The sequence below is a fragment of the Pinus tabuliformis genome, chromosome 7, assembly GCF_031772625.1.
Source record: "Pinus tabuliformis cultivar Carrire ecotype Pingquan chromosome 7, CPIR1, whole genome shotgun sequence".
NCBI classification, from domain to species: Eukaryota; Viridiplantae; Streptophyta; class Pinopsida; order Pinales; family Pinaceae; genus Pinus; species Pinus tabuliformis.
The window spans coordinates 799,886,307-799,958,395 of record NC_142293.1 but is presented as its reverse complement, the minus strand read 5'-3'; the positions used below and the strand labels follow the sequence as shown (position 1 = coordinate 799,958,395).

Sequence of the window (72,089 nt, the reverse complement as noted above, 5' to 3'; positions counted from 1 at the left end):
ATAAAGGAAAATCGCATCAAATGAGGACCAAAAGGCGGACTTATTGGAAAGGGGAGAAACCCCGATCGGCCGATCCGATGTATCGGATCGGAGGCAGACATGTATGCGATATCAGGACCCTGGACTTGGCGATTGCGATCATGTGATATGTCGATTGTCGATGATCGGATCAGCGAATCGGCATCAATGATATATAGAGCCCTTGGTCCGTATGCGATGCGATATGTGATAAGTGATCGCGACGTGCAATCTCAGCCGTCAAATTGGGAAAGGAATGGATGGCCAGGATTAAATTAGAGATCGACGATCCTTGACAGCAAGCTTATACGAATTGCAATTGCGATAAGCGATAAAGGTCGGACCTGATGGGATTTAAAACCCTGATTTCATAAAATTTGAAATCTGGGAATCTGGAATTTCTATGTATTAGCGCATTTCCGCTATAAAACTGAAATACAAAGGAAAATGCCCGAAAGCAATAAAGCTGGACCCGAAGGGGAATTTAGGCGCGATTTATATTATTTGATTTCCATAAAGGCGAGATTTTGGGCGGACCTTAGGTGGAAAGCGGTATTGGGCTGGCTCCGCCTAATCCCACACACTGGTCGACACGTCGTTGGCGGAAGAGGGAGGAAAACCGCCTTTTCGGGTGGGTAACCGTCGTACTCTTAAGCCACCCGAAATCGGATATCGATCATTGGGTTGGAGGTCCCGCAGATTGACGGTGGAGAGTGCGATAGCGGCCAAAGGCGGACCCAATACGATTATATGGCGAATGCGATATAATTTGAAGTCCAATAGAAGCATTTTTTCGGGTTTTTCACGTATTTCCCATGTATTTAGGATTTTACCCAAACGCTTATGTGATGCGATATCACGCCTAATGGAGGACCCAATAGGGATTTTAGGAGTGATTGAATGGGATTTCAAGTTCAAAAGTCACGCCCGATAGTGTATTTTCCGGAAAATACCTGTGTAATGAGATTTTCTCAATTTTTGGGTTTTTGCATATGAGAAGGCCCCGAAACCTCTGTAATCGCTCCTGATCATCATGCCAGGCTGCAAGCAGGCATTTTTACAGGAAATCATGCATTTTGAAGCCACAGAGTGTTGGGTTGTGTTATATTCTTTCCATGACTAGCCCATGTAGTTAACCGGGGGTTAGAAGGGGGAAGTCACAGGGGGTTTGAGGGGTACCCGTAACCCCACTTTATGGGGTCCGAGGCAGCGCCCTGGAAAATTTTGGTCTTGGACCCTATGTTAGGTTGGGTGGACCCACCTATGGTTTTGTGCATGATTTTTGCACATGTTTTTTGGACGCGATGGTTTTCGATCCATGGTTTTGGATGCAATGGTTTTCAGTCCATGGTATTGGATGCTTCAGCATGTATAAATATGTATTGTAACATTGAAAGGAATATAATGAAAAATCAAACTGGAACTCCTGGTTTTTGGATCCAGGGGAAAATATCTGTGTATATATGTTTTTTTGGGATCCAGGGGAAAATCTCTGTGTATATGTGTTTTATGTGTTATGCTCTCGCATTGTTTATTTTATGTGTTTTAGAATTTGTATGCAGGTAATTTATGTACGAAGTTAAAACCTACATTTGGTATCAGAGCTGTTTTGGCTTCAAGGGGACGCCTTTGTTGCTAAGGGGTTTCGCTCAGGCCTGTGGTAGACCTTGTTCAGTGGGAGATTTGCGAGATCGATTCTGGTGGTGAAAGAAGATGGCAAGCAGTGGAAAGATAGAGATCGAGAAATTTAATGGTTGGAGTTTTGAGTTGTGGAAACTCAAGATGGAGGATCTGTTGGTGGATAAAGATCAGTGGATCGCGGTAGATTCGGGTACTAAACCAACGGGAGTGTCCAATGAAGAATGGAAGAAGTTGGATCGGAAGGCAAAGAGCACAATATGATTGTGTGTCTCAGATTCAGTATTGCTAAATGTATCAGGGGAAGCTACGGCGAAGGCTTTGTGGGACAAGTTAGGGAATTTGTACCAATCTAAGTCTCTGGTGAATAAATTGTTCCTGCGGAAAAAGCTATATAAGCTAAGGATGAAATATGGAGACTCGATGACAGAGCATCTGAATGCATTTAATACTGTGGTAAGTCAATTAGCATGTTGATATTAAAATTTCAGATGAAGATAAGTGCATCAGTTTGTTGTGTTCTCTACCAGATTTGTGGGATAGTCTAGTTATTGCAATAGGTAGCAATGCAACTGCCTTGCAGTTTGATGAAATAGTCTCAACCTTGCTAACGGAGGAGATGAAACGGAAAAATATGGAGAGCCAGAATGGTGATGCCTTGTCTGTACGAGGATGGTCCCAGAACAGAAACAAAAATAAGTCATCGAGTGTGAGATTTAAATCTACAGGGAGATCTAAATCTCTAGGAAAACCTGTAAAGGTGGTGTGTTGGAAATGTGGAAAGGAAGACCACTTCAAAAGAGACTGTAAATTTAAAGCTCCTGACAAAGGAAAGGGATCTAATGAGGCTCCTTCTGCAGAGGGAAAAACCACCTCAGATGAAGGTGAGGATGTGTACTTGGCTTCTTCAAGTACCCATGTAGATCATGAGGCATGGTTGATTGACTTAGGTGCATCCTTTCACTTCACTCCCCATAGAGAGTGGTTCTACGAGTATGAGAACTATGATGGTGGTGATATCTTCTTGGGGGATGACAGGAAGGCTAGAATCATTGGTCGCGGAAAAGTAAAGTTGAAGTTGCAAAGTGGAAGGGTTAGAACGCTTCTAGGTGTTCTACATATTCCTGCATTAGCTAGAAATCTGATTTTTGTAAGCAAGTTGGATGATGCAGGTGTAAAAACAGTGTTCGAGAAGGATACCTACAAAATGGTTTAGGGAGCACTGGTATTGATGCGGGGAGTTTGGATTTGAACTCTTTACAAGCTGCAAGGTAACACTGTTATTGATGGGTGCAATAGTTCTGTGGTTCCTGAAAGTGGAGCAGAAAATCTAGTGGTCTCTGGAGAGAACACCATGATGTGGCATCAAAGGCTTGGACATATTGGAGAGAAGGGCCTTCGAATACTTCATGGTAAAGGTATGGTAGAAGGTATGAGTAATAGCTCTCTGGATTTTGATTTCTGTGAAAATTGTGTATATAGGAAGCAAAATTGGGTGAGTTTCTCCTCTGGCGGTAAGAAGGCAAAACAGATATTAGAGCTTGTGCACAGTGATGTGTTTGGACCTGTGAAGGTTCCATCACTAGATAAGTCTGTGTACTATGTATCATTTATAGATGACTTCTCAAGGAATACATGGATATATTTCCGTAAGAAGAAATCTGAAGTCTTTGACCAGTTTAAAGAATTTAAGGCTCTGGTGGAAAACTAGGCAGAGAAGAAGATAAAGGTGCTGAGGACATATAATGGTGGAGAGTTTTGCAGCAAGGAATTTGAAGAATTCTATAAGAAATGTGGTATATCACGGCAGAAGACTACTCCATATACACCTCAGCAAAATGGAGTTGAAGAAAGAATGAACAAGACGTTGATGGAAAAGGCAAGAAGCATGCTCAGTGGTGTCGGGTTAGGATAGAAATTCTTGGCAGAGGCAGTGGATACTGCGTGTTCCCTAGTCAACAGGTCACCTTCATCAGCGTTAGAGGATAAGACTCCATAAGAGGTATGGACTGGTAAGAAACCCTCTCTTTCACATCTAAGGGTATTTGGATGTGATGCATATGTACATGTTCCAAAGGAGAAAAGAACCAAGTTGGATAGTAAATCTGAAAAGTGCATCTTTATTGGGTATAAGGATGGTTTAAAGGGTTATAAGCTTTGGAATCCATTAACAAGAAAGGTTGTGTATAACCGAGATGTGGTGTTCAGAGAGGTGAAAGATGTTATTAAACATGAAGTCCAACCAAAAGAACCTGAGAAGATAGAGTTTGAGCTAAAGGAGGAAGAATCATACTCTAAAGCAGAGGAGGAATCAGAAGATGAAGAGCCACAAACTCCAGCTGTGAGAAGATCAGTTCAAGAAGGAAGGCGGCCTAAAAGGTATAGTCCATCTGCTTTCTGTTCAAATTTTGCTTTCTCTGTTACTGATGATGATCCCAGAACTGTGAAGGAAGTAGTGGATTCAAAGGATGGAAAACTTTGGAAAGAGGCCATGGTTGATGAAATGGCATCTTTGCACAAAAATGAGGCTTGGGATCTGGTGGAGTTGCCAGCTGGAAGGAAACCCATTAGCAGCAAATGGGTGTTCAAAAAGAAGACAAATGCAGAAGGAAAAGTGGAGAAATACAAAGCTCGGTTGATAGCAAAAGGTTATTCTCAAGTGCCGGGAATTGATTTTGGTGGTATTTTTTCTCATGTTGCCAAGGTAACTTCTATTAGATTACTTTTATCTATTGCTGTTGCTTTTGATTTTGAGGTAGCACAGATGGATGTGAAGACAGCATTTCTTCATGGGGATCTGGAAGATGAAATCTACATGAAGCAACCTGAAGACTTTGCGGTGAAGGGTAAAAAAGAACTGGTATGCAAGTTAAAGAAGTCTCTGTATGGGTTAAAACAGTCACCAAGGATGTGGTATCAAAAATTTGATACATTTATACGGAGACTTGGCTTCACCAGAAACAAAGTAGATCACTGTGTGTATTTTAAATTTATTGGTGACTGTATTATTTATTTGGTTTTGTATGTGGATGATATGTTGCTGGTTGGAAATGACAAAGAAATTATCCAAGATTTGAAGACCCAATTATCTTTCAAATTCGACATGAAAGATCTTGGTGCTGCAAACTATATTTTGGGCATGGAAATTAAAAGAGATCGAGCAAAGAGGAAGCTATGGTTAAACCAGAGGAAGTATGTCGAGACAATACTGCAGAAGTTTAATATGCAGGATAGTAAACCGGTGAAGGTTCTTATTCCTGTAGGTGTGAGGTTATCTGCTGAACAGTGTCCCAAGACACAAGAAGAGGAAGAGGACATGTCCCGTGTTCCATATGCGAGTGCAGTCGGTAGCCTGATGTATGCAATGGTCTGTACTAGACCAGACATTGCACATGCAGTGGGAGTATTGAGCAGGTTTATGTCAAAGCCAGGGAAGGAGCACTAGACAGTAGTGAAGCGGATTTTCAAGTATTTGCGTGGCACTAATGATTATGGTTTGTGCTACCAAGGAAGACCAGGATTGGACATAGTGTTGGATATTCATGGCTTTGTTGATGCACTCTCGGCTGGAGATCTGGATCAGAGAAAATCTACAAGTGGATATGTGTTTAGCCTATTTGGAGGTGCAGTCAATTGGATGAGTAAGAAACAATTTGTAGTTTCACTATCAACTACAGAGGCAGAATACATGGCAACCACTCATGCAAGCAAGGAAGCAATTTGGTTGCAGAGATTGTGCTCAAGTATGGGGTTAGTACAAAAAGCTATAAGGATAGACTGTGACAGCCAAAGTGCAATTTTCTTGGCAAAGAACCCTGCATACCATTCAAAGACAAAGCACATTGATGTTCAGTATCACTTTGTGAGGGATATGATAGAAGACAAAAAGGTGTTGCTGGTAAAGGTGGACACTTTGAAGAATACTGCAGATACATTGACAAAATCTGTGAGCTATGAGAAGTTCTCTTGGTGTAGAGAGACAATGGGAATTTCAGGGCTGGAAAAATGACTAAGCTCTCTTGTGGCCCCCTGTGGAAAGAAAACAACAAGTGGGAGAATGTTGATTTGTGTTATATTCTTTCCATGACTAGCCCATGTAGCTAACCGGGGGTTAGAGGGGGGGAGGTCACAGGGGGTTTGAGGGGTACCCGTAACCCCACTTTATGTTAGGTTGGGCAAACCCACCTATGGTTTTGTACATGATTTTCGCACATGTTTTTTGGACGCAATGGTTTTCGGTCCATAGTATTGGATGCTTCAGCATGTATAAATATGTATTGTAACATTGAAAGGAATATAATGAAAAATCAAGCTGGTAGTTCTGGTTTTGGGATCTAGGGGAAAATCTATGTGTATATGTGTTTTATGTGTTATGCTCTCGCATTGTTTATTTTATGTGTTTTAAAATTCATATGTAGGGATGATTGAATGGGATTTCAAGTCCAAAAATCACGCTCGATAGTGTATTTTCCGGAAAATACTTGTGTAATGATATTTTCTCAGTTTTTGGGTTTTTGCCTATGAGAAGGCCCCGAAACCTCTGTAACCACTCTCGATCATCATGCCACGCTGCAAGCAGGCGTTTTTACAGGAAATGATTCATTTTGAAGCCATGGAGCCGTAGAGCCAGATGGCCAGTCTAACTGACAGGAAGCAAAGAAGTCGCAGAGCCGCAGAGGGATAATGATACGCAGAGAAATAGCTGGGGTAGCTGAAAAGCCGGAAAAATTCCTCAAAGGAGACACAAAGCTCAATTGAGAGAAAGGCAAAAGCAAGAGAGCAGATAGAGTGAAAAGCTAATACGCAGAGCAGTTGAGGGAGTTTGTGGGGTCACTTGGAGGTCAAGTGAAAAGCCAAAGAGCTGAAGGTTGCAGATAGCCAAAGAAACCAGAGCCGAAGAGTCAGAGCCAAAGAAGCCAGAGCCGAAGAGCCAGAGCCAGAGCCAGAGAAACTAGAGCCGAAGAGCTAGAGCCAAAGAAGCCAGAGTCGAAGAGCCAGAACCAGAGCCAGAGCCAAGAGCCAAAGCCACGAACAAGAGCCAGAGCCAGAGCCAGAGCCAAGAGCCAGAGCGAAAGCCTAGGGCCATAAAGCCGAGAGCTTCAGAGCCAGGGGATAAGATGGTGTTCTAAACCCATTGTGTTGTTTGTAAACCAGTGGAGTTGAGCATGGAGCTTGTAAAAGAACTTAGACCATAATCCCAGAGAGCCTAGTTGAGTTGACTAAAGCTCAAGGAGATGTAGCCCAAGTGTTTTGGGTAAACTCCATATTAAAATTGTTGTCTTATGTGTGTTTGTTATTTGTTGCATTATTTCACTATTATATGTTTTATATCAGTTTAAGCAAATCAATTTACAGCGCATAAACAGTTTAAAACAACCATAAGCATACACCTTATTTTGAAGCACATATTTAATTCCACATTGGTTAACCATATAGACTTGGAAATATTTAAACTTTGGAAGTGGGAGAGGTTCTTGTAACTTAGACAAAAAGCCTAAGTGCCTCATTTTCAGATCATCAATTCCTTGATCTGCTTCACTTTTATGTCATCATACCATCATCCATTAATTCCACAAGTTTGGAATTCTTGATGAAACACTTGCTCCCATCTTTATCGGTGAACCTTTCAATGAAGATTCGATCAGAGAATCTTGAAGATCTAAAGTATCCCCAGCAGCAGATGTTTCCTATTGATAGATGTATGATGAACCTTGTACTAGATTACCTTGCCACTTACGTTTCCAATGAGATTCCTAAGAGATATATCCTTGACTTCCATATATTCTAACTATATTTCATGATTCTCTATGATGATGTCATGAGCTCTTGCTTTCAATGCTTCTATGATTCCTTGATGCATCCCATTATTTTACCTAGTGAAACATGATAGCCATATCTTACAAGAGAAGACTTAGGAACTTGAAAAGAACTTATGTGAGGAAGACTATCGCAGTAATAGAGATATCTTTCTTCCTCTTACTTGGACTTCTTCTTTCCAGCGTCCTCTACTTCTTTGGTGATATGGTCTTCTTCTCTTCCTCTTTTGTTATTATCCTTCTTGGTCTTAGGACAATCTCTTTTGTAGTGTCCATATTCTTGACACCCATAGCATTGGAACTTAGCCATGTCCCTTTTTCTTTTTCCGAGAATCAGACTTCCCAAATTTTCGTTTTCTTCTTATCACTGTAGCATAAGCTTGATTTTGCTCACTGACTCCCACATCAGATTTGGCCTTTAGTATAGATTCTTCAATTTTGCACAGTAACCATAGATCCTGGAATGGAGTAGTTTCTTTCTTCCCATAAATACCTGAAGTAAAGTTACCCCACTCCTTCAGTAGTGCATTCAATACAATTGTAGTCATTTTTCTAGCAGACATGACCTCTCCTAGATCTTGTAGTTGATCCTGGATTTCAGATATCCTCATAAAGTATGAAGTTATTCCATCTTCCCTTGACATCTTCGACTTGTAGAGTTATAACCTTAATGAGCCAACTTCTGGAACAATGCCTATGGAATACAACTCTACCAGTTTGTCATAGATTTATTTTGAAGTTTCGAGTTTGGATACATATGGGATGAGGGGATCCTTGATGGATTCTATGAGAATCCTTTGAGCCCTAACTTCCCCTTTCATATACTTTTCAAGAGCTTGAGCATCTTCCTTTCCTGGTTTAGTGATAGATCCTTTAACATGTTCCATAAACTCATTTTCAATGAGATTCAGATATGTCATTTTCTTCAATGCAAGATAGTTTGAAGCCCAACCATTTTGTTGCTTTCCTTGCAAAAAGACATTTTGACAGATTCAGATGTGGAAATAAATATACTTACTTGATAAGATGCTCCTTCTCCTTGTTGCTTCCTTGATGTTGATGGTGATATAGAGAATAGAAAACTTATCCTTGATGAAGGCAGTGTTCTTCAAGAGTGATCCTTGATCCCACAAAGAATGAGATCTCCTTGGATCCTTTGATGAAGATCAATGATGACTTCTTGGTGATGTCTTCAGTGGTAAGGACCTTGATTCGTAGATCTCTTCAACTTGGCCTTCTTTTCTTGATGATGATCCCAAGACTTCTTTGTAGACTCCTTCAATCTAGGGTTATAATGCTTCCATTGTAGATCTTGTCTTAAAGATGATCTTTGCTTCGATGTCTTCCTCGAGATTTGATCCTTAAGTGTCCCTTGATAAGATGCCTTTCCTTGACTTGGTCACCTTAGATTTGATACCATGTTGAGAAATCTAGGGCATTGAGATTAGGTGATTTCTCTTAGTTAGATAATTGCTTGTGAATGTATTTTACTTCTTGATTAGGATCTTCTTTTACTTATTATAATGTTATTCCTCATCAAACAACTAGGAAGCATAAATTATAAAGAGACGAGACACATAATATAGATTATCATCCATGGGCAAAACCTCTCACTCTTGAGAGGAAAACCCGAACAAATTCTTCTTCTTATAGAGAGTCCAATTGACGAATATCAAGACCAAGACCCTTGACCTATTTGCCACTCCAAGACCAAGACACAAGTTCCCTTGATGAGATCCTTAGACAACGACAGTCAGCCTTCTACTCCTTCCCTTTTCTAGGCTCCTCTTCTGCTTCAAACCTTCGATCTCCTTGAAATAGGTTTGCAATCCTAATTTAGAAACCCTAACTCATGCACAAGACCTTATCTTATGCCTTAACTTTATTTGCTTTGGATAGGGTCTTCTTCTAGCTTGTCTCAACCTCCCTTCTTGACTTGACCTTCTTCCAACTCAACTACCCAAGAGGACTGCTACTCTTCTCGACTTCTTCTGTTGCAACTAAACTCTTGTTGCCTCACACGTGTAGAGGATATAAACCCAAAAATAGACCAAAAAAAGAGCTCGTAGTATACTCTTCCCTCCTTCGCTTGATAATAAGCTTCCTCACTGTAATTCGCACCTCTTACTTCAGACTTGATGATGACCTAAAATTTGTGCCTAAAATGATGCGGAGAAACCCTATTTATAGTTGCTTCCTCATCAAAATAAGTCGACTTGTTGAAGGGAGAGTCGATGTGTCATTTGGAGGAGATCATTTATTCTAGTTTTCGCTGACTTGAAGGAGAGGTCTTGTGCTCATCTTTGAGAGCTTTTGTACTTATTAAATGACTCATACAAAATGCAACATGCCCAATAAGGGTCCTTCTTACATGACATAGACTCAATGACTAGATGACAAATCCTAAAGGCTCACAATGGGAGCCATTACTAAAAATAAAATTCCTTGCTCATGAAACCCGTAAGACAAGCATTACAATAATAATTTTGTTTTTTTTGTTTTCATCAATTACATAAAATCACAACTTCACGTCATTATGAAGACCAGACCTAGTTACATTTTTCAACAAAAGAGTTGTACCTCTTTTAATATAATTATGGTTTATTATTAATTTGTTCCACCATTGTTTGGAATTTTTGTTTGTAGTGCATCTACGGTTGAATCTCCTTCGTGAATGTATGTGTCATTGTTTATGTATGTTTCATATATTATCTCCATCTGTGTATATCTATGATTTTTCTGCATTCGGCCAAGTCTCAATATTGTACTAGGATATAAATTCCTTGTATGACTTGCACAATTTCTTTAGGTTTAGTTGAAAAATAAGCTACATGCTTCTTCGGATTAACTTCAATTTCGATGCTCTCTTTTAACTGTTTAGATATCTTTTGTTGGTACTAGAATTCGAGACTTGTTCCATAATGTTATGCTCCCTTTATGTTCATATGAAATTGAACAAGCTTCAGCCTTTATCTCTCTGAACTTGAGTCTAAGCTTAGTTATCAATGTATGAATGTAAATCTTGTTTGGGCTATATATATATATATATATATATATATATATATATATATCATCTCATTTGGATTCTTCTACATTCATTAACTTCATCTATCTTACGTGATCATTTTATTTAATCGCAAGGGCAATACCCTTGCTTCTATTATAACTCTCCCATGTAAATTCTCGTCCAACCGAGATCGGCTTGGACATATTGTTGAATTTAGTGAGTGTTGTGTGTAAGCCCTAGCCATTTCCATATCATATGGACTTCTAGAAACGACTTGTTTCATCTAGTTAATGTATACATTCTTTATATTATAATTCCTTCTAGTTACTGTCTAAAATGTGAAGTTTAATAGATTTAAACTTATCGTTCTTATCTAATTCCAAGGAATCATCCAGTGATGTATAAAGCTATTTCTATTTTAATTGTCCTCTGGCAAGTTGTGAAACAAATCGCCCAAAACATTTATGTCAACTACTTTAACCAACGAATAAAAGACCCTTGTGCATAATCTTGTGTAATTACATGATTAATATAAAGTTGCATTACATGTTTATCTCCACAACTAATTACAGACAAAAACATCCTAGATTTATACATAAAAGAAACATAAAAAATCTTGTAGATTATCCTTTTGTTAAAACTATGCATGTGCTCTATAAATCAAACAATATCACAACGAGGCTCAACTATTCCTTTTGTAACTTTGACACTGATAGAAACCTCCTCTTTTTATATTGCTAACTTTAAATCCTTTTTCCAATAACTTTTCCTAAAAGTGAATGCTTCTCCTACATGCATATAGGTTTCATGTTGAGGAATAGTGCTACAAAAGTACACACAACTATGCATGCAAATTTGGTCTCACCAACACATAAATTTGAATAAAATAGAATTTAAATGTGTTTGCACCATAATAACCTTCTCTTATTCGTATACCTACGTATGTTGTATTAAATTCACAATCTTCTACCTAAACATAAGATGACCAGTTATGCAAGTTTATTTGTACAAAACTCTAGTACTCGCACATTTCTTACTTGCATGCCTAAAGAATTTTGTATTTAAACAATGATTATATTATCTAATTTACTTGCATGCATAAAGAAATTTACATACATTTACCATTAGCAAATCAGGGAATATTTATACTAGGAGTGTAGAATTGAAACATATGCATAAAACATGCATTTCTTTTGCTATTTCTGCAATTTACATATCATTTACCATTTGACATCGATACTAAAACATAAATAGCAATCTAACTATAATCATTGTTTGGAAAACAATCAGGAACCGAACACATTCCACCCAACCCTGAACTGCCTTTGTCAGTTCCCCAAAGCTAAGATCTTCTTGCCACAAGAATGAACAACCTCTTTGATTCATAAGTGGTTTCCTTTTTAATTTTCTTCCTAGCAGAGTTTTAGTAGCATCCTGCTTTAAGGTCTGCAACTTCTTCTTCTTCTTCTTCTTCTTCTTCTTCTCGCCGAAATGGATTCTTTTCCTTTTTCTTTAAGGTTTGTGTTTTTCTCCAACGACGTTTTATTCCACCCTACTTAATATCTTTCTCCAACTAAGTGATTTAACATGATCTTTCTCTCCCATCATATTAAATCAATCTCTCTAATTATCTTCTCTTAAGGATTTTTAGGGGATTTCGGGGAAGGTCCATCACATGGACTTGACCACCAACAATGTTTCCCAAACTGGCAAGAAATCTTCCAAGTCTAGTGTTCTTTCCTGAGTTTTCGCAAATAATTTATTTATTATATCAACAATAATTAAAATAATTACATCACAAAAGCAAAAACATGGCTTCCATAGCCATTCAATCCGATAATAGGTCCATGTCTACAAATAGTCAATATTAAAAAACAGAAATGTAGGGTTGTCACATCCTTGAACTTGTCGCCATTGGGATGTACTTGATATTATGGGCCTCGGTTGATGCCCCTACCTAGTCAAACACACTAACGCTATGTTGCCCACTTTCACTAAGTACCATCCTTGAAGTGAGGAACTGTCAAAGGGTTTCATATGGATCTATATTTCAAGGTAAAATCTATATGTGCATAAGGATCTTTATTCTAAGAATAAAAGTGTGTTTATAAATTTTCCATGGAAAACCTCATGAACCCCCCCCCCTTCTTTGGAATATATGGATGGGTAATGTTTCAACTACAAACCACAAATGTTCGCAACCGCAAAGGACCCCACCGGATTTTAACCTATGGCATACGACCTTCCCAACAACAACTTGCCTTCAGAAAATGATTCAACAAATTGCATCCCTTCCAAGTTACCAATGGTTAATGATATTGACTTGCCTTCAGAAAATGATTCAACAAATTGCATCCCTTCCAAGTTACCAATGGTTAATGATATTGAAGGTTGAGTCACCCTTCATCTAGATATTACAAGGGGGGATACCACAAAATTTTCCATGCATATATATATAGACAATTCTATCTCATATTATATACATCATATTATATACATATAGATAGAAGAAATATCATTACAAATCCATTTTGCTTGTCCTCCCCTTACCTTTCATTTTGAACTCATTTTGGGCCCAAAAGAAATAACATGCATTTGAATAGTATAACTAAACAAGACTACAAAGCTTATGCCATATGTCACCAAAACGCTCAAAGGTTAGCAAGAAATTAAGATGCATGAGAATAAGAAAATACTATTCAAAATAGATGAGTACTTCACTAAGTATATCATGTATGATTTGGAAAGCGCCTTTGAAGTAAAAAATATACTTGCTTAATCATTTATGCATAATGGAGTCGAACAAAGAAGCTATGACATTTTGTCCTATTTCCATATATTTGTGTTCTATGACCATTTGCTTTGGTTCTACTAAAAGGCTAACACCTTGGGATTAGGTCAAAAGTCGTTTGCACACTTACCTACCACATCGCTTTCTTGGAAACTAGATATGTTGGCTGACAAAAGATATTAAGTAGTAGTTGTTAAGGCGGCCTAGCATGTGTTCAAAAATGAAATCAATTTCCATCTCTAGAAAGCTAGAAATTAGGTTTTCTTTAAACAAAAAGGCCTTGACATTCTATTCACTTAGTGTAATAAATTATTTATAACAATGAATTTGTCATTTTTGATTCCATGTTTAAGTGGCAAAGTGCTGGTTAGATATTCAACCCTTGTAGCAATGGCCAAAGTACCTAATTTGCTTCCCAAACTAGATAAGTATTTCTGTACTTATCATCACATGGCTAACCTTGCCATCTTGGTGACACACAAAGATGGCAGGCAACACATACCCCAACACCAAGATTGGCACCAAATTATTAAAGAAAAAGCACCTACATAGCTAGTTGTTAGTTGTGTGACCAACATAAAGAGGTATAATATGTACATTAGCCAACATTAACCATCTCCAAGGTGTGTCATGTCTAACAAAGGCAAGAGCTCATTAGCTGTAGAGGATCCACTATGTCCATCTAAAAAGCCCAAGCTACACGCTGATAATATAAAGTAAAATGTATTATTAGATATATTTTATTCATGTTATTGTTTCACCTTCCCAATTTATTATAATGCCATTTATAATATGGTTTTATAGTACACTTGACTCAAGGTCATTAAACTTTATGCTTTGTTAACAAATGAGTTCAGATTTCTTTTCCTGAATTTCTATTTAATTTCGTTTTATAATATTTAAATTCTTGTGAAAAATATTTTCTACATGTAATTTTAAATATAACATATTTAAAATAATAGTAAATTTCTTTAAATATGGCATGCGTCGAATGCATTTAATCCAGACAAGAATGGATGAACAATTTACAAGCCTCAAACCCTATGTAGAATTTACCAAGGCTTCAAACCCATAAGAGCGTGTACAGGCCACAAAAGACCAGATTACCCATTCCGTTTATAGAGATTGAAAACCTGAAAGATATGCTCTTTATTCCTCCCCTTTACGATTAAACCGGGACAAAAATGCTCGAACCCATGCATCAATATTCAACACGACTAATTTATTTCATAAAAGGTGGTGCGTTCAACAGTCATTCAGACTTTGATTACCCTGGTCTAACCACCATATACCTTACCTAACAGAGTTCTATTCAGTGTATTTTTCCATATGTATACATAAAATATTGGAATTGCTTTGGATAGACAAAATCTGCTACGTAAAATATATCGTTTATACAGCAACTGACGTTTGGAACTATCAATTCTTAAAATCAAAAGTAAATTACAAAAATACCCATTCAAATGAATTTATGCACCTTTATAAAAAAACAGTGCGGCTGGAAAGAAATAACAAGAAACGGTCAATTTAGGAATTTCTATTGATAGGCAGCCAAATATTATTTTATCTTTACTGTGTAATTAAGGCCATTGCCCTTGATCTTATCATCCTCCGATGCCCAAACGACTTTCAAAAGCTGTGGGGGCTTGAAAGAAAATATTAAAGTATCACTAGGGTTCATTAGTTTGTGGCTTATTTGTTATATAACATATAAAGCTACGCATACTCGGTTTTCAAAAAATGAACAAATCGGGGAAATGGTGATGGAAGCAAAATGATATTTCGTTTCTACTCCTTGCATTGTTGGGTCCACATCGACCTTAAAAGTGTACCTACCGAAAAAACGTTAGGCCAGACAGGCAATGTGTAGGAATGAGCCAACACCCATATGTGTAAGGCCTATTGGGATTCTATTGTTCACTTATTCTCCCAAGGAGCACCAATCCAGTAACTGAAAATAAAGGGAAATGAAGGGTAATTTGGAGCATCATTTAAGGTCATAATCAATAAGTGCAAATTTTTCACCATGGTTAATGCAGACCTCCCAAGACCTGGTGAGGAATGTGGGTGCGTAAAGGAATTGCATTCAGTCCCTAATCCTCACCAGTTCAAAATTGCAAAAAGATAGAAATTACAATGAACATGTACCAAAACAAACCTGAAATGCAATGGATTCTCAATAATTATAAAAGACTAAAAAAAGGGAAATGAAGGATAATTTGGAGCATCCTTTAAGGTCATAATCAATAAGTGCAAATTTTTCACCATGGTTAATGCAGACCTCCCAAGACCTGGTGAGGAATGTGGGTGCGTAAAGGAATTGCATTCAGTCCCTAATCCTCACCAGTTCAAAATTGCAAAAAGATAGAAATTACAATGAAAATGTACCAAAACAAACCTGAAATGCAATGGATTCTCAATAATTATAAAAGACTATAAAGCCTTTACTACAGTCTACAAGAAGGAATAGAACACATCGGAGAATCTTAAACACAGCAAATTGCCATACACCTGCAGGTTTTGATTAGCATGCTCCGATGAAAATAAAACATATATATCGAGGTACAATGTGTGAAATAAGAACACTCAAAACTGTCAAAAGTTTAGATCCTAGGGTCAAGAAAAGATACCCAGCAATCAGCCAAATATCAGGGCAAAGCTATTGAACCAAATTTTAATGAATGATCCTTGCATTTCTAAAGCCAACAAGGCATTTCTTGATTAAGATAAAATATCCATCCATAAAACTGGTTGAGTTTATAAAACAAGGTTATCGGTGGTCTGACTCTCCACACCAAGCTTATAGACAACCATCTTTATGCTTCACCTTGAGATCCTACGCTACCTCCGTCACAGTAGGCCAGCAAATAATCCATATAAGTTACAGACCGAGTGAATATTCTTAGCAACCTGAAAGATGTCCGATCCATGGCCTAGTCATATTATCCCAAAACAAGTAACAGTATGCTTTATATTCCATCCACTGGCATCCACAGTAAGTTTCCAAAACTACTGTCGAACTGTGATCCAGATAGTTTCCAGCTAATACTAAGTTACTTCTAGGGGACAAAATGACAAAGATCACAAAAAACTAGTAGCAATTAATTTGATACAATATGGCTGAATGCCAATTAGCAGTCAAATGGAAGAATCTGTACCATAGTATAAGACCTGATCCAACGTCCCAAAGGATCTTCCGCTTGCAAAGTCTGGAACAGAAACCAACCAGAGAAAAAATGATGTTTATTTCCACATTTCTCTCACTCCCCTCTCTTATCAAACCACAACTTAAGTGCACCGCTGTCAATCAGAAATGCCATTGTTTCTTGATAAGGAGAGACAGATACAAATAGTCCATCTTAAATAAGCCATTTAAAGGTTAAGGAATGGGCATTGCTTCCTCGCATGCTCTGGAATCAATTTCATAAGAAGATCCGGTGTAGCACCCTTTAACTCTGCATTTTAAACCAACGACAGCTATTATTTAAAGCACAGTGGACAAACTCAAAACAATCAAACAACATGTGCAGAAGAAAATGAGATAACCATCATCCCATATATATATATATATATATCATTTTTCATTTACAAACAACAAGAGATATAGGATATGAGGTTTACCCTGAGGTTTGAAGTTGAACAACGGGGGCAAGGGACGTCCATTTGGCAGGCGGGTATTAGGATCCCGAAGTTCATCAAAGAAAGGATGTATACAAGCCTCCAACTGCAGTAAATTGTTTCAGCAGTCATAAAATTAAAATTATATTCCTCAGATTGAACATTTTTAAAGTTTGTTACATAGCTCCCAACAAAATTACTTACAGCAGTGCACCGAAGGTTTGGTGAATACTGAAGGAGCCTAGAGACAAGATCTACAGCCTCAGGTGGCATACGCTTGTGGAAGATCTGTTGGAACAAGGCATTCTAATTAATACACTCAATGACTTGACAAGTACCCAAAGACGTATTGGTTGCATATGCTGACCTTGTGCCAAGGGTGAGCCTTTATTTGTGGAAATTTAAATTCAGTATAGTTAGGATTCATGCATTTAATTTCCTCACGTGTTGGAGTACCAAGGACCTGGAACAAACAAAACAAGGGTTACCAGAGGAAAACTCCTATAAGTAAAATTTGGCAAAACATAAAAGGGTGGTGTGCAAGAAATAAAATTACACCTAAAATTAAAGCATCATACCTTGATAATCTCCACAAGCTGATCAACTCCACTCTCACCTGGGAAGAGAGGCTGTACAAGATTCAAAAGATATAAATGTCTACAGTGACTGATATAAGAATAGCAATCACACTGTAAACTTCTCTACAGAATACTACTGAAATGAATAAATCAATCAATTCGTCAATGAGTAAAAATTACTTCATTACCTGACCAAGAAGCAACTCAGCGAGCACACACCCCATGGACCATATATCAATGGCAGTCGTATACTCTGTTGCTCCAAAAATAAGTTCTGGAGCACGATAATAGCGAGAACATATGTATGATATATTTGGCTCACCCTTAACCTGTTATAATGAGCATAATGTTATTGAGACTAGGAGTGGAATACAAAATTGCCGAAGGAAAAGCATCTAACCTTAAACAAGTAGTAGACCACCATAATGTTCCTTTCAAATCACAGTGCATTGATCTCTAAAGATGCAGATAAGATAATATTCTAAATAAGGCTGGAAAATTCAAGAACTCTCACTGCAACTCCAATAAACTATCAAAACTCTCACCAGCACTTTCGCACTCCCAAAGTCACAGAGCTTAAGCTGATGAGTGTGAGGATTGACCTGTTGAAGGTTTACTTCAATTAATGGAGGAAACAATAAAAGGAACCCTACATCATGATAAATAATGAAAACAAGCAATAGGATACTTAAGTGACAGACCAAAAGATTCTGTGGTTTTATGTCCCTGTGACATACTCCAATACCACCATGAATATAGGCCAAGGCCCTACAGATCTGAAGCCAAAAAATTCAAATTAAGATATTTCAAAGTATAGAAGAAAATGGCCAAATCATTCTGACAACAAAGGGCAGGAAGTGAGGATCTCCAAACCTGATAAGTATATAATTTTACATAAAGAAGAGGCATCCGTTGATTCATCCTACTGTAGTGCTTTGCTACACGATAAACTGTCTCTGGTACATACTCCAACACGAGATTGAGATAGAGCTCATCCTTATCAGTGGTTGAAAAGAAACAATGCTTTAGAGAGACAATATTTGGATGATCCAAAAGGCGCATTGTTTGCAATTCACGGTTCTTATATCGTTTGTCCTGCAGAACCTTTTTAATTGCTACAGTCTCCCCTGTCTCTAAGCATTTAGCCTGGGTAAGGGAGAACAAGTATAAGAAATTTACAATATGCTTATTAAATCATGTAAAATGCACTATCTGTGACTTCTCATTCCTAGCATGAAAAAAATAAGACACTGCCACAAGCTAATTTGCTAGAGTTGGGCAAAAGCCTTACCTGAAAGACAATTCCAAAAGATCCAGTTCCTACCACACGTTCTGCCATGTAACTTATGGTCTGGAATTATGAATATGAAAATAACAACCCATATGTTATTGTAATGTGGTTATCCATATAATCCAGAGGAAAATGCTGCAAATTACAACACACTTACTTGCTTAGGTTGACCATTCCTGCCACCAATGGTGGTGACTATGATATGGCCCGTCTCTGTACCATTTCCATCCACTACAGTAGCTTCCATCTCCTGCAAAGATGTCTTACTTTTCAATACAAGGGGAATTGCTGAATGTGAAACATTAGTCAATATGATATTTAGCTCTAAGTCAGTTTATGGTTAAATACAGTGACATGTTTTATGTGTTCTCCATGGCCCTCATATCTAAGCCTAGTCAACAAAATCAACAATAAACAACCTTCGAAGTACTGGTTTCCACCTTATCATCTTTAATCTTCATCTCATTCATCTCTTCGGGAAGTTTGTCGACTCCAATAGCGTTACCACGGCCTGTATTTGCTGCAGCTGCAGATGCAACACTTACAGAGGCCATATGCTGTACAGAAGCCTCTTCTGCAAGTTCAGCGTTCTATGCTTACTTGATAGCTTTCCTTCAACTATTGTGTTCCTCTTATTGCTGCTTCACTTACTATGACGGTTTACACTGGCCAATACAAATACACCCTTTAATCAGTAAAAGAAGAGATAATCCATATTAAAATAGAACCACTTCCTACCGTTCAGTAAATAAAGACAATTGGAAGAATTCTCTTCAGGTTTGTTTGAAGCTTCCCACATTCTGTGAATGCATTTTTCTAACAGTAAATCAAACTGGAGTTGACTGAACTGTGACTTCTTGCTGTTTTCAAGGTGCATAACAAGACAGAGAGCTGATTTCCAGTGGCTGATTTTACTAAATAGCGTTTGCATTTTAACTCGATCTAAATTTATGTTTGTTCCTGCAATTTTCTTATGACAATACTTCAGGAACTGACCTAGACATAAATTGCTTGATCTAAAGGTGAACATTTGGAAAATCAAACTTACAAGTTATCCCACTTTACGTACCACTGGAAAGTAACACTCCAAAATAAATTTCTCATTTACTAGAAGAAATCGTCAGAACAAAGGAACCCTTGAAAGACCAACTCAGTGCTACATTTTTATGCACATAACCAGATTCAGAAAGCAGAACAATGAAGATACCAGATCAATTAAATGTCCATGTTGCTGAAGACTCACTGCCCTAACTTCAGAACTATCCCATTGGCTACTTCGAAGGTCCAATGTGTTGCCTTGACATTTTCAGTAAAGCTGCTGGTGCCATTATAAGTGATGAAAAGACAGCCACTCTCATCATAGGGCAAGAAGAATTTCTTGCTTTGATTAATATGAAATGAAAGCTCATTCAGCTAGGGCAAATTGTCCACTTTTTAGGAATCCAATTTGGAATTGATGTGCCTGAAAAGACTCTTATAGGACTGGATTTTGCACAAAATCCCAAGTGTGCCTAAATGTTGGGCAAAAGAAGAGTTCCTCTTGCAGGTTGAGACACCATCACAAGATAGAATCCCTGTTCCAAGTCATATATCTTACAAGTCTCATCTCTTTCCTCCCAGTACAGGTTCTGTGGTGTTTTCCTTGGAAGAAATTAGGGTGGGGGGAGGCCCACAGACTCTTTCATGCAACCTCTACATTCATCCTTGGAAAGATTGGAGAATTTGGCACGACAGATGCATGTGCTCAAGGGACCAAGTAAACAGTGAAATGCGTAATTAAGGCTATCAGAGTAATGCAGCTTGTTATATACTTCTTTGGCACCACATACAAAATGCAACACCTGTAAATGGCATATCTGCCCCTTTGGTCTCTACAACATCATCACTGCAGCTGAAGCTTTAAGACCCTCTTTGGTTTGTGTACTTTCAAGAGGATTCATTAAGCATGGCACGTAAAAATATAAAATAATTGCATTGGGGTTGTGGATTATCACCAAAGATAAGATTTCCTTGAACAATCTAGATTCTATTTGTACTTTCCCAATGGAAGGAAAGCAATTTAGGATAATTTCTTCCTTTGCAGGAAAACAGTTGGCAGAGAAGGGCTTTTCATGCATGGGAGATTTGTGTGACAAGAACGCAGGTAAGTGGCTATCTCAGAGAACTCTTAATCAGTATCAAAGAGATGATGATGTTGTTGACCGACCTACTTTTTCTGCCAATCATTAGATCATTCCAGATTGAGTGTTTATTAGTTTAAGCTACATTTGGATCCTAACAGATGTATTTGGCAGAATTATAACCATATGATGAGAAGCCACTATCAACTACGGAACCAAGGAGTTTTATACCAAGATTCAACCAACTTGTTCAATGGCAGATTAATGACAGCTTGAGTGGGCCTAACGGTTAAGAGCATGTGGTTCCTCCAAAAAGGTCACAGGTTCAAAACCAGAGGGGGGTAGAGTATGTATCCCTTTGTAGACTTAGCAGTCAAATCGCTGCTCGGAGGTGGGTCCCTTGTCCAACAAACCAGGGGGTCTCATACAACAACTTGGTGTCTGGCTTGGCCGTGACCTTAGAATTAGATAATAATATTTAATAAGAACTGGAATAACAAAACAGCGTGGATAAGGAGGTGTTAAGCAATATGAAAGTGCCACTCTTGTTTTAAGACTACAGTTTTTTGGTGGTTGGTCTTTCAAACAGCTTAGTGGTAATTTGGGAGATTTGTGGGACAAGAAAACAGGTAAGTGGCTATCTTGGAGAACTCTTAATCACTATCAAAGATATCAGGTTGTTGACTGACCTACTTTTACTGACAATTTTTTAATGATTCCAGATGACTGTTTAAGCTACACCTGGAAGCTCATGGATATATTTGGAAGGATTATAAACATTTTAATATATTATGAGAAGCCACTTAAGGACACTGCTGAACTGATCCTTATGTCAAGATTCAACCAAATTGTTCGAAGGCATATTATTTAGTAAGAATTGGAATGTTCAAGATAACAAAACAATGTGTACCAGGTGTTGTCAAGGAATCTGTAAGTGCCACTCTTCTTTTAAGACTCGAATACTTTGCTGGTTGGTCCTTCATAACAGCGTAGTGGCAAAGGATAGATTCCATTATACTGGCCCTACAAATAGATGTGTGGTTTTCTTTAACAGGAAAATTTTGAGAATGTAATATCAAATATGAAATCACAAGGTTGCTCAAACATTTTTGGCATAGATTGCAGCTGAGTACAGTATTCTCTTTGTTTCTCCTCTTCATTGAAAAGGGCTTGTGATTGGGGACAAATGTATGATCCAACAGGCAGGCAGAGTATGTAGGATGTGAGCAGACACGCGTAACTCTTTCTTATGGAAACAAAACTGTTGCACAACTTTTCGTGAGGTGAATACTCCATCTGATTCCGCTATCAGGATTTAGCCAAACAGGAAATATACATACTCTTCGAGTTGCAGTCAAAGAGGAAATGCTAGCTCTCCTTGCTCATCTAGGAAGGGGGATTATTATTTGGCCACCCCTTGTTTCCTGGATATGCAACTACCTTCCTGTATATGTATTTTAAGTTTTATGATGAGATATATGGTGCTTTTCAAAAAAACAAAATAAGACATTGAATGCACAATGGTATGCAGCATAAAACTATCAGATTTCAGAAACCTGGCAATCACTGCATTTCACTTTATACCAGTATTAATCTCAACCATGCATGAATGCATCACAATAGGAGCACAAAAAGATTGACAACCTTTGAAAATGTGCTTTCTGGATATTCCAGCCAATCGGACCAGGAAATGGGATTTGAAATGGAACCCTGCTGATTCTACTGCACAATATAAGTACTGCATAGGCCTTGGTTCCTATTATAAGAAAAATACAGTATGTTGTTTTCAGAGAAAAATCTCAATTTCAGTACCCAAGGTCAGTCAGTCAACTCTCAACAGAAAGTTGTCTTCAAAACTACTTGCATCAATTTGTTAATTTATGAAGATTTTCGGAAAAAAATCACATTTCCAATATTTGGTCGACGCGTTTTGAACCAGCCAGTGTGGTTCATCTTCAGGACAAGATGAACCACACTGGCTGGTTCGAAACGCATCGACCAAATATTGGAAATGTGATTTTTCCGAAAATCTTCATAAATTAACATGTTATGGATCACAAAAGGTTGAATTTGATTATCACTACTTGCATCAATGTCAATTTCACACTGTTTAAAAGAATATTCTTAGGGGTAAAAAATTATAATCAATCTTGCAATAATAATAATGCAAGGTCATGTTCTTATTTTGAACATCATAACTGTCAAATGTAGCCAAGAGGTTCAGTATTGGCAGTTATTTGGTGTTTCTGCTATTTAGTAACCACTTCAAGAATGACCTGGCCATCATTACATCTACATTACACCTTTTGAGCATACTACTACTGTATTTACCAAAACCATATATGCATAGAGATAGAAAATTTTGCCAAGATCAATCCTGAAACAACTCAACTTTAGAATGCCAGATGCGACATCAATATTTATTTCCAATTTCTGCAAAAATAAACAAAGTTGAACAGATTTGTCTTCGGACTTCTCTGTGAGTTGTTAACATGTTGAAACTTGAAATAAGTATAACTGTATAAGCAGAATGTGTCGATTTTGTGTTGATCTAAAAGCAAAAAAATTTAAGCATGGAAGGACACTATATAGAACCTGTATTCTTCCAACATAGTGAGAGGGGCTCTTACGAATATTGAATGGATAACGTTTGATTTTCAACCATATATATATGACTTAAAAGGCATTCTCAATTTCATGGCTTGAAAGACGTTTCTTGTATAACCTAGCATGTTGCGATCACAAGTTCAAACAGTAAATTTACTGGAGAGGTGCTTGTGGCCTGTGACTCGATTGGATTGCTTTGGTTTGTCTAATCCAAACACTTGCTCAAGGAGACAGATATCCTTTTTTCCCAAGGAAAACCTCACAAGGAATCTCCCAAGAACTTCCCCGCATTCATGAATGGCAACCAGTCCAAACCTGTCTCCACTGATTACAGCACCTGACCAGGCAGGGGCATCAAGTGAGGCACACAAAGGAAACCGAACCAAGGAATTGACCCCAAGACCTCCTGCATGAAGTTCAAAGCACTCAACCACTCGAGCTAGCCTTGCGTTAGAGCATCCAACATTATTTTTTACCTGCTAATTTATTTCAGCCATATTTTTTGAGATGATCTGTGACTATGCTGTGACTATGCGCCAGTGGCATCACTACTTTTGGCGACTGCAGAACAAGTGGATACTCTTGTTTTATTCTTATTTTCAGGAACAGATCAGAAATTTTTCAGTAGTGGCATTGCCCTAAGGGCTATGGAACTAGGGTTTCTGGATCTGATTTTTTCAACCACTGATCTGGATATTTTAGCTAGTGGCATTGCACTAAGGACTTCTCCAGTTCTGATTTTTTCAACAATTAATCCGGAGCTTTTTAGCTCATGGCATTGCCATAAGGCTGCGGAATTAGAATTTCTAAACAACATTATCTTTCAACACTGATCGAAAGATCTTTGGCTAGTGGCATTGCCCTAAGGTCTGAGGAACTAGAATTTCCAAATATTATCTTTCAACACTGATTGAAAGATCTTTGGCTAGTAGCATTGCCCTAAGGGTTGTAGATCTAGCTTTTCCAGATCTGAGCTTTTTTAATAGTTTGATCTAGAGATTTTTGGCTAGTGGCATTGCCCTAAAGCTTACGCAACTAGGATTTTTAGATCATTTTTCACTTGGGTTGAAAAACCCTCTATCAAACCCAGTGCTATCCTTCTTGTTCATTTTTGCAACAAACTTTTTCTGTCTGGACTGCACTTGCCAATGAAGGCTTGCACCATACTAGAGCTGATCTATACACTGTAGATTTTTTGGGAGGAGCTGATACTATTTTCCTTCTCTAAGTCTACCCAAGGTGACTTTTTGCATAACTGTTTTGCCTCATCTTTGAACATAGTGGAGTCAATGTGGATATTTTCCTTAGTAAACAGGCTTATTTCTTTTTTAATCTAATACAAAAGAAACATGTATACAAATTATATCATGATGAGGGATCCATCCCCAAATCTCTCATGGTTTGTCTTTACAAATTGAAGAACTTGCAAAAGTAACCAACTGCAACAAGGATCTTTTGTGCAATACTACTCAAGTAGTTTACAGTGCACATCTGTGTATAGGTTTGATTTATTGTGCCAAACCCTTGAATAAAGCAAGTTCTCATCACCATCCAGCTCAGATGTATGGTGCCACTCACTCTCTTGCCACTACAAGAACAAGAATCTCAGATGAGGAGCATTTAGGTCTAGAACTGTAGCACTTGAGGAATGTCTTCTGTAGAAATGGATATCATGATGATCATGATTCATATTAACAAGACAATCCAGAAGGCACACAATAGCAGAGCGGATTATGAAGGGGAAATCCCTAAAATCACTCTACCATACATCAAGGGTACCATGGATCAGATTGCCAAAGTTCTAAAAAACAAAAACACCAGGCCCTACTGTGGCCTTCACTCCCATGAACCCATTAGAATTCTGGCCGACTCGGTAAAAGACTCGCTAGATCCCAAAGAAGAACTGGAACTATATTCAATATCCTGGTCATATGTCAAAGCCAACATAGGTAAAACCGGTTGCTCTCTTCAAGTTCATTTGAAAGAACATTCCATTAACATCTCTTATGACCAAGCTCATATATCAACTCTCATATAACATGCCCACAATACAGCCCATCACATGTGCATAGAAGATGCAAAGCACGATCGAGAGATGGACCAGCACTCTCAACAGAGATGATGGTCTGAAACTGAGCAGCACACATGGAACAATGATAAATAAACTCTCATAGGCTACAAGATTTTCTCAAAGCTTGAGTTGACCCTCCTATAAGCCAACTCTCGTTCTACCTCTCTGCTTATGCCTCCATATCCTATTCATACAAGCCTTCATCGCCTCTTCTTTCTTATCCAATCTGGGCACTGGGATCTCCTAATGATAAACTCATCTAATTGATGTCCGAAACGTTGTTTCATAAGCTGCACACAAATTTTCCTTTTAATAATAAAACAAAGAATGAGTTCACCAGTTTTACATTTCATGTTTTTTGGATCAGGTACATGAGCAAATATTTGGATATATATAGTTTATGTGATCCTTCCAGTACAAATGAAATCATTAGTAGAGCTTCTAATTGTGATTCACATCCACTACTCAGTATTCCTCTATGGATGATTCTCAAAATATTACAATGGAACTTTCTCTATCTTATTGGTGTGCCTGCTACGGAAACTTCCTCTACATCGTTGTTGAACCCAAAGGACTCTTGTTACGATGCACATTTGGTGGTGTATTTCTCATATTGGTCTTTACTAGTTTCAAGTGTGTTGATATTGATCCCTCCCATTTGGAGGTGTTCTTTATGTTCCAGGAATTGGTATTTCTACAATATACATTGTATACCTATGTTTGTTATAATACAAGGGATGCTTCTTAGTTATTGGAGTTGGTTCATGGCGACATCTGTAGGCATAAGACCACTTGTTCTCGTGGGGGGGCTAATAACTTCTTCACCTTCATTAATATAGTTTTTACTCTCATGTTCAAAGGATTTGTCCCACTATATTTCACATGTATAATTCTGCGAATGATTCTTTCCTAATTACAATAAATCTATTCTTTCCACATCATGATTTCGATATATATTGGATGTACTATATTTGGCCACTCCAATCTCAAGGACACCTTGTACCACCCTTTGAACCTTTAATTAACCAACATGCTTTAGTGGATCTTTCTTCTCTACCAACATGCTTTAGTGGATCTTTCTTCTCTACCTTTGAGAAAGGCCACCTTTACCAACTTACTGAATCATACCGGTGTACAAGATATGGCATTCAATATAGACTATCTAGCTCCTATTCAACATTATGGAGGGATGTAGCTTGTGATGAAATGTCTTCTTTGTGCAGCCCCTTATTCAAATTAACAAGGGATGCTGAATGCAAGAGTGTCATCTCCATTTGTATTGAGTTGGGTACTCATTAACCCATTCTCGCTTCTATCAAGGTAGTTGGGTATCCACATAAACTCACTCCTATTTTCAAGTATAGCTGACCCTATACTGAGTTTGGTATCCATAAGCCCACTCTCATTTGAAAAATGACCAATTGTTCAACTTATCAAGGGGTGTTGAGAATGGCGCAATCCTTACATTTGGCTATGCCCAACTCACATTGTGTCATTAATTCATTCGGTTGAGATTAATATAATCTTTTATTATAATACTAGGTTATGGCAAACACTAACCTATTCAAGTTATATGTGGGCCTATAACCCCTATTAGGGAAGGCCCCCTACCTCTTGAGAGGTGGACAACTACAAACTCAAGAGTCATTTGTAAAAATCATAATCATGTGATCTAAGAGTCATTTGTATAAATCATCATATTATGATTCGAGTGTCATTTGTATAAATCATCATCTCGTGATCTTCTTGATCATACTTTAGCACACAAGCCTTATTCTTTTATAAAGTGTTTTGCGCATAAGGGCACCTATAACTTTGGTACTCACTTGTGCTTGAGCATCTCCCTCTCTCTCGTATGGGCTTATTGTTGGCAACTTGGTGTTGGCATTGATGTCAACTGAGAGTGAGCTAAGCTTGTGCATTGACGTCAAACAGCTTGTGCATGATGATTTGATGTGTTCTAGTGTTAAGGGTCTTTGGCTTGGCGTTTGCAAGTGGCTTGAAGCAAGAATTGCAGATCTAAGTGAAGAATTTAATGTTGACAACATTTGCTCTGACATGCTTCTTCATCCCCACGACACTTGCATAAACTACACAGGCTTGCCTTTGTATCCCCGCGACAATCTGCTCGGCTTGCCTTTATATCCCCGCGACACTGCATGTAGGTGAACATTTCCCAACCTGTGCGCGCACACAAATTACCATGAGATTTTACCAATGATTTTACTCGTGGTTTGGTGCAAATTGAAAAGACTGATTTGGTCTACAACACCCACGATGATTAAGTCAAAAATAATGAGAGAGAACGAGTTGTAACCAATGCATCTTTGATTTGGTCGATTGGGCTAATGAGTTTAAATGGTGATGTTGTTGTCTTCACTCAAGTTGGAGAGAATGTGATTTGAAGTTGATGAATACTCCTGAAATATAGTGCAACAGAGATCAGATCTTGTGGCTGAGTATTAGAGTTATGGAGTATTAGAAGGACAGTGTGAATTGCATGTGTGTTGGATGGATGAGCTAGAGTGTTACAGAGAATAGAGTGTGCTGCCATGTTACTATGAAGAACAAAGTATTACTATTATTGTACTTGGTGTTGTAGCGACATTGGATTAGAAATCATGTTGTTAATATTGTTGTTGTTGCAGGGAATATTATTGCAGAGAGTTAGTATATTGTTATGTATTGCTTATATCGATTTATATGTTGCTTATGCATGTATTGATGGTTGAGTATGTGTATTGAGAGTAATGTTGTTGGTGTATTGATGCAAAGAATGTATTGTTGCTAAAGTCTTGTATGACTGAGTTTCTAAGATGCCATGTATAGTTGGTTGTGAGTGAATGCATTGGTGAGATGTTATTGTTGTATATTGTTACTGCTAGGGTTTGATGTATTATTGAGTAGACTTGGTTGTTGAGCTAGGGTCAATAGAGGTTTTTGTATAGTGGGTCTAGTGTGAAAATTGATGAAACGTGGTCCACAGTGTTTTGAGGTGAGATTCATGGGTCAAATTTGAAAATATATGAAAAGTTGGTCCACAAGGGTTTGAAGGTTGGGGCCTTCATTGGCAAGAGGTGGCTCGCTAGTATAGGGAGTAGTGGCTTCCTTCAAGTGGTGACCTGAGAAGCTATTGGAGGTTGGTGATCCAAATGGAAAGTGGCATCCACCCATGGTATTGTAATAAAAAGTTTCTTGGTGGTTTTGGTTATTGTGTATTCTCATATTTTTCTGGCATTTCAAATTTTCAAATCTTCGGGCCTCCCCCCAAGATCCGGATTAGTGGTATCAGAGCAAGTTACAGCTCCATGGGAAGGAGGGTTTGAAGCACAATGATGGATGAAACGCAGAGCAGCAAACTTCATGCAAGTGCCACAACCTCCACAGAGCATTTCAGAAAGTGAAAAATAGCTCATTTGAAAGGAATTTTTGTTAGCTCAAATGGGTTTTAATATAATTTGATTTTGTTTCCCGGTTTGAGAGATATGAGCATTTGAAGTTACATATGTCTTGATCGTTACGCAACCAGTGAGTTTCAAGAATCATTTTCTCACTCCACAGGTCATCAAAGTACAAGTGTCTCATATCAATGGAAAGATCTCTTCAATACCTCAAATGGGTCTTTGACGGAATTTGATTTCATCACCTATAGCAAAAGTTATCAGCAAAGTTGCAACAAGAGGTCTATTGCTAGAAAAAATAATGTGAAAGAAGCCTTTACAACATCTCATTGGATAGGAGAATCTACCAGACAAGCCACCATACTTTTACCAAGCAAACTGACAAGCATCACGGTTATGGGTCACTCACAAACTCAAGGTTATGCGTCAATCGCACAAAACTCTTCTCTTCGAAGTCCATTTAATGGGTTGCACAATGTTAGTATCACAGTTGGTCACAAGCGTTAAAGGGTATCTCTATCATCGGATCTTCATTTGTCATGGTTATGGGTCATCCACAAACCCATGCTTCATCGAAGTACATTTGCTAGGCCACACACTGTTAGTACCACAGTTGGTCACAAGCATTACAAGGTATCTCTATTATCGAATCTTATTTCATCACGATTATGGATTAACCACACAAAACCCTTCTCTTCAATGGCTCTTCATATTCAACAAAGGCTTCTAGTAGGAAACTTCATGCAATGGGGACCATTGCTTCTTAAAGAGGGAGGAATGATCCGAATAGAAAGTGGCATTCACCCATGGTATTCATCCACCCATGGAATTTACCCATGGTATTGTAAGTGGCATCCACCCATGGTATTCATCCACCCATGGAATTTACCTATGGTATTGTAAGTGGCATCCACCCATGTTATTCATTCACCTGTGGTATTTACCCACCCATGGAATTTACCGATGGTATTATAACTAAAAAAGGTTACAAGTAACAAGTCGCATTTTGTAAAAGGACAGATTGTCCCCCACAATGTAGTTTTTACTATTATTCTCTATTTTAGTAAAAAGTTTCTTGGTGAGTTTACTGTGTGTTCTCATATTTTGCTAGCATTTCAAATTTTCAGACCATGGGGGCCTCCCCACAAGATCCAGATCAATGTCATATTTTTATGGCATTTCAATTTTTTTGATCTTGGGAGCCTCCCCCCAAGATCTAGATCAGATGGGGCCTCTAGCAGGTTGGGGCCTACATATAGTTGCATAAGTGGTGGCTTCCATTAGGTAGTGGCATGATGCGGATGGTTGCTCGTGCACATCGCACGTCGGGGCTTGCACACTGGTGGTGGCCAGTGATTGATGTAAAGAAGAATTTTTCACAAGAAGAAGAAAACAAGAGTAAGGTGGTTTTTCTCCCATAAAGGTTTCCACCTAATATCTAGTGTCCTGTGTACTAGATGTGTTAGTTTCTACTCTCATGTTTTATATGTTCTATATGTTACCCATATGATCTAGTGTATGCATGTGCTATTTGCTACTGATATCTTATGGTGTTGCCTAATCATTGAATGATCAGGTAAATTGTAAGGAAAGGTAAAAAGTACAATTGGTGATCCATTAAACACAATATTGATTCACCCTAGCCAGTGATTGATGTAAAGGAATTTTTCATAAGAAGAAGAAGAAAACAAGAGTATGTGGTTTTTCTCCCAAAAAGGTTTCCACCTAATATCCGGTGTCCTATGTACTAGATGTGTTAGTTTCTACTCTCATGTTTTATATGTTCTATATGTTACCCATATGATCTAGTTTATGCATGTGCTATTTGCTACTCATATCTTATGGTGTTGCCTAATCATTGAATGATCAATTAAATTGTAAGGAAAGGTAAAAAGTATAATTGGTGATCCATTAAGCACAATATTGATTCACCCCCCTCTCTCAATATTTTCAAGCTGCCAACACTTATTTCTCTCTATGACTCCTATCAATTACCACTAGTGCTTTTGTTTAATGTTATCTTAGTTGTTAGCCCCACGGGGTAGGCGAGTTGGTAATCGCGCTGCGGTGTAGTTCGTCTGTAAAGCGGACTCCGTATTTGAGGTCACGAGTTCAAATCCCCGGACTTACCTGGAGCTGTGTTATAGCGGGCAGGCGCAGTTCCCAGGGGTTATAGTGGTGGCGGCCAGAATCGACCCCGTGTTACGCGAGTTGCGAGGCTGTCCCAGTTGCTGATTCCCCTGTCAACAAAAAAAAAAAGTTATCTTAGTTGTTATTTGCAAGTTTCTCTAGGGCAACATTCTTATTTTCTCCATTTATTGTAGGTTTTAGGGTTTGATGGTGGTTCCATTTGATCCTTCTCTTACTCTCTTATGGATCTCAATGGTTGGGTGCTAACATGTGTGTGGCTCCCTCAAATGCCATGAAAATGGGAGTTCTAGGAGCAGTACAAGCAAGAAAGAGGCTAAGAGGGAAAAATTATGAAACTTGGAAAAGCCCTCATCTTTAAGCTCTATTCTCAACATCAATGCAAATTACTAACATACAAACAAGAGAGCAAGTATACTAGTCCAAGGGGAGATTGTCTGACTCTACAAGTACTTTAAGCATACTTTGAACTCTATTCATTATGTATTTACAAAATTACATAACGCCCAAAAATGTAATTTAATCAACTAATGGAGTAATTAATCAAGCAATTGGCAAGGTGATTAATGCAAAGATGAGTGAATTGATTAGTGGGTGTTTGTCTCCTAAACTTAAGAGTGATGAGTGGAGTGAATGGGGATGTTTGTATTGTTGACTCGGGAGTGATGGCTCTAGCAAATGGGGGTGTTCATCTCCTCAACTCAAGGAGTGATGAGTGGAGAAATTAGTAGGGCAATGGGAGTTACAATTAGATGTTTACAAATTACAATATTGATAGGGAACAATTACATGGATTGATAGCTGAGATTCATACTCATCTCCTAGAATACAAACATAATACCTTATTGACCTAAAGTCACTTGGCATAATGACATAAGGATTCAAATGCCCAACATACATAAGTAGACCCTCAAAATTACACACATAAGATACATAAATATATAGCCTCTAGGAGCAACTCAATTGTTTTGACCATATCACCAAAGGCACAATGTCAATGGGAGGTCACGAGATCCATCCCATTAGGTCCTTTGGAGTTACTGGTTGTTCATTCACACTATAGTTAATACCACCCTCTATCTGAGATTTTAACAAAAGAGTGGGAGGATTGCACAAAGTTATTCTTCAACATAAATACATACATACATAGACATAGATAAATAAATGGATAGATAGCTAGCCCTAAGATTAGCTCAATTTGTTACACAATCCACTCAAAGGCATGTAGCCGATGGGGAGGCCTTACGTTATAGGTTCAAATCTGGTCAAGTCCCTCGATGTTACCAACCATTATTATCTTTGTTACACAGGAACCGCTCCCTGGAGGTGGGAAACCCGTTCCATTGGTTCCCGCGCTCCCAGAAGCTTTGGAACTGTATGGGAACGTTCCCTTTTCAATGGGAGCTGCAATGGGAGCTTGGGAAAGTTTCGGGAGCTTTGAAGACTGTTTTTTTTGGAGTTCCGGCGTTCCCTGGGGTTGGGGAATACAAAGCCTGACAAATATGTTGAACTGCCCACAAAACATGAGCCTTTGTTGAAACCTCCCCAGGAAGAAAGGCCAAAGACATCCTTAACACCGATATCCTTAATTGAGAAACTGGAGCAATCTCTTGATGAGTTAAGGAAGCATGTGGCACCTCAATGTAAGGGCGATATCTGGGATGTCATGCCGATGAGTATTTATTTTGTTGTTTATGTATATATATCACAGAAGATTGTGTGCATATTGTATGTGGCAGTCAATGCTTAACCATTAGAGTTGCTTTACTTTTTCTCTTAAGAATAACTAGAGAAACATAGGTAAAATTGTTCCTTTGTATTTTTAAGGCAGATTGTTTCAAACACAAGTCATGTGTCACAAGTCATGTGTCAGAGAACTCATAATGAACTTGACATTTTAATATTTTATATATATAAAAGGGAGAGACTCAGGGAGAGGGACACCCAGAGAATATATTTATATATAAGAGAGATTATATATTTAAATTGATTTTAATATTTGAATATTTTGATTTAATATTAATTTTGATTATTATATAAATTATATAATTAAAAATATATTTTTAATTTTTATATTTTTAATTTTTTTATTATACAATATTATCGCTCCCGATTAGTTGTTTCCTGTAAATTTTGGGGAAACCTCTAGCCGTTCCCGACACACATACCCAAGTTCTCAACGTTCCCACGTTCCAAAAACTCATGCATGATAGATTATTATCCTTTAGGGTTACTAGTTCATTCACACTATAGTTAATACTACTTCTAACAAAGGGGGGGATTCCACAAAGTTATTTCTACAACATATATACATACATACACAGATAGATAGATAGCCCCAAGGGTTAGCTCAATTTCTTGAACCATCCACTCTAAGGCATGTAGCTGATAGGAAGGCCTTAGGTTATGGGTTCAAATCTGGTCAAGTCCCTCGATGTTACCAACCATTATTGTCACTAGCGGTCGAGCTATTCACCATATGAATCTAGCCAAGTCCCTCGACATTACCAACCACTATTGTCACAAGTTGTTGAGTTACTTTCCCTGTGAATACTTTGGGAAAGAGGGTGAGATCCCATGAGATTTTCCTTCTCTCTCTCTCTCTCTAGACATGAAGATGTAATTTTTTCAACATTTAAAAATTATACTACACTAAATAATCAAACACATAAGGATCTAAATAACCATGGATTATACATAGCAAATCCATAATATAAGCATAAACTCAACAATCAAAGGTTCTATATTTTTCATTCACTATCATCAAAATGTGCAATCAAAATCACGAAAGTGAACATGGTACTAATATGTTATCAAATTGTAGATGAAATGACAATGAAAAATACATAATAAGGTACATTTGTAAAGAATGTCATGAGTGATGAGTCATGGGTTATATCTCTTCAGCTTGCATCTCGTACCTGTATCATTAAGAAATAGATCACACATCTATCCTTCGCCTCAAACACTCTTCCTTCATTCAGTTTATAAGACAAAGATTCATGTAAAATACACCAATATCTCCACTCTATACTATGAAAGCACACATTAAGACACATTTTTTGAAACATCAAGAAACTTTGACACAGTGTTTTTCAATTTTTTAATTGTTTTGGAATTTTTTAGCATCCTAGTGTTGGAAATGTTAGGCCAAGGGTGCTCAACCATGGGACACACATTGGACATATTACATATGTCCTCAATGACCATAAACAAAAGGAGGAGGCTCATTCCCATGAAAAAAAGCTTTGGAGATAGAAACAAGACAAGAAGCATCGTTTTCTATGCTTGGTCTTGTTTGTAGGCATTAAAAATCATTTCTCAAGACATGATGCAAAAAAACGGATTGTTTCTACAAAAACAATGCCACATTCTCAAGTATTTACTCAATTGTGCAACTAAAAACATTTTTTAAAAATTCTAATCTAAAAAAAAAAAATATGTTGAAAATTGTAGCGAGTGAAAGTCTTCTCTAGCTCGTGCTTTAGCCAGAAAGACCACGATTTGTCTTTCCTTTGACCATGGAGCACATTCATGGAGATTGTGAGTTTATTTCCAGCTTGTGAGAATAATATCACAAGTTCATGCATAGTGTTGGAGGATCAAATTACGTGGATCCTTCTTCAATTTAACTATAGGATCCAGTGGCAGTTATAAGTGCAAATAGAACGAGTTGGAGCTTCAGTGATTGATTGAAGTAAGGATGAGTTGTGACTCCAGTTATGATTGGTGAGAGAACCATTTCGAACTCAGTTAACTTGTTAACCACACGAGTTCTAATTTTGTAATTGTCAATTTTAGCATGGATTGAATCTATAAAGGAAGAACGAAGGCACAAAGGTTAATCATAAGTGCACAAGTTTATGTGATATCTCTTTGGTTGTGGAGTGCTTATATCTTGGAGGAGCTAGGGCGCAGTACTGGGGAGGCTTCCTTGTAGCAAAATTGCACTAGGATTTAGGAGTTGCGTCCTAAAGAATAGGAGGCCCTATGTGCTAGGAAATAGGAGGCCTAATGCGCACAGAAATAGGGCTAGGCAAAGCACAAGGGAGCAAGTGTTAGGTTAGCATAATTGCAAGGAGGTTTAGGCTAGTATAGCAAAGAACAAGTGTGTTCTCAATTGAACAAATTGCCTTGTATTTGATTCAATTGCTCAAGATCAATATAAAGACCCCATCAAGGAGACAAGTTTTTCCTGTTGGGTTTCTTGAGAAAAATGAAATTTGTGTGTTGTGTTTTCATCTTTGTGTGTCTATTTGTTGCTTAACTCTTGTTAAGAAATTATGTATCTTGGTGAAAAGTAAACTAGTTCAGTTTTCAGAAAATCATCAAAGTACTTACAAAATTTCATGCAAAATTAACAATTTCAACATTTACTACTTCGTTTGAATGAGTCTTTCTTGTGCATACATAGATCATTGAAATCTTACTAGTTCAGGCTTTGACTCTCCAACGCATGAGTTATAGACTCCCTTTTCCTTATAGTCGGAGGGTTCTCAGGGATTTGATCATGGGATTGCAGCCTTTATGTTTCCATTCAGTTGCCTAGGTTTTGTGCAATCAACAACAATGTCCAAAAAAGAGGCAACTTGACAACACCTTGAGGTTCCTAATTTGTACACAAGGACTCAAAATTCGCAAGCGTTGTGATCCAAGGGTTGATGAGCTATTGGCCCCTCACTAATTGGCAAAAGGAAATGTTTGTTAGATAATTAAGGGTACAACTTTCAAGGAGTTTGAATAGCTCCCATTCACAAGTAATATATGAAATTTTAATAAATATTTTATTATATAATTTGGCTTGTAGAAATTGTGTTGTGAAACCAAAATTCTAACCTTCTCCAATAATATAGCGGATATGATTATCACTCTTCAATTGAAGGACGCTAAGCAAGATGGAAGGCCTCTAAAGATCCAGCAAATGGAGACCCATGACATTGAAAGAAGGGCTAGCAATATAGGTAAAATTGGCCCATTCCCATGTTTGTTTCTTCAATTGATGATCCCTATTTAGATTCATCTTCCCTTGGAAGAGAAGCAAGACATGATAGGGAAGTTTGGGTTTAAACCTTGCATATCTTCAATTAGGCCTAATCTTATTTATTTAAACTGACAAGCGATTACAATGTTTAGCTATCAACTCTGAATATTTACCTAGTGATGGAGAACTGGCCATTTTTAAATATTATCTTTTAGTTTGAGAATTATGACCCCATTAATAGAGGTTTTGAACTTTAAATGAAATATTTTCTAATGATAACAGAAATTCCATGTCATAATTTCATGATTTCATCCCTTATATTCCCTTCAAATCTGAGAGAGACTTTGAAGAAGTGTTGTTTGAGGCTTCTAATGGTCAACTTGAAAGAACTAAATTTTATGAAGGGGAACTAATGATCTATTAACCAATGTGTTTCATACATGTACACTAAAACCAAAAGGAGAGGTGTGGTAGAAAATGGAGAATAAAGAGGAGTAATGGATATTTTTTTTATACAATATAATGGTACTGCTTCTTGATACAAAACCTCCAGACATCATTTCTCATTATAGTTATGTTTAATGTTTGTCATTTTTGGTAACATAGAACCTATCAAAAACATAGGGCCAGGATGTTCATGAATCCATATGTCCGACACGAGGATTTAGGATCCAAGATTAGAATTCTATTATTTTGTAGTTGTGAGGAAACAATAAGCCAATAAATTAATAGCTAAAAGAAGGATTGGAAGAACACAACCAAGAACTTGTACTTCACCTAGGCCAGCAAGAAGAGAGTCATGAATCTTTTCTCAACTACTTACCAGTCAGGGATGAGTGGTTCACTCCATTATTTATTTTTTGTTCGTGAAAAGTAAAGAGCCATCTTAGGATTCCATTTCCTAGTTTTATGGCCAAAACAAACTCTTTGCTTTGAGTTCATTTGATAGTGTTAGTCATTAGACATTGTTGAACAACTCAAGAGCAAGCTACATAAACCTATACTCTATACAACATGTCATGATTCTAAGTTGTTGACCAAGTATTTGATGATCAAGCCTCATCAAAATTATGGTTCAATTTCAATGTTAGGCTTTAGCTAGAGCTTTAAAAACAATGATCAAACATTTAAAGTGTAGCTAATCAATTTCGTCAATTTTCAATCTAATGGCAACTACACACTTAGGGGCTAGGTCATCTAGTTTATGTGAGAATTCATGTTTGACAACAATGAAGTTCAAAAAAATTATCAATGCAAAACAATCTAATGAATTTCAAGCTATGTTGCAGGAGACATGCCAACACTCGTTGGACCACGCGCATTTATGTATGAAAACATTGAAACACATTTGGTATGTATTGGAAACATGTTTCAGTCTATATGATCACATCCCACATGTGGGAAACACATTTCAAACAAACTGATACACATTTCAAACCAGTTTCAGCCATCCGCAGACACGTTTCAGGGACTCAATAGGTTGATCTTCCCTTAATTTGGCAACTGGGATCCACAACTTAAATATTCTTTATTAATTAGGGTTTAATTATGAATTAATGAGAGTTCTGGAAGCCTTGTAAGACCAAAAAAAATCTTTAAAAGAGGACTTCACTCTCCTTTTGCCTCACACAGTTTGAGCTAGGGTGTTTACAGCAAGAGGAGATTCACTCAATTTTTTTTGCTACAGTATGCATTTAGAGTTCCATTGGTGTTTTGAACAGCCATTTTTTGTTTTTTTGGTGTTTTGGGCAGCTACAACAATAGTTTTTTGGTGTTTTTCAGCAGCTACCGCATCATTTTGTGCTGTTTTGTAGTGATTTGGGCAACTTCAACTGCAGCAAGCATTTTGTGGTAAAAGCAAGCATTCTTGAATTTTTTGCTAGTTATCTAGTGTTTTCTTGGGTGTTTATTCTTTCCTTTTTCATTCTAATTTCTATTTATTGCAGATTTGTTTTTCAAAATTTTTTGTGCAAGTAATGGCTTCTAACAAAGGTACTTCTAGTCCACTTCCCAGGCCAACAAAGGACTGACTATCATACTCTTTGGAGGCATGTCACAAAGATTTAAAGAATCCGTGAAGATAGTTCATGGGAATGGTGGTGCAATCCCTATAATAACCTATATAAGGGCTCTTACCCAAGAGCGAAGACACATTTTTTGCATAAATCAGCAAAGGGTGTTGATTATTCCCCAAAAACAAATGACTTAGTATAGAAAAGGAAATATGTGAATGAGTAAGAAGAGGCTGATAGGTTTTAAAGAAGACATGAACAGCTCACCAATGCTACTCCTCAAGGTCCAAACATTGAGCCAGAGATTGTTCATTAAGCAAGGAAGAGGAAAGTAACTCAACAACAACAACCAGCATCAAAATGGACTAGAAGTCCATCTTTTCCAATTCAAAAAAAAAACCGAGTAGCAAATATGGTGAATATTCAAGGGATAGAAGAAGCTGAAACAATAGCAGTCAGGGCCATCTATGCTTGTGGTACCCCTTTTAACATGGTTTGGTCTCAGTATTAGCAAGATATGGTGAGGACCATTAACACTGCTTCTCAAGGGTACAAGGGGCCTAACTATGAAAATGTCCAAACTAATCTACTCAAAAAGGAGAAGGAGCCTGTTGAGGATATCTTAGCACTTATTCATTGTCTCAAATGGATGGACAAATACTAGGCATAGGCCATTGACATGGTTTCCACTTCACCAAAAGGAGCAATGTTTTTGAAGACCAAAAATTGTTCAAGGGAGTTAAAGGATGCTCAGTTCATTGCTAATATTTTAATCAAAGTTATTGAGCAAATAGGACCTACTAAAGTGGTGTGCAAATTATCATGGATAATGCATCATTTTGCAAAGCTGCAGGTTTGATTGTTGAGAGAAGGTATGATCACATTTTTGGAATACTTGCATTGTCTATAATTTAAATCCAATCTTGAAAGAGATTGACAATAAAGTTTCATGGATTACGGAACTCATGGGGAAAGCAAGAAAGATAACAAATTCATCACCAACCACCAGTAGTCTCAAGCAATATTTCGAGTATACTCCAAACTGGAGTTGTTGAAAGTTGTTGAGATGAGGTATGCTTCAAATTTCATTATGTTGCACTGCCTTGTCAAGGTTAAGCAACCGTTAGTTTCTATGGTGGTGAGTCAACTTTCAACTAAGTGGAGAGAGCCAGATTTAGAGTGAAGGCCTATGGTGTGAAAATTGTGTCTTGATGAGGAGTGGTGAAGTAATATAGAGTTTTTTCTCTCAAATTCACATCGCATTTGAGCTTCTTCAAAGTGCCAACATGAACAAGCCCTTCTTGGGAGAGGTTTACAATAGCATGGATAACTTGGTTGAGAAAACTATGGAAATCATTTCACAATAATTTCCTTAGCTTTTATTCAATGATGATCATTTTGTTGATATAGTGAATAAGATCATTGTTGAGAGGTGAAACCAGTTCAACTGTTCAACACTCCATTTCACACTTTAGATCATGCCCTAAACCAAAGATTTTATGATGAAGACATTATTACTCAAACCAATATAAAGAAAAAGGCCCAAAATAAGGATAGGAAGGTGGCAAATGGAGTGAACAATGCCCTTATGAGAATATTTCCAGCTCATATATATAGGAAGGTTTGGCTAATTATCTAGACATATCAACTTTGGATGAGAGGAGCACCATGAGGATGGTTAAATTGTGGATTTGTCATGAAGCAAATGGTATTCATTTACAAACCCTTGCCACTCATATTCTTCGCAAGTGACAATCTCTTCATCGACAAAAAGTAATTGATGCACATATGGTTTTATCCATTCAGTGAAGCACAACAGGTCAGGTTCGCAGAAGGCTCCAGATCTTGTTTATGTGCAGTCCAACCTTCACCTTACATCGCATAGGAGTCCAACATATAATAGTGGGCCTTGCAAATATTGGAATGTGGATCCAAAATCCCTTGACTCGGACATCTTTCTTGCTGCACTGAATCCTGAGGAACCTAGAAATGGAACTGAAAACACTTATACCAGTCTGCATTCCACTGTTGAGCATGCGTCTTGTTCTATTTTTCATTATTAACATAAAAACAAGGGTGATGTCTTTTAGGCTTTACTAGCTTAGCTCATGTTTTATTTCCATGTTCACTATTCATAGATCCATATATGTAGCATTGTACCCTCAAATATAAAGGCTGATTTTGACTATAAATCCTCATTTATATAAGCTTCTTTTGGATATTACTTCTTGCATTATGTAATCATTTGTGAGATATAATATAGAGATGGGCCTAGGAGTACATTGTGATGTATCACTTGTCCTTTACGTTTCTCATTTAAATGTTCTTTCTCATTCATACATGAATCTAAATCATAATGTTAATACTTTCTTTCAAAGTTGCAATATAATTTTCTGAAAATATTGTGCCTCCCTCTTTCCTTATTTTTTAGGGGTTACATTTCCAGCACATTTCCATTTCGAATACACATTTCCATTTCCCCGTATCATGCAATTTAATTTTCAAGACAACATTTCACATTAAGTCCAAGAAAATATATCATTCTAAATTAAAAATTAATCTGAATTTAATCACCGAATTTTAAACTTAAGAAGAATTTAACAATTTTTTAATCAAATGAATTTACTGCGAACCTTCAACAAATTTATCCAGCTGTCCATGAATCTTGCCAAAATTTTAACTTCAAGGATTAAATTGGGCAAAAATGGGGCAGATTAGCTATTTAAATGGGTCTACTTTAGAGCCTAATCGCACCTATGCGCTCAGGGGTAGCTATTCAATTTAGACAACTTCACATCCTAATGGCACCTACAGATTAGGGGTAGCTATTCAATATGGTCAGCTTTACGACCTGATGGTAGCTACGTATAAATGGATGTGAATAACATGAAAAGTTTAGTGATAGCAATGAGAGAGAAAAAGATGCGACCACACCAGTTGATCTAAACAGAACAGGTACCTTTCACATTTGGCAGTGAGAAAAAGAACAAGCCTTCACCGTGTAAAACAACTGTAGTAGATCAATATCATTGTCAAACAGACAAGCCAAAAATCTTCCAGGCGCTGCCTCAAAACGATGATAGGGCCGTCACCTAGAGCTGCTATTCGTTAAGTTGACTTTAAGTTCTATTGATATTGCACACAGAAAAGGATATGAAGTTTAAGAAAACAGAGCTACTTTTTCATTTTTATAGGTGGTTTTCGAGAGCATTTTCTCTGCAAAATTTACCAAAATTTTGAAGAATTGCAAAATTAAAACCGTGTAAAATTTTATCCAGATCAGAAACATTTAATCCCGAATATAAACCCATGTAAACCCGACACCGGTATTCCTTATTTGCTGTGCTTTGAAAACAACCTTTGACCAGCTAGACTTGTAAGAAAAGGGGCACCCAGTCTTTTAGCCAGGATTTCACTGCAATTACTGGAAAGAAGCTCGCAGTAGATATCACATAAACTATTTCGGTGTATTTTGCCTAGCATAATAGAAATCCACAACGAACCTAACCAAAAAAAAAGCAAAGATCGCTCAAGTTGTCCTAAGAGGTTGGTGATCACGGTTTCAATCCCTGGATCCTCTACCCCAAATTTTCCCCACCAAAACAACACGCAGATCCCACTCCCACTCCATCGGCTCAAAACCTTCAGAACAGGCACTATAATCCCTTGCCCTGTGATACCTAAATTCACCACAACCATAATAAAACGAAACCCTGGTGAAAAGACGAAAAACCCAAAAAAACCAAAACCATGGACATCATCGCTTCAAAACCCCAAAAGGTCACCGCATCGCCATCCAAGAAACAAATGAAATGAAACCCAAAAAGCAAGCAGTCTGAGATTGATAATACAACTCACCGGGCACAAAAATTTGCTCGATGCAAAATCAGAAGTTCTCCCCTGCTTCTAGAAAATTCTAGAATATTCTACAACCCTTTCTTCTTCCTCCTCCTCTTCTCTGCCTCAGCATCTGTGGATGTGTGCCATCTGAGTCAGTCAGTCAGTCCATACTGTTTGTGTTCATTCCCAACAACAAAACAAAGATCAGGGATTCCCAGGCTTCTCTTTCTGCACTTCCCCCAGCCTCCCTCCCATGGCGGTCAAAGCCCTAATTTTATTAATTTTGACCGCCGAGTTAATCCGCTTAAAATATTCGAATATCCGACTGTCGCCATCGCCTGTTATCATTAAATATTTGATTATTTTATGACGGAACCGTTGCGTAGGCGAGTAAATAACATATTTTCCGCTTCCGGTACGGGCGCCGTGAAAATTAATATTATAATAATAGGCTTATAATGGCTAATCACAGTGATTAATGGAATTATTAAGTTGCCGTCTGCGAGCGGGCAGGCCAACTCCTCGCCCGACAGCCTGTCGGCACATGGGACCGTGACACTGATAATAGCTTGGTCTTTGAATCCGGTCATCTCTCCACTGCCCTCGATTTCACTTGCCACGTGTCGACGCGCAATGCAGTATTTCCTTCCAGGTCATGGACATCGTATCCGGTCATCTCGCCACTGCACTCGAGCTCACTTGCCACGTGTCAAACGTGCAATGCAATATTTTCATCCAGATCATAGGCATCGTGTAGCCACCTGGCCATTTTTTTTCGGAATTTTGCCTTTTTGCTTTTTAACGTAACCGTTTACTTGTAAGCACTCAATTTTACCTAGGCATAAATCTGGTTCCAATGATGTGTCAAACTAACATTTTTCTTTAATCACAAATACACACCTTCACTCATCATATTTCTTAGGTACAAATGCGCACTTTTATTCATTATGTTTAGAATGTTTTGTCCTAATTATGATTTTTGTAAATGAGTTTTGTAAAAAAAAAAAAAAACATTTTTATAAAAAATAAATAAATAATATAAAAATATGGTATAGTTTGTTGTTAAATTATTTTTATATTAAAAAGTAATAATAAATAATATAAAAATATTGTATAATTTAATAGTTAATAAAATAGTTTTTTAATTAGAATTAGTTAATATAATTTTGAGCAATATTGTGATTTTTATTGTTTAAAATGTATTTTTGAATATATGAATGGATTCAAACACCTTAAAAAAATTAAGCATTTTAATATTGTAAATTAAACAACTTAAACTTATAATTCTTAAAAAAAATTATTCAAATTTCCAGAAAAAGTGTTCAAAAATGATAATTTCAAATCTGTTAATTAGATTACGCCTAAAAAAATAATTTATTTTAATAAAATGAATTTGCAATTTATATTTATTTTAAAAAAATGAAATATCCATATTGTATTAAATATGTATACATATGCATAATACATCATTGTTAATGATGTTGTAATGTTAAAGCATGTATGTTTTCACAGTGAAACTAATAATTCACCTCTTTAGCCAATAACCCTTATTTCCTTACTCTATAGATTTCTTACCTCTTCACATCAATAATTCACCCATTGAATAACACTTGCCTCGTCTATCTATAGGTTTCTTACCTCCTCACTTTTCTTTTTCTTAAATCTTTCACTTTTTCATAGTTTCTCTTTTTTTTTTATAGTCTCATTTTTTACTTCTTCACTTGTCCTTTTCTTAAATCTTTCACTATTTTTGTATTATGCTCTTCTTTTCTCTTTTTTCTTCTTTCTTTTTTCTCTTCTATTCTCCTTTGATTGATTTTATCATCTTTGTTCTAATTCATCTTTCATTTCTCTTATATGTTTTTCCTTGCTCTTTTATCTCGACCCAAATTAATGTAATTAATTATTTTATTTTATTTCATATTTCTTTTATTTTTTATTATTTATTAATTTTTCATATTAATAAAATCATTTAGATATAATAATAATAAAATCACATCCTTAATAAATTTTTTGGTTTTCTTGTTTTCCTTCTCAATTTTTCTTTTTCTTTTCCTATTTTTATTTATTTTATTTTATTAATTTCTCATTTATTCATCAACATTTATTTCCCTCCCTTTTTAATGGCTAATTTTATTGTCGATCTATAAGCTTAACGCCCACTTTTTCTCATTTCATCATGCAACTTCTTAAGGGCATAGTCTAACTTATAGACGAAATAGCCTTTTTCACCCGAATTCACCAAAATCCGGCCATACAATTTCAAGATTTGTTGTTGTTTAAAATACATTTTGAATGCATAAATAGATTCAGCACCATGAAAAACTCTTGAGGCACTAGAATTATGTAAATTAAACAATTTAAACTCAAGTTTTTAAAAAAAAATGTCGAATTAAAATTAACCAAAAAAATAGTTGTGAAAAAAGGCCATTTAGTCTATAAATTCCATTTAGTCTATAATTTAGACTACGGGAGTCCTTGATGAAAAGTAGAATGTTATAATATTATGGAGAAATAATATTATAATATTATGTTGTAAATGTGTTTTTTTTAAGTTAACATTAAAAAAACTAAAAACTACAAATATGCATTTTGCAATAGTACATTTAATGTTTCTTATGCATTTTTAAATCAAATGGTATATATTCCTAAATTAATAATATATCTGTCAACATATAAAACATTAAATGCATTGTCATATAATGTATATTATTAGCTTGGGTCAAAGCAACCCCTAGCAATAATGTTTCATATGCATTTTTAAATCAAATGGTATATATTCCTAAATTAATAATATATCTCCCAATATATAAAACATTAAATGCATTGTCATATAATGAATATTATTAGCTTGTGTCAAAGCAACCCCTAGCAATAAATTTGAATGTTGACGAACATTAGTTTAACATTAACCAATGTAACTTATAATATTTAACTTTGAAAATAAATATTTATTTTTTAATATTAAAAAAAAAAAAAAAACAAAAAAACAAACAAACTATTTTTCAAACATTTGATTGGACCATAATTGTAGCATTTGCACAATATAATGTCATATGTCATAATTTATAGATATTGTTGCAATATTCATGCATGATTTTTAGATATTTGTGTAATGATTTTTTATGATTATGCTTTGGAGAAAACCAATGAAGAATAAAATCTTTGAAAATATATTTCACTAAGGTAAATAACATGTTTACCATTTGTTAATTCTCACCATAGTTTAAGCAGGGCTTTGCATAAAAATTGGATAGGAATAAGATGTAAATAAAATTGTAATTGTGTAGACTTACTAATGGTTACTACCCACCAAAATTTATGCAAGTTCTTGTGCCTAAGCAATCAATTAATTTATCCACTTCACATTTTAATTTATTAGTTCCTACCAAAGCAAGCCTATAAGATTCGATTTGCATATTGACCACTGTTAATTTAGCATTTGTGGCCACAAATCCAGAGCTTTGGAAAGGGATTTGGTACCACCCCTCTCTACCAAAAATCGATTTTTTCAATTGGTTGTTATGCCATTCCAAAATCTTGACTAACGATAATCTACAGAAGTGTGGCTTCCACGGCCCTTCAAGGTGTAGACTTTGCAAGGTAAATTAGGAAAGCGTTTCACATTTGATGCTAGAATGTTCCTTCACTTTGCAGATCTGGTCCGCGCTGCTGAATACTTTGAGTCCTAGCTTCGAGTTACCTTCCTCCACTGCTGATTTTTTTGACAAATGGCTGCAAAGGTACCATGGTCCTCCTCCAAAAAACAAAATTATTAGAGTTGCTTGGTTTATTCTCCCTAAAATTACCTGCTGGCAGATCTGGCTTGAACGAAACAAAAGGATTTTCAGAAATTGCGAGCAGGACGTCAAGCTAGTGATAGTTAAAATTAAATGCCAGTTAAAAGAGTGCCCTAGAGACTATAAAGAATATTTAAATCTCAACCAGCAAGATAAAAATTGGGGCTCTTCTCTCTACCTACAGTTCCAAAAACTGGTAAAGAGTATCTACCTCCCAAAAGCTTGGCAAATAAGGGCTATAGCAAACGAGCTCTGGGGATGGATTGAAAACCCTCAGAGGCACTCTCTATTTTTTGATGGGGCTGCTAAGGGCAATCCTGGAAGAGCTGGTGCTGGAGGAGTTATTTTAAACCCAACTGGTTTTAGGATTCACAGTTTTGCCTGGGGCTTGGGCATCGCTTCGAGCATCCAAGCAGAGGCTTTGGCTCTTTTTCAAGGACTCAAGATGTTGAAAGAGTTGAACATTAGGGAGGTTAATGTTATTGGAGACTCTCAAGTTATTATTAACACTATGGTGACACGATCTAAGCCAAAGGACCTAAGGCTAGCAAGGCTGATTCATAGAATTTCAGACCTTGGTGACTCTTTCCAGAATTTAAATTTCTATCATGTGTTGAGAGCCAATAATAAGGAGGCGGACACTGAAGCTAACAAAGCAGCCCTTCTTACCGTTGGTGCTCTGCTCAGAGGCGGACAGGAAATATGGGAACCAATCCCTTAATTTAGAACATTGTCATGTTTTATTGCTTTCTGTTAAATCAGTTTGTTTGTACCCACAAGCTTGGGAAAATCTCTGAAATTGATCACATAGTTGCAGCTAAGAAAAGATGTGAGCTAATCATAAATGTCACAGTCTTGCAAGGCTGTTCGACACTTATCGTTTTAGATTCATCCTTTGTAATCTGCTCTTTGGCATTAAGGTCAAATTCTTAATATATCCATTACCCGTTTCTGTAAAAAAAAAAAAAAAAAAAAAAAAAAAGAAACAACATTAACCAATATAAGTTATAATTTTTTATGCAAATTTTCTCAAAACATATTTTTAATTTGAATAACAAAACTAAAATATCCTACAATATTTATTTATCAAAAATAAATATTATAATAATAAAATAAATAAATATACATATATAATGTTATATTATTTATTCAATTAATCTAAATGAACAACAAAGTAAATATATATTTATTATATTATTTTTATTTTTATTTTTTTAATTTAATTTTACATTTAACTTAAGGTTTTTTACAATATTATTTTTTCAATAAACCTGTTATCCATATCACTGAATTACACTAAAATTAATTTCCAATACTTTAAACTCTTCTTAATTTAGAGATATATAATACAATGTGTCTGAAAAAATTACTTAATATCTAGTTTTTCATTTCTACATATTCAATGCAACCTTTCCTTTTATAATATTTTAAGTTGTTCCAGCCTTTTTATTTAAATTAATTTTTAATTACATAATTAATAAAATTATAGTTTTTCATTTCTACATAATCAATGCAACCTTTCTTTTCATAATGTTTTAAGCTGTTCTAGCCTTTTTATTTAAATTAATTTTTAATTACATAATTAATAAAAATATAGGCGACATTTGAACGCAACTTTTCTTTTTATAATATTTTAACTTCTTGTAGTCTTTTTATTTTATTTTTCCTTTTTTTAAATTAATTTTTAATCACACAATTAATAAAAATATAGGCCATTTGTGATATGCTTTTATATTTAAGTTTGAACTTTTTTCTCTTCTCTATTTAGGTTATTGTAGTTTTTCTTTATGGATGGCTTTATTTTTTACACATTATTTGTTAAAAAATTTCTAATGAGGCTCTTGTTTCAGCCTTGCTCTATTTGTTGTCTACTCACTTTAGGTCTCTTAATCTTTTTGTATGTGCAAAGTCTCCCACCTCACTCATAATGAACCTTTATTGTCACCTTGTTGTTTGTGGCTCTTCTCCTCCTTCGTCTTACTCCCTACCTTAAACTCTGCTTCACCAATCTCTCTTTCCTTTGATCCCCTCCTCTTGGATGTTATGTTGAGGTCCAGTCCCTCCTCAAACTATCAAGGCTAACAATACAGGAGATACAAGATTCCTTCAAAGCCTCAAATAAGTGTGGAAAGGTCTACAACATCATATTCGAAGAATACTCCCCAAACCATCCATCAAGAAATCCATAATGCTAAATAGGAAGCTCAAGTGGAGCGTTGATTCATCCCTAACGTGGAAGTCGAAGAGGAGGTAAGACACTAGACTCTAGATACAAAGAATACCCACGCCAAGTGAACCCAATACCTTTATACCATTAACATATATTGGTAGATCAAAGACCATAATGGAAAAGGTTTTAGTGGAGAGATCTAAAGCCCAGCGAGAGATCCCCCTCTACATTGATGAATTGCAACTTCGACGTAAAAAGTTGAACATTCGGGTTTCTCTAATTACGAAGAATTTGGTTGATTTGGAGTTCTTTAATTTTGAGGAGGGCATAGCCAACCTTGAATGCTTGAATATTTAATTTATTTTCTTTTTTCTTTAACAATATGCAAGATATCCATGATAATATGATCTATAAATTGTCATGGATATTCTACTAGACAATTCATCACAACAGATCTGATAAAATTATAATTAAAAAATCCAAAAATCCACACTATTATAGTTGTATCTCTCTTTAGATTAATATATTTGTAGATCATTGTTAATAGTTTATGCATGTAGATTAAAATTATGCAAAAAATAGAGAATAGCGGAATAAAAGCTCACACTCACATTTGACACAAGATTTGACCTCGAAAACCCTTCCGGGAGAAAAGCCCAACTGGAAGGGTAAGGTCACTTTGTTCTCTTTCTCTGAATAGAAAATGTCTATGAATACAAAGAAGTGTGGTATGTGGCATGTGGGCTAGTACATTGCACAAATCCTCAATGTGTGTTCTATATCTTATCCCTCTCGGTTATTTTTGTTGAGCTATGGAACAAATGCACTCGAAAATATGGAACCCCTTTTCCTCCTAGTGATATGATTATAACATAGCTCAATAGCCTACTAGTCAGTAGGTTTGACTACCTCAACTCTTAACTAAGTTTACAATTTAGACTCTTCTATTTTCTTCTTCATCATAATCACACGGCTAGCCCCTTTTCCATGCATTATGGTGGTTGACATGGCATCTTCTCGAATTATGGTGGTAAAAACATGAAGGTCAACTTCTGAGTGGCATAACTTTCACATACGGACTCTGATTAATGTGATTCTTGCACCATTGGAAAGGTCTATGTGTGTAGAATAGGAAAAAAAAAGTGTTGCAATAAGGCAACGAAATTTTACCCCAAAAAACATTGTTTGAAGCTTCAAAACGCTCTAGGAAGGTTTCAGACCATATTTTGCCACACTGGGCCCTACTAGTAAAAATGGTCTTGTGAGTTGATTCCTCTACTTTTTCCACTCTGAAAGCATCGAGATTGATAACAAACAATATAATGATCTAATCCAATCCTAATAATAGACTTAGTTGTTATATTATTTTTACAAACTAGGGAACAACATTTTATGGCGTCGTTGCTAGAAAGTGGGGAGGAGGGAAGAGGATGGAGGCTTTACAGTGCTTCCTAAGGTTTGGTGTGGGATGGATTGGAAGAGCGTATGGTTATCAGAGTGTGTCAGGATAACTCGAGGTTGTGGGATAGATCGGGTCAATAGCCAGTCTAGTTTATTCGAGGCCCTTTTATGTTGCGGTTTGGTTTGCATTTCCGTGAAGGTCGTTGTTACCATGTTCACAACATGGCTAAGGTTTATAAGAGGTGGTTATTCGAGGACTAGATCCTAAAGGTTTTTTTTTAACAAAGGATGAAAATGGTAAGCCCAAAGGAATATGTTGAGCTAGAGCCAGAACCTGAGGACATCTTGATGGTCTGAGGTTTGGAGCCCACTCAACAAAACCTGGCCAAGGTAAAGCCTCCAGCTAGATACAGACTTGTCTCCATGGTTGTTTCTTCGATGGATATGTCACATGGAGACTTAATTAAGGGGTTTGAGACCATGAGGGGATTTCTCAAGCAGTAAAAGTTGGGAAAGTGGTTATGATTTAAGATGAAGGTCTAGGCTTAATAGCAACAGTTATGGAATGAAACAGTTTAATGGTGAAAGGTCTAGTAAGTTTAATTCCTCCCACAATGCTAGTTTTTTGTTGTTGCACAAGATAGTTGTTTTACGGGGGGTCTTAAGGATATCGTAAGAAGTTGTGGGTTACAGAGCAACGAAGGTCTCAATCAATGTATTGTTGGGGTCTCGAGTTTGAAAGTAGTTGGATATGAAGTAGGAGGTCTTTTCCCCTTATCATCGAAGGATACCCAGGTCTTGTTTTCAAACCCCCTTGGGGTAAATCAGGAGGGTAAATATGTGGAGAGGTTAGAATTTGTGGGTAGTATAGTAGAAGCATATCAAAGGGTTGGTTGTGAAATCACAGGAGTAGAGAAGGTCGGCAACCCCTGGTGGTTGTGTCCCTAAGGGGCATAGTGGTAAATGATAATGGAATTTTACAAGATATGGAGGTTATGATATCTTCGACACATGAGAACCTTCTTGAGCATCAGGGTTTTCAAAGTAGTGAAGGGGCTCACCAAGATTTGAGGGAAATTGGAGGACCCCGAAGGCCAGACCTCACAAAAGAAGGGTTTGTGCGAGAAGGGGCTCTAGTGGCGCAGGCTTAGATTGAGGACGTAAATGAGTAGATTATGTAACAACCCTAGTTAAAATTCCATGTAATAAAGTTAATAAAGGAAAAATTAAGACCAAGGTCATGGGACACGTATTCCAAGCTAAATGTTGGTAGAAAACATAGTGATGGGGATCACTCGTGATTAATTAATGGCTATGGAAATTGGCAAAGGCAATGGCAAAGTGGCATTTATTGGCATTTATTTATGAAAATAGTGGAAAAATAGGAGAAAAGGAAGGTGAAAGGTCACAAGTTGCATGTGAGGAGGAAATTGAAGGAAAAAATCATGGAAAATAAAGAAAACAGAGGCCTCATTAATAAAAAGGCTTTTGAGGATCAGTTCATAGCTTTTTGTCAACTTTAGATAGGAGCTCTCTTCTATCCTCTCTCTCTCATACTCTTGCACACTCCGAGTTTTCTTGGAGCACTCTTGGAGGATTTTGGGCATAATTTATATTGGGAGAAAGAAGGCAAAGGTAAAGAAGGAAAGCTCAAGGAGACAATGGGATCAACAACTACAACGAGTTCACTTTGCAGGTACCAAGTTGCATGTATGATTTCCATGCTAGTTTTGATATGCATGGCATATGCATGTGGTTGTTAGGTTATGATTTATCATTGGCATGAAGGATTGCCTAGATTGAAAGTGGTTTTTCCTAGCCTTTCCATTTCCTGGATAATCATGGTGTTATGGGTTTTCCCATTTATTTTCTTATTGGTGCTCATGTTCCTTATGGTTGTGGGTTGAGTTATTAGTTCTTGGAGCCTTGGTTGGACAAACGCTCTGGGAGCCTTGGCCCTGGAACAACTTGGATTGAGTTACTAGTCATGGAAGCCTTGGTTGGACAAACACTCTGGAGCCCTTGGTGGGTTGTGTTACTAGTCCTGGAGCCTTGGTTGGACAAATGCCCTGGAACCCTGTGGCAGTTGTGGGTTGAGTTACTAGTCCTGGAGTTAGGTTAGAACAAACACTCTCAAGCCTTGGAAAACTTTGGTAGAGTGATCTGGTGATGGTTAGTGATATCTAACTGTGAGGTAGAGTCACTGGTTGAGGGTTGAGGCAGTTTAGCCTCTAGAAGCCCTGGTCTAGTTTTGTTTGGTTTATATCCCACATTCATGCTTAGAATATGGCACGTGGGTGATTAGTTGAAAGAGAGATTTGTTTTCAGCCTAATCTATGGTTGGGTGGTACATGGAAGTCCCTCACTTGGTTGGTTTTGCATATGATAATAAGAGTTATTTTTCTGTTGTATTTTATGGGTAAATGTACTTGTTATTATGTGGATTTAATGGTTGTTCTATCATTGATATGTCTCTGGTTATATGCTGGCTATAAGCATGGTTTATGGCAGACTTGATTTATGGCTCTCATCATGTTTTGGTCAGTAAATGAAATGTTAATGAATGCATGACCTAATAGATGATATTGTAGCTATTATGAGAGGTCATCAGACCTTCTTGACGATTCTTATATAAGTACGAGACCCCTATGTTCAGATGTGTAACTATGACATGTACATTACATGTTCATGATGTGTTTGATGAAATGTCGTCATGGTTAGGCCTGGTTAGGTAAATTTCTTGTCTAAAATTTCTATGCAAGGCTTTTTCCTTGTGTCATTCATGGTTCTCGATAGTCTCATTAAGTTCTAGGCAGAGGTCTGGATCCTAGCTTGAAAAAGTGGCTTAAATCCCGCGGTCGCGGGAACAAAACTGGTTGAAAAAGACTGCAGTCATTCCCTTATGGGGATCATGCATCCGACTAGAGGGTTGCAGCCGAAATCAAGCAATGTTGTGCCAACGTCTAGGAGATTAGGGCACTGAAAAGAGGCTTAACTCAGGGTTCGGGCACTTGGAAGGGTGGTTTAGCCCTTGGGGATCCTCCAGCACTTGAGGGTAGTCATTAAGGTTTTTGTTTTGTTGATTCCACTTCCTTAAGGTGATCTAGGAGGTTGAATCATATCATAGTATCTCTTCATCACTTATTTACCCCGATGGGCCGGTAATCTTAGATAAGTGTGGGAGGAGGGTGTTACAGATTGCTACATCAGAAGGAGGAGATAATCGAAGGTCGGACTCCAAGAGAAAAAATAAAAATGTATAAGGAAAAAATTTGAACAATATAAGCTAGTCCATGGCCTATACATTCACCTTGACACAATCATGGCAACATCAGAGAACATTCTTGTGGGGAGGGAAAAAAGTAAATACTTTTCAGTAGACACCATTTATGATTGGATCTTTAAATCTTAGGGTGATTCTTCGGACCGTGAAATTGAGGTTACAATCCTAGAGATAGGATGGTTTATGCTTCATTTAAAAAATCCGGAAGCTTTACATTGGGTACTTGATCAAAACTGGAGTATCAAATCTTCCCCGATCTTGCTTAAATGATGGACTCCTCTCTTTGATGCAAGCAGGGAGGAGCTTGAAGAAGTTCCAATCTAGGTAAGATTACCGACTTCTCCCCCTCAATTGTAGATAGAGGATGTTTTCAAGGCAATTAGAAATAAGTTCGGTAGGTTCCTAGAAGCATATATGTCCTTTATTTCTTCTAGAACCATGAGAGTGACCAATATCCTAATTAAATTAGACCCAAGGGAAGGCCTTTTTTAGAAATTAGAGTTGTGCTTACAAGTTTACAATCACATTCAAAATCTTGATTACGAAGAGTTGCCTTTATGCTATCACTATTGTCACAAACATGGTCATCTTGCCAGATATTTCCCTTTTGAGTTCAGAAGAAAAAGGTTGCAAAATGAGGTGGTAAGGGAGATTCCAGTTGACGGGGGAATGCAGGAAGGTAATTCCCAGGTGCAAGTTACGGGCGAACAGAGGGTAACATTACCTGTTCAAATGGATGTAGATATGGAGTAAAATACATACGTGCCTCAACAAGCAGTGGTGGAAGAAGCCCCTCAAGGCCGATCGACACCACTAGAAGATCAAGTTGAAATTAGATAACCCTCTCAACCTGTGGGTATTATTTTTTCCTCGCCCTCCAGTCTCATATCTCTTATGTCTTCTTGGATTTCATTAGTGGAGGAGCCTGGTCCTTTCAGGTCATTATATTATGTGAGCCCTCATATAAATAGTATTTCTTATTCTTTGGATAACATTGTAACCTCAATACCCATAATTAATCGTATCTCTAAGACTGTTCTCAATCTCATCATCCCACCTTTGCATCACTCCCATTATAAATTGCGCCCTAGATTGACCAAGGGGGTCCCTATTGGCCAAGAAGGTGGTCTAGGCGAGGTTCTGGCTAATCCGGGTCCTATTAAAACCAGAGGCTAGAAATCAAACATTTCAAAATCCTAATTGAAATCTCGTATGGACATTGTTGATGGTAAACAACTATAGTTAGAAGGGGCACATAGAGTAGCGCAATCCCCTGTAGGGGTTTCTAAATGACAGGTATATCTTTCAACTGTAGGGGCTTAGCTAGTGCCTGAAAAAAGGCTAGATCTCAATAGACTTATCCAAGATACCAATATAAATCTAATGATGTTATAGGAAACATTAGGGATTGGTGAAACAATGTCAGCAGTTTTTAACAAGATGTTCCTAGGGTGGTTCTTCCTGACTTCTAATGCTTGGGGCAAATCAAGTAGACTTGCAATTGGCTTTAAGATGAGTAAATTTAAGATTTTAAATACTTGGGGCTTATAGATGATTTTGGGGGATGAATTTTTCTCAGTAGATCTAAGTCTAGAGCTTACAATCATTAATGTTTATGGCCCCTACCAGGACTGGGTCCCTTTTTGGAGTTTTTGATGACAAAATATTTTATGAAGTTGGAGAATCTGGTGGTTGGAGGAGACTTTAATTTTTCCCTGGGGGTAACATAGGAATGGGGCCCTCAAGTGCATACAGACTCGTTGGCAAATTATTTCACTAGTGAACTGATGGATAACAAACTCATAGATGTTAACTTAATTAAATATAAGCCAACCTGACGAAATAGACGAGATGGAAACGCTAGGGTGGCTAAAACATTGGATAGATTTCTTCTAGCAGAGGGGCTAGTAAATAGAATCTCCTTGGATACTTCCACAGTTATTCATATTTTTGGAGATTTCCGGAATAACATTGTGTAATATTTATGAGCTGTCCAATGTTTCATATGGTAACTCCATCCATCATCAGGGACCAAAGAGATCCTTGTAAGTAAACGAGTGTTGGAGAGCCTATTAATAGGAGAAAATGAACTATGTAGATGTTGGATTAATGGTAAAAAAAATATAATAAATAATAATCATAAAATATTTGACCAAAATCACTTTTGACAATTAAAAGGGATTATATAAAAATAATGATTAAATTAATAATTAGCACTTATTAATTTTGAAAAATTAACAATATTTATTGATTGATAAAGATTTAAGAGAATTAGGTATGAAATAATTAAAATAGGAAGAACATGGAGGGTGGTGTTGCATTGGAGGAGCGAAGCGGCGGCGCCAAAATTTTTTTGCTACTGGTTTTTAGGGTTTTTCCATTGTGCGAGGGTGAGGAGGTTGAACCCGAGCCGCCTCTGCCCCTGGTTTCGCCTCTACTTCTCTAGCCGGGACCGGATGGGTTTCTCGCTGCTACAGACAATGCTTGTTGGTCGCGCGTTGGCCTTTCTTCTACTGTTTTGGAGCGTTGAGGGAACATGGATGTGGAGGTCCTGACCGTCTCTGCTTTTTGTTTCGCGCCGCTGCAACATGGTTGGGTGTGTTGGGGTTTCTGAAGGCTGCTGTGGAAGTATGGGGCAGCTGTTTTTACTTCTGGTTCGTCTGTTTCAGGAGGAGAGTTTTGAGGGGGCGGGGGAGGAGTGGCTACCCTGGCTACTTTTTCCCATTTCGTGCCTCTCTTTCTTGTCCGGGCTACCAGGTTTAGAGCTTCCTGTCTCGGTTTCTCTCCTCAGGAGTTTATCTTCCGCTTGTGGTGGTTCGGTGCCGGGTCTGAGCTGAACGGCTGGTCTGTCGCCTCTCTCTTGGGGCTGCACCACTGCTTTCTTTACTGTTTTTTTGTAATGGGTATGGGTTTTCTTTGGGCTCCTGTTTCTGCAGTTTTTTTGGGGTTTACATACCCATTTTTTGTTATTTTTCCCTATCTGAGGACTTTTTTTGGAATACTTCATTTGGAGTATTGTTTTGTAAGTGGCTATGCCCACATTCATCATAAGCTTTTAGCATCTACAACATGTAATCTTCTGAAATCAATGAAAATTACGCTTTTTCTCCCCAGGAAAAAAATTAAAATAGGAATTAAAATTTTAAATTAAGAATTAGTTAATAAGGGGAGGGGGGGTGGTTAGCATAAAATTAAATTAGGGCACTGAAAAGAGGCTTAACTCAGTGTTCAGGCACCTGAAAGGGTGGTTTAGACCTTGGGGGTCCTGTAGCACTTAAGGGAAGTCATTAAGGTTATTTTTTGTTGATTCCACTTCCTTAAGGTGATCTAGGAGGTTCAATCGTATCATAGTAACTCTTCATCACATATTTACCCTGGTGGGTCGGTAAGCTTGGATCAGTGTAGGAGGAGAGTGTTACAGATTGCTACATCATAAGGAGGAGATAATTGAAGGTCAGACTCCAAGGTAAAAAAGAAAAATGTAGAAGGAAAAAAATTTAAGACTATAAGCTAGTCCTTGACGTAGACATACACCTTGACACAATCATGGAAGTCTTAGAGCACATTCTTGTGGGAAGGGAAAAAGGTAAATAATTTTTAGTAGACAACATTTATGATTGGATCTTGAAATCTTAGGGTGATTCTCCAGACCATGAAATTGAGGTTACAGTCTTGGTGTGAGTATGGTTTATGCTTCATTTTAAAAATCTGGAAGCTTTCCAGTGGGTGTTTGGTCAAAACTAGAGTATCAAATCTTCCCTAATCTACTTAAATTATGGACTCCTCTCTTTGATGCAAGCAAGGAGAAGCTTGAAGAAGTTCCAGTCTAAGTAAGATTACCAGATTCCCCCCCTCAATTGTGGATAAGGATGTTTTCAAGGTAATCAAAAACAAGGTCAGTGAGTTCCTAGAAGTAGATATGTCATTCATTTCTTCTAGAACTAGGAGGGTGGCCAATATCCTAGTTAAAGTAGACCCAAGGGAAGGCCTTTTTTAGAAATTGGAGTTGTGCTTACAAGGTTATAGTCACATTAAGAATCTTGATTACAAAAAGTTGCCTTTCTGTTATCACTATTGTCACAAACATGGCCATCTTGCTAGGGATTTCCCTTTGGGGTCCAAAATAAAAAGGTGGCAAGGGAGATTCCAGTGCAGGAAGGTAATCCCCAGGTGTAGGTTATAGGCACACATAGGGTGACATTCCCTGTTCAAATGGATGTGGATATGGAATAAAATATAGACATGCCTCAACAAGCAGTGGTGGAAGAAGCCCCTCAAGGTGGGTCAACAACACTAGAAGATCAAGTTGAACTTAGACAACCCTCTCATCCTGCGGGTATTATTTTTTCCTTGCCCTCCAGTCTCATATCTCTTATGTCTTCTTGGATTTCATTAGTGGAGGTGCTTGGTCCTTTTAGGCCATTATATTATGTGAGCTCTCATGTAAATAGTCTTTTTGATCCTTTAGATAGCATTGTACCTCCATACCCATAACTAATCGCGTCTCTAAGCATGTTCTCAATCGTATCATCCCACCTTTGCATCACCCCCATTATAACTTGCACCCTAGATTCACCAAGGGGTCCCTATTGGGCAAGAAGGGGGTCTAGGGGAGGTTCTAGCTAATCTGGGTCTTGTTAAAACCAAAGGATGAAAATCAAACATTTCAAAGTCCCAACTGAAATCTCATATGGACATTGTTGATGGTAAACAACTATCTCTGGAAGGGGCACTTAGAGCAGTGCAAGCCCTTGTAGGGGTTTCTAAATGATAGTTATATCTTTCAACTGTAGGGGCTTAGCTAGTGCCCGGAAAAAGACTAGCTCTCAACAGGGTTATTGTTAGGTCCCTATAATACTAGTGTATTGCCTCATTGTTATTGTAAGTGTAGGCCCCTTATTGTTATTGTTGTGCCCATGTAGTACCCATATTGTTATTATTGTGCCCCATAGAAGCCCATTATTTTTATTGGTGTGCCCTTACATTATATTGTTATGTTGACTCTGATTATATTGTTATTGTTGTGCCCTTACATTATATTGTGACCCCTTAGACTCCTATATATAGAAAGGAGGTTTTTTCATTTGAATCATCCAAGAATTTTTCATTTGTGTAATGTAAAGGAGGTTGCCCCCTCGAAGAGGCTAATTTTGAAGTCGTTGATCTATCTCTTCTTCTATTTTGTGAGCTCGTTGCATACATATTAATTTAATCATTATTTTTATCTAATTCCTTTTAATCGTCAAAAGTGATTTTGGTCAAATATTTTATAATTATTATTTATTATATATTTTAATTGTTAATCCAACATATACATAGTTTATTTTCTCCTATTAATAGACTTTGCAACACTCGTTTACTCACAAGGCTCTCTTTGGTCCCTGACAATGCATGGAGTTACCATCTGAAACAGTGGATGAACAACAAATATTACACAGTGCTTTTCCGGAAATCTCCAACAATAAAATCTCCTTGTTTTGTCAATGGGTCGGGTCTATTGGCGACTTCGACCATCACCCGGTTTTTCTTGAACTTAAGGGAAGTAGTGGAAAACCTGGTAGTCCCTTCAAGTTCAATCCATTCTGGCTACAGGAGGAGAGTTATTCTCACCTTGTAAAGAAATATTGGAGACCTTTCAACCCAAACTTGGGTTCTTCTATCATCCATTAGTTCATGGATAACCTAAAAATGCCTAACAAGCCACAATCCATTAAGCGATGTAGAAGAATATTAGGGAATAAGCAAACCTTAAGGCTATTAAGGAGGAGCTAGAGAGGTTGGAAGGGCTAGAAGAATATGGTTATGTGACAGAGGAAGCCAAAGAAAGGATTTTGCAACTAGAATAGCAAAAAGAAAGACCTTGAGAGACAAAGAGGAACATTGGAGACTGAAGAGCAGAGCAATTTGGTTATCAAGTGGCGATGAAAACTCCAAGTTTTTCCAAAATTATGCAAGGAGCAGAAAAAACGTAAACACAGTTTGGGAGATGTAGAGAACAGATGGAAGGAAAGCATACACCTTTGAGGAACTAGAAACTATGGGGAAGGACTACTTTAAAAATATATACAAAGTGCTGAAGGAAGTAACAATCACATAAGTAATCTAGGTCACTAAATTATTATCGATATTCTTAGAGGACGAGGACAATCAATCTCTGATGGCCCTATTCACCAAATTTGAAGTGGAGGTGGTCTTAAAGCAATGAAAAAGGATAAGAGTCCAAGCCCGAATGGCTCGACAATGGAAATTTTCCAACATTTATTCTATCTTATAGGAGATTACCTACTATGAGTGGTAGAAGATTTGAGACTCAGGGAGTAGGTCTACGAACCTTTTAATTCAACCTTCCTAGCCTTAATTCGAAAGGTGGATGAACCCTAGTTTTTAGAATTTCAAACCAATCTCTCTATGTAACTACATCTACAAGATTACAACCAAAGTCATCGTTGTACGCCTCAGGTTCATTATGTCTCGAAATATTTCAAGGTAGTAGTTTGGATTCGTGGATGGATGACAAATACACGAAGAAATAAGGGTAGCCCAAGAAGGTATGCATAGTCTCTAGAGTCAAAAAATGAAAGGTATAATTTCAAAAATAGATATGTCGAAGGCATATGATAGAATTAGCTATATTTATCTACAAATGCTTCTTACCCGTTTGGGCTTTAAAATTCTTTTTATCAATTGGGTTATGGGTTGCATCACTAATGTGTCATTTTTCAGTTTTGATAAATGGGATTGCTTCTCCTTTTTTCAACTCTCAAAGAGGTTTGAGTAAAGGATGACCTTTGTCACCTCTCCTATTCTTGTTAGTAGTAGAAGGATTAAGAAGAATTATTCTGGAAGCAAAGAGGAGAGGTGAAGTTTAGGGAATTGAGGCAACAACAAATTTATTGATAACACATTTACTTTTTGTCGATGACATCATCCTGTTTAGTAATGGTTCTAAGCAAGATCTTCAATGACTGAAAGAATCAATCAACCTTTTTCTAAAGAAAATATGTATGATTATTAGTGAGAAAAAATATTCTTTGGACTATCTTAGACAGAAATTACCAGGGTCCAATCCTATCTGCCTTTTGAAGCAAAGCCCATGAAGGACAGTCTGAAATATCTGGGGTTTCACTTAAAGCCTGATTCTTATAAAAAGGAATACTCGAAGTGGCTCCTAGAAAAGATCGAGAAGCGTATCAAACATTGGAGCTTTAAATGACTCTCGAGAGCGGGAAGATTGGTTCTGATTATATCGGTTCTAGTTTCAATCCTTGTGTACTAGATTGCACCCTCATGGATTTCGAAGGGTATTCTACATCCTATTAAGAAACTGTGTGGGGAATTTTTATGGGCATGTGAAAAGGAGGAGGATGTCTTGCCATGGGTTGTTTGGGAGAAGATCTCTCTACCCAAATCATGGGGAGGGTGGGGGATAAAAGATTTGCCAACCATTGCAAGTTCATTGTTAGCCAAATCAGGATGAGGACTACTCTCTGTAGAAAATATTTGGATGACTTTGGTAACTTGGAAGTGTATCTTCCCTCTTACCTTAGATGAATGAGCGCGGAACCCAGACAAAAGAACCCCAAACTCTTAAGCCATTTGGAAAGTTATGGTGGAATCTTTTAAATTTGTTGGAGCGGGAGTAGTGTGGCATGTCGGTAACAGACAAAAAGTCAAAGTTGGAATAGATCCCTGGGTTGGTTGCAATGCAAATCATACGCTTCCTCGGGAGTTGATGTTGTCCCTAAATGAACAAGGAATAACATTTCTTAATGAGGTGGTGGACGAATAACAAACTTCTTTCTGGCATTAGGGGTGGAAATTTGTTGAGCAACTTCACTTGAATGGAGTCTTTGCATTGCATTAGCAGGCATACATATAAGGACTCCAAAGGTCACAAATCTGAATCAGGGAACGAGATGATTCCCTTACATCAGTCTATGCTCCTTCGGGTAATTATTCTCCAAAATTTGGATACATTTATGAAATTGAGTTAAAAGATAAAAAAAAATTGAAAAAATTTGGTGGTGGAAACTAATTTGTAAGTTGGAGTGCCTAGTAAAGGGCAGAATCTTTCTTTGGTGTTTACTCATAAATAAAGTTCCGACGTGGGACAATATTAAAAAAAGACAGAAGCAAGGTCCTGGATGGTGTGTTTAAAGCAAAAATGTAGAAGAATCTGTCAAACATTTGTTTCTATGGTGCCCTTCACAATCAGTGTTCTAGAGACCACCAAGAGATTCCTGGGATGCCATTTAGAATGGAGAGGGAAAAGTCTTGAGGAAGCATGGAAACTTTGGTGGGATGGGTCAAGAGATGAAAAACTCAGGAACATACCCCCACGACTCTGTTGCGGAATCTGATTCGTAAGGAATAAAGGCATTTTTAGAGACCAAGCCACGACCCCAACTTTGATCGCTTATGAAATCGTTGCAATCTTCTCCCTTCTCCCCACCAATCAACCAAACCAAACCCCTCGAGTCATAAGGGAGGAGGAGATAAACCCCCATATTCCTTGGTCATATTTTGATGGGGCGTTAGATCCAAATAACAAGTGCGGAGGAGGTTTGGTAATCTACCTCCCACATCAACATTGTTTGAAATCCAAAAAAGGCTTGGATAGTGGTACTAATAATTATGCAAAACTCTTGTATTTAAAACTCTTATTATGCTGGGCTAGGGAGTTGGGAGTCAAATGACTACAAATCTTTTGGGACTCCCTCAACGTTACCAACTGGTTCAATGTTGTTCAAAGATGTCAAAACCTTGTTTTACTGCCTATTTTAGAGGAGAATCAGTTCTTAAAACATTTTTTTGATTATATTTCATGCTGCCATATTTATAGGGAACGCAACACCGAGGTTGGCATCCTATCTAAGGAGGGTATTGGACAAGATATGGTCATCTCGCAGGTCAGAGATCAACTAGAGGGGACAGTTCAAGAATATCTACATCAACCTTTTATTTCCTTGTGAAGCTTTCTCCACAAGCTTCAATTGTTTTCGTCATGTCTTCTTGATATTATGACAATGTGTTTTAGTTAGAATGCCTATGTATATCTTTTGTTTTTCCTCCATAGCTATTTGCTTATAGATTATCAGGCTGGAAAACTTTATATGGTTCTAGATCCGTTTTTGTTTTTTGCATATCAAGCGGATGTCTAGCATTGTTTTTGTTTGCAAAATTGAGAGTTGTTTTCTCACTATAAAGAGGCCCAATTTTGATTTTTTAATCATAAACAAAACTATATAAATTATCAATATCAAAAATGCTTTGATGTGCTATATAACTTTTTATTTTCTTAATAAAAAATTATTTTTTCTCGAAAGATTTTTTTTTATTTATTTAGATTTGATTTTGTTATTCAAAATCACATAATCTATATATGTGTTATATCATCTAATTACTCTAACAACAAATCACTAACCACATGTTTTTTGCCAAGGAATTTCTCTAACAACTAGCCAATGTTGACGTATTATAAATTTTATTAGAAACAATATAATCAAACCAAGTTATAAAAAACACAAAAAAAAACCACGAAATTATATTATATCACGCAACCATATGCACAAAAAAAAACCACGAAATTATATTATATCACGCAACCATATGCACGTTAGCCATCGGCCAATTTCACACAACCATGAAATCGTAATGGTCTACAAATACGTTTCGTGAACGGGAGAATGATGAACCTAACTCTAAAGTCTATGAGCATCTTAAAGAATGAAAGGGGATGGTTTGTATACAATTTTTAGAAGGATTGCCTTTCATAATAATTCTTTTTGAAACGTAAAGGGAGATGATAAATTGTCAAACCTATTTGGCAAAACCAGTTATCGTATGTGGGATTGCATTCAATTGGTCCCTTCTTAACGATATGACATGCCCAATGCCACTTAACTTGAGAGACTTAAATAGAGGAAGAAAGTTATAAAATTTTGGCACATTGGGAAATTAAAATTATCTTTCCCAATTATCTTAGTTTAGATTCTTGTTGAGAAATGTAGGAAAGAAGTTATATTGGAACAAGCATATATGTTTAAAAAGGAGGGGTAAGAGGTTTGAAGCATGACAACGTCATCATGAGATAAGTTAGGGAAATATATATAAAATAGATGATAAAAGAAATAGAAAAGCAAGAAAGAGGTAAACAACACATAAGGATTATATTTCACAAAATATTGACACTGGTTTATAAGTTGTGTTAATGGAACCCTATAGAGTATGTTACTTATTTATCCTTATAAGTCTAGGCTTGGTTAGTCGATAAGATTTAGTGGAAGTTTTTTATAACCCCAACTTTCTGCTCCAGGAATAATCTATGGGCCACTTGTGCTCCTTGATGGTTGCTTAGCCAAGAAGAATATAAGGATTTCAGAGATCAGAATAAGGAGGTGTTAATGAAGCCCCAAGGGTTAGTTCAACTGGTTGAGTCCCTGTTGTTAAGTACCTTGTCGATTGGGAGGTCACAGAGTCAATTCTCCTCGACGCCCTTGGGGTTAGGCCTTGCTAGTTTGGCCGACGGGCTTTAAAAGATTCCCTTCGGGGTTGATCTGCCCAGATTTTCCTATGGGGAAAAAAATGAGGTGTTAATGAGGGGATATGAGCAAAGGAAAAAAAATGTTATTAATGATTAGAAAGGTAGTTAATAAGAATGTGTCATGTGTGGCTAAGTTTATAACTATAATGTTATTAGGTGCTTTTCAATCTCTAACGTACAAGGTTTGGGTTGTGGTTTGAATTTTGGTTTGGTTGAAGTAAATTTAGTGACATGGTTAGTGTGTTTGGAAATGGAAAATGTGGTTGTGTGACTGTGGTTGGTGTCAACAAGATATTCCTTGAGTCTAATTTTTATAGCTCGTCTGGTTTGGCCAATATACAAAACTACATAAGAACAATCAATCTCATAAACTCAATGTTATAAGAGAGGATATGGCTTTGCCTTTAACATTATTAAAGACACTTGTCATGGATTTTACATGGTATAAAGATAGTTTTGATGTTCTCTTTGATGAGAGATTTGACAATTTTCTTTATGACCCAGTGGATGTAGGGTAGGGAGGTGTGCTAATGATTTAGTGGGAGGCAAGGTTTTCAGTGGGTGGCTATGTGAAAAACTCTATTAGTATAGGGGTTTGAGTAGCCATTGTTTTGGAGGCCTTTTTAAAGATGATATTTTTTGGAATCGAGGCATTTTTTTCATAAATTGTAAGAACTCTAGTGACTAATGTGTTAAGGGCAACCACTTTTTTGGTAAAATGTTAATGAGACAGATAATTGATATGGATTTTTTGTTTTTGTTTTTTTTGTTTTGTTTTTGTTTTGATTTGTTTTTTGTTTGTTTGTTTGTTTTTTTGTTTTTGTTTGTTTGTTTGTTTGTTTGCTTGCTTGCTTGCTTGTTTGTTTGTTTGTTTGTTTGTTTTTCTTTTGTTGTACAAACTTGGTGGATCAAGAAACCATCTTTTTCTTTGGTAATCAGGACATCAAACAAAGGGATGTTATTATGGCTTTGGGACTCCATTTAATATTGGATATCAACATAGGTACTACTAAGGTGCTTAAGAAGTAGATTGAGATTAGTGTGGTCATGGGGTCAAACTACATAAGTATCGTCAACAAAACAATACTAGTATTCAGATTTTAAGGGAAAGCTATTAAGGGCCTCTTCTCAAAATACTCCATGTAAAGATTGGTAATGTAGGGGGATACAGGGGAACCTATAATAATGCCCTTAGTTTGTTCATGGAATTTGATTCTTGAGATAAAGAAAGTAAACTTAGGGCATATTTTGACAAGTCTTGTGGTCATGGGGTCCAAAGTTTGGAGATGATTCTAATGGCATTTTTGATTCAATTTTTGGTGAAAGCATGACAACATCAAAGTTTACTTGGATATTTTGTTCTTCAACATGGATGTCATGAATTTTGATAATGAAATCAAAAAAATCTTTAACATAAGACAGGGTTAGGACGAAAATCAAACATTTCAAAATCCCAACTGAAAATTCATATGGACATTGTTGATGGTAAACAACTATCTCTTGAAGGGGTACTTAGAGCAGTGCAAGCCCTTGTAGGGGTTTCTAAATGACAGTTATATCTTTCAACTGTAGGGGCTTAGCTAGTGCCCAGATAAAGACTAGCTCTCAATAGACTTATTGTTAGGTCCCTATAATACTAGTGTATTCCCTCATTGTTATTGTCAGTGCAGGCCCCTTATTGTTATTTTTGTGCCCATGTAGTACCCATATTGTTATTATTGTGCCCCATAGAAGCCCATTATTTTTATTGTTGTGCCCTTACATTATTATTGTTATGTCGACTCTGATTATATTGTGACCCCTTAGACTCCTATATATAGAAAGGAAGTTTTGTCATTTGAATCATCCAAGAATTGTTCATTTGTGTAATGTAAAGGAGGTTTCCCCCTCGAAGAGGCTAATTTTGAAGTCGTTGATCTATCTATTCTTCTATTTTGTGAGCTGGTTGCATACATATTAATTTAATCATTATTTTTATCTAAGTCCTTTTAATCATCAAAAGTGATTTTGGTCAAATATTTTATAATTATTATTTATTATATATTTTAATTGTTAATCCAACAGATACATAGTTTATTTTCTCCTATTAATAGACTCTCCAACACTCATTTACTCACAAGGCTCTATTTGGTCCTTGACGATGGATGGAGTTACCATATGAAACATTGGATGAACCATAAATATTACACAGTGCTTTTCTGGAAATCTCCAACAATAAAATCTCCTTGTTTGTCAATGGGTCAGGTCTAGTGGCGACTTCGACCATCACTCGGTTTTTTCTTGAACTTAAGGGAAGTAGTGGAAAACCTGGTAGTCCCTTCAAGTTCAATCCATCATGGCTGCAGGAAGAGAGTTATTCTCACCTTGTAAAGCAATATTGGAGGCCTTTCAACCCAAACTTGGGTTCTTATATCGCCCATCAGTCCCTGGATAACCTAAAAATGCTTAAACAAGCCACAATCCATTAAGCGATGTAGAAGAATATTAGGGAGGAAGAAAACCTTAAGGCTATTGAGGATGAGATAGAGAGGTTGGAAGGGCTAGAAGAATATGGTTATGTGATAGAGGAAGCCAAAGAAAGGATTATGCAACTGGAATAGCAAAAAGAAAGACCTTGAGAGATAAAGAGGAACAATGGAGACTGAAGAGTAGAGCGATTTGGTTATCAAGTGGCGGTGAAAACTCCAAGTTTTTCCAAAATTATGCAAGGGGCAGATTAAACATAAACACAGTCTGGGAGATGCAGAGAACAGAGGGAAAGAAACCATACACCTTTGAGGAACTAGCAGCTATGTGGAAGGACTACTTTAAAAATATATACAAAGTGCCGGAGGAAGTAACAATCACAGAAGTAATCTAGGTCTCTCAATTATTATCGATATTCTTAGAGGACGAGGACAATCAATCTCTGATGGCCCTATTCACCAAACTTGAAGTGGAGGTGGTCTTAAAGCAATGAAAAAGGATAAGAGTCCAAGCCCGAATGGATAGACAATGGAAATTTTCCAACATTTATTCTATCTTATAGGACATTACCTGCTACGAGTGGTAGAAGATTTGAGTCTCAGGGAGCAGGTCTACAAGCCTTTTAATTCAACCTTCCTAGCCTTAATTCCAAAGGTGGATGAACCCTAGTTTTTGAGAATTTCAAACCAATCTCTTTATGTAACTACATCTACAAGATTACAACCAAAGTCATCGTTGTACATCTCAGGCTCATTATGTCTTGAAATATTTCAAGGTAGCAGTTTGGATTCGTGGATGGATGCCAAATACACGAAGAAATAGGGGTAGCCCAAGAAGGTATGCATAGTCTCTAGAGTCAGAAAATGAAAGGTATAATTGCAAAAATAGATATGTCGAAGGCATATGATAGAATTAGCTAGATTTATCTACAAATTCTTCTTACCCATTTGGGCTTTGAAATTCCTTTTATCAATTGGGTTATGGGTTGCATGACTAATGTGTCATTTTCAGTTTTGATAAATGGGATTGCTTCTCCTTTTTTCAACTCTCAAAGAGGTTTGAGGCAAGGATGACCTCTATCACCTCTCCTATTCTTGTTAGTAGTAGAAGGATTAAGAAGAATTATTCTGGAATCAAAGAAGAGAGGTGAAGTTTAGGGGATTGAGGTAGCAACAAATTTATTGATAACACATTTAGTTTTTGTTGATGACATTATCCTATTTAGTAATGGTTCTGAGCAAGATCTTCAACGATTGAAAGAAGCACTCAACCTTTTTCTAAAGGAAATATATATGACTATTAATGAGAAAAAATATTCTTTGGACTTTGAAGGACTATCTTAGACGTAAATTACCAGGGCCCAATCCTATCTGCCTTTTTAAGCAAAGCCCGTGAAGGAAAGTCTGAAATATCTGGGGTTTCACTTAAAGCTTGGTTATTATAAAAAGGAAGACTAGAAGTGGCTCCTAGAAAAGATCAAGAAGCGTATCAAACAATGGAGATTTAAATGACTTTTGAGAGCGGGAAGGTTGGTTCTGATTATATCGGTTCTAGTTTCAATCCTTGTGTACTAGATTGCACCCTCATGGATTTCGAAATTAGGAAAATGTGTGGGAAATTTTTATGGGCATGTGAAAAGGAGGAGGATGTCTTGCCATGGGTTGTTTGGGAGAAGATCTCTCTACCCAAATCGTGGGGAGGGTGGGGGATAAAAGACTTGTCAATCTTTTCAAGTTCATTGTCAGCGAAATCAGGATGACGACTACTCTCTGTAGAAAATCTTTGGACGACTTTGGTAACTTGGAATTGTATCTTCCCTCTTACCTCAGCTGAATGAGCGCGGAAGCTAGACAAAAGAACCCCAAACTCTTTAGCCATTTGGAAAGCTATTGTGGAATCTTTTAAATTTGTTGGAGTAGGAGTGGTGTGGCATGTCGGTAACAGACAAAATTTTAGAGTTGGAATAGATCCATGGGCTGGTTACAATGCAAATCATACACTTCCTTGGGAGTTGGTGTTGTCCCTGAATGAACAAGGAATAACATTTCTTAATCAGGTGGGGGACGAATAATGAACTTCTTTATGGTATTAGGTGTGGAAATTTGTTGAAAAACTTCACTTGAATGGAGACTTTGCAGTGCATTAGCAGGCATACATATCAGGACTCCAAAGGTCACAAATCTGAATTAGGGAACATGATGATTCCCTTAGATTAGTTTATGCTCCTTTGGGTAATTATTCTCCAAAATTTGGATACAATTATCAAATTGAGTCAAAAGATAAAAAAAATGAAAAAATATGGTGGTGGAAACCAATATGTAAGTTGGAGTGCCTAGTAAAGGGCAGACTCTTTCTTTGGTGTTTACTCATAAATAAAGTTCCGACCTGGGACAATATTAAAAAAAGACAGAAGCAAGGTCTTGGATGGTGTGTTTAAAGCAAAATATAGAAGAATCTGTCAAACATTTGTTTCTATGGTGCCCTTTCACAATCAGTGTTCTAAAGACCACCAAGAGATTCCTGGGATGACATTTAAAATGGAGAGGGAAAAGTCTTGGGGAAGCATGGAAACTTTGGTGGGATGGGTCAAGAGATGAAAAACTGAGGAACATACCCCCATGACTTTGTTGGGGAATCTGACTCGTGAGGAATAAAGGCATTTTTAGAGACCAAGTCTCGACCCCAATTTTGATCGCTTATGAAATTGTTGCAATCTTCTCCCTTCTCCCCACCAATCAACCAAACCAAACCCCTCAAGTCATAAGGGAGGAGGAGATAAACCCCCATATTCCTTGGTTATATTTTGATGGGGCATTAGATCCAAATAACAAGTGCAGAGGAGGTTTGGTAATCTACCTCCCACATCAACATTGTTTGAAATCCAAAACAAGCTTGGGTAGTGGTACCAATAATTATGCAAAACTCTTGTATTTAGACCTCTTATCATGCTAGGCTAGGGAGCTAGGAGTCAGATCACTACAAATTTTTGGGGACTCCCTCAACGTCACCAACTGGTTCAATGTTGTTCAAAGATGTCAAAACCTTGTTTTACTGCTTATTTTAGAGGAGAATCAATGCTTAAAACATTTTTTTGATTATATTTCATGCTGCCATATTTACAGGGAACGCAACACCAAGGTTGGCATCCTATGTAAGGAGGTTATTGGACAAGATATGGGTGTCTGGCAGGTCAGAGATCAACTAGAGGGGACAGTTCGGAAATATCTACATCAACCTTTTATTTCCCGAAGAAACTTTCTCCACAAGCTTCAATTGTTTTCGTCATGTCTTCTTGATATTATGACAATGTGTTTCAGTTAGAATGCCTATGTATATCTTTTGTTTTTCCTCCATAGCTATTTTCTTATAGATTTTATACTGAAAAACTTTATATGGTTTTAGATCTGTTTTTGTTTTTTCGCATATCAAGCGGATGTCTAGCATCGTTTTTGTTTACAAAATTAAGAGTTGTTTTCTCACTATAGAGAGGCCCAATTTTGATTTTTTTATCATAGACAAAACTATGTAAATTATCAATATCAAAAATCCTTTAACATGTGTTATATAACCTTAAATTGATTTTTTTAGAACAAAAATTAATTTTACAAACTCTATTAAACTTTTCTAATTTATATAATTGTTTCATAAATTTTAGATTTGATTTTATTATTCAAAATCACATAATCTATATCTGTGTTATTCATCTGATTACTCTGACAACAAATCACTAACCACATGTTTTTTGCGAAGGAATTTCTCTAACAACTAGTCACTAACCACATGTTAGACGTATTATAAATTTGATTAAAAACAATATAAAATTAAACCAACTTATAAAAACAAAACAAACAAAAAAAACCACGAAATTATATTATATCACGCAACCATATGTACATTAGCCACGTCGGCCAATCTCACACCATGAATCGTAATGGTCTACAAATACGTTTCGTGAACGGGCAAGGGGTGAACCTAACTCTAAAGTCTATGAGCATCTTAAAGAATGAAAGGGATGGTTTGTATACAATTTTTAGAAGTATTGCCTTTCATAATAATTATTTTTGAAACGTAAAGAGAGATGATAAATTGTCAAACCTATTTGGCAAAACCAGTTATCGTATGTGGGATTGCATTCAATTGGTTCCTTCTTAACGATATGACATGCCCACACTTAACTTGAGAGACTTAAATAGAGGAAGAAAGCTATAAAATTTTGGTACACTGGGAAATTAAATTTATCTTAGTTTAGAATCTTGTTGAGAAATGTAGGAAAGAAGTTATATTGGAACAAGCATATATGTTTAAAAAAGAGGGGTAAGAGGTTTGAAGCATGACAACGTCATTGTGAGATAAGTTAGGAAATATATATAAAATAGGTGATAAAAGAAATAGAAAAGCAAGAAAGAGGTAAACAACACATAGGATTATATTTCACAACATATTGACACTGGTTTATAAGTTGTGTTAATGGAACCCTATAGAGTATGTTACTTATTTATCTTTATAAGTCTAGGCTTGGTTAGTCGATAAGATTTAGTGGAAGTTTTTTATAACCCCAACTTTCCACTCCAGGAATAATCTATGGGCCACTTGTGCTCCTTGATGGCTGCGTAGCCAAGAAGAATATAAAGATTTTAGAGATCATAATAAGGAGGTGTTAATGAAGCCCCAAGGGTTAGTTCAACTAGTTGAGTCCCCGTTGTTAAGTGCTTTGGCCGATCGGGAGGTCACAGGGTCAATTCTCCTCGACGCCCTTGGGGTTAGGCCTTGCTAATTTGGCCAACAGGCTTTAAAAGATTCCCTTCAGGGTTGATCTGCCCAGATTTTCCTATGGGGAAAAAAAGGAGGTGTTAATGAGGGGATATGAGCAGAGGAAAAAATGTTATTAATGATTATAAAGGTAGTTAATAAGAATGTGTCATGTGTGGCTAAGTTTATAACTATAATGTTATTAGGTGCTTTTCAATCTCTAACACATAAGGTTTGGGTTGTGGTTTGAATTTTGGTTTGGTTGAAGTAAATTTAGTGACATGGTTAGTGTGTTTGGAAATGGAAAATGTGGTTGTGTGATTATGGTTGGTGTCAACAAGATATTCCTCGAGTCTAATTTTTATAGCTCGTCTGGTTTGGCCAATATACAAAACTACATAAGAACAATCAATCTCATAAACTCAATGTTATAAGAGAGGATATGTCTTTGCCTTTAACATTATTAAAGACACTTGTCATGGATTTTACATGGTAGAAAGATAGCTTTGATGTTCTCTTTGATGAGAGATTTGACAATTTTCTTTATGACCCAGTGGATGTAGGGTAGGGAGGTGTGCCAATGATTTAGTGGGAGGCAAGGTTTTCAGTGGGTGGCTATGTGAAAAACTGTATTAGTATAAGGGTTTGAGTAGCCATTTTTTTGGAGGCCTTTTTAAAGATGATATTTTTTGGAATCGAGGCATTTTTTTCATAAATTGTAAGAACTCTAGTGACTAATGTGTTAAGGGCAACCACTTTTTTGGTAAAATGTTAATGAGACTAGATGTGGAGATAATTGATATGGATTTTTTGTTTTTGTTTTCATTTTCGTTTTTTGTTTTGTTTTGTTTTGTTTTTGTTTTTGTTTTTTTGTTTTTGTATCTCTCTCTCTCTCTCTCTCTCTCTCTCTCTCTATATATATATATATATATATATATTTTTTTTTTTTTTTTTTTTTTTCGTACAAACTTGGTGGATCAAGAAACCATCTTTTGGTTTGGTAATCAAGACATCAAAGAAAGGGATGTCATTATGGCTTTGGGACTCCATTTAATATTGGATATCAACATAGGTACTACTAAGGTGCTTAAGAAGTAGATTGAGATTAGTGTGGTCATGGGGTCAAACTACATAAGTATCATCAACAAAACAATACTAGTATTCGGATTTTAAGGGAAAGCTATTAAGGGCCTTTTCTCAAAATACTCCATGTAAAGATTGGTAATGTAGGGGGATACAGGGGAACCTATAGTAATGCCCTTAGTTTGTTCATGGAATTTGATTCTTGAGATAAAGAAAGTAAACTTTAGGCATATTTTGACAAGTCTTGTGGTCATGGGGTCCAAAGTTTGGAGATGATTCTAATGGCATTGTTGATTCAATTTTGGTGAAAGCATGACAACATCAAAGTTTACTTGGATATTTTGTTCTTCAACATGGATGTCATGAATTTAGATAATGAAATCAAAAAAATCTTTAATATAAGACAGGGTTAGAGTTGTGAAGAAGTTGGTTATAGCGTGGGAGGGGGGAATTGACAATATTATAATCTACATAAATCTACAATATATCATCATATAATTTTCCATCTATCTTGGTACTTTTTGGGATGAAAATTTTGGGAAATTGGCTTGTAGGGCCCATTTTAAGGGCATGTCCCAATTTGGTGATTTGGGGTTTGAAAACTTATGGAGCTCTTTTGAGGCATTACATGACACTTTTGGGGGTCAAAACTTTATG

The 72,089-nt window shown here is 36.9% G+C and overlaps 1 protein-coding gene across 4 annotated transcripts; it reads right to left on the bottom strand.

Moving 5' to 3' along the window:
* Positions 1-15,942: 15,942 nt before the first annotated feature.
* On the bottom strand, positions 15,943-42,223 carry LOC149249984 (shaggy-related protein kinase epsilon). Of its 4 annotated transcripts, none has more exons than XM_089458872.1 (14): positions 41,956-42,223; positions 31,087-31,196; positions 19,177-19,422; positions 18,915-19,007; positions 18,758-18,817; positions 18,340-18,612; positions 18,168-18,242; positions 18,012-18,068; positions 17,655-17,795; positions 17,467-17,517; positions 17,256-17,351; positions 17,093-17,176; positions 16,892-16,994; positions 15,943-16,725 (listed from the first exon to the last, which is right to left on the bottom strand). In XM_089458872.1, the coding sequence occupies exons 3-14, from the start codon at positions 19,309-19,311 to the stop codon at positions 16,643-16,645; spliced, it is 1,251 nt and encodes a 416-aa protein (XP_089314998.1). In that variant the 5' UTR covers positions 19,312-19,422; positions 31,087-31,196; positions 41,956-42,223; the 3' UTR covers positions 15,943-16,642. The 4 variants fall into 4 exon arrangements, with proteins under 4 accessions (XP_089314998.1, XP_089314999.1, XP_089314997.1 ...); XM_089458873.1 differs by lacking the exon at positions 31,087-31,196 and adding an exon at positions 22,522-22,633; XM_089458871.1 differs by lacking the exon at positions 31,087-31,196 and having other exon boundaries at positions 41,956-42,222.
* Positions 42,224-72,089: the final 29,866 nt, after the last annotated feature.

What these genes read in the sequence shown, in the direction of transcription:
- LOC149249984 (XM_089458872.1), bottom strand. Translation starts at nt 19,311, where the DNA reads ATGGCCTCTGTAAGTGTTGCATCTGCAGCTGCAGCAAATACAGGCCGT. An exon ending in TGGAAACCAGTACTTCGAAG is followed by an intron (nt 19,008 to 19,176) that starts GTTGTTTATTGT and finishes ACATCTTTGCAG; the next exon opens with GAGATGGAAGCTACTGTAGT. An exon ending in TAAAATTATATACTTATCAG is followed by an intron (nt 18,243 to 18,339) that starts GTTTGGAGATCC and finishes TTTTGGCTTCAG; the next exon opens with ATCTGTAGGGCCTTGGCCTA.